We start from the raw sequence: 72,089 nt of genomic DNA, 5'->3' as shown, positions 1-72,089 counted from the left end.
TTATTTTTATTATTGAGTCATCTAAAGTCTGAAGTTTTTGCATCACACGATGAGACTATGGCAAGGGAACAGAGTGTCACATGTGAACTATGTATCTCTGTGGTCCGTTAAAAAGTGTCAATGGCAAAAAGAAATGCCCTTCATTTGATCACAATCACACAGATCCATGCACATTGTATGTATATCTATGGATTAGACTTTGTCTTGACAGATGAACCGTTGCATGGGAAAGGGATATCTGGAGGAAGTGGACAAGCTAGCTAACAATAAAACTCAATAGCTTTGACAAATAACTCTGTTGGAGTACAGCCATACATGGCCAACACAAAGCCCCCGGATAGGACTTTAAATCTTAACGTTCAAAAAGGGAAAGATATTGTAGGCTCATGGAAAGCTTTTAAGTGGAGCTGACACAATAAGGCTGAAAATATGTGTAGGCTGTATAACATCCCAACAAGGAAGTCTCCCTTATTTTCACCTTTTGAGGGAAAGCACCTGTGTATAGGAGCAGTAAGAGAAAGTAAACGGAAAGCAAATGATGCTGACAATTCCATAGTTCAGTTGAAATGTTGTAAGCACAAGAATATGTAATATGTACTTACAATATCTAATGGTGAATGAAAGATCAAAGGTCCAACTTTTGCCAACTACAAACAGAATGTATTAGAAACGCTTAAAATAAGAACATGACTCATTCATGAAAGAGAGCAGAATGCAGAAATGCACCACTTTTTCAAAACAGCCACAGAATCAGCCAATTGTTTTAAGCCTAAAGTGACTCCCATCAAAAAATAAACTCTACATCAAATAACTAACCTTTAGCATTGGAAAAAATGCCATCACAATCCTGTTATTTTCACCATAACCAACAAAGAAGCTTCCACTTTCTAACTGAAATCTGTGACCGAGTACAGGTACATTTATTGGAACATGTTTTCTTCTCAAAAATATATAACTTCATAATCATAGGGAATGTTATCAATAATATAGTTTTTTGTAAATATCCGTCTTTAATTCCAGAAAATACCACATTTTTCATAGTAAATTACCAACTTTAATCTTGGAAATTTTGAGTCTTTTCCTGGAATATTATCCCACTCCCCGGGTAATGTATTTTAATACATATGTAAAATAATAGTGGTCCTTACAATGGTCTTTACACGCTATCATAAAAATCACATCTCCTCAAGTTTAAAATCCCCAATTCAGTATTTGTGTGAAAAAATACGTCCCACTGAGTAAACTAAATTATTCTTTTGTCATGGAGTCTCTACTGTCTGTGGAGGATAATGAATAAAAACATCCCTCAGATCAAGACTACAATAGAATGTAAAGTGCTGCAATTTGGTTAAATCACAAGTACTCAGCCCAACAACGATTCCATTTTTTGAGTTTTATCTACTGGGATTGACATAATTGACAACATCTCTCTCACACACATTTCACAGGACCAATAATGTACAGTACATACTTTATGTTCTTCAGATACGTCCTTATAGAGGTTACACTGGCTGTGTAATGCTCATATATATGAGATCATCCACTCTAGTTTCTAGTTTATACGTTCATTTTTTCAAAGCATTTGGAGATAAGCGGTTAACAATACTCAATTTTGACTGAAAGTTTTAAATTAGAGGATATTTGCAGACCCGCATCAGGGATGATAACATTCCCGTCCTTCACTTGAGAATATATCAATTGGGGTGAGAAGGTTAAAATAAAAATGTACCCAATAACACAAATACAGTCTCTGCAGCTTCTCTCCATTAGAATTTCCATTTTACCTTCACACATGCACTTTCAGTGCTTAAAGCAGGTATGACAAATCTCTTTATCCCTTCTGCTGTCTTTACAAACATAATCTCTAATTCAAGGAGGAAGTTATTCATAAGACTGACAAGGTTATTACAATGAGCGCATCAGTGAAGAATGTTCCTTTTGTTTCAGGGCACTGAAAGCATAGTGCCATACTTTGGGGGATATTTCAGTTTATGCACTAGTATTAAGTTTAAGTCTGATCACATCCTTTGTCACTGCAGGCCCACAACACATTGTATTATCTCTTACATAGTACAACTTCTTCAGACTTTTGCGAAGTTGTTGTTAATTTAGGCACACATCTCACAAATCTAGGGTTACCACCTAGACAGAACCAGATTAGTTCTGGCAGAATCATTGTTTCTGCTTTTATTATTTCATAACTCCCTCATAGAGCAGACCTTAACCACCAAATCTAACATAAAAACCATTTAATATAAATGTATTAATTGGGGTTTATTAAATAAGAGTAACTGGTTTCATGCACACCTTGCAAAAGTTGGAAGCCCTGTGGGTTTTATATCCTGCAGCTGCACCCCTGTAAAATAATCAACGCCAAGTGCTTTAGATTATTTTTCCAGCGTCTTTGATGACAGAGTCATCCTTCTCTATCATTTAATATCACTGTAACCTGATTTTGCCATCCAGATAAATCATTCATTATTCACTTCTGTGCTTTAAATAAACACTGTCATACTGTACGCATCCTCTTGACCTCCGCCAAGTCATCAGGGTCTTATTGAATTAGTATGAATAGATAAAGGAATCATGATCATCGGATACACACTCCAGTGTTTCAAGCCAACTCTGACACTCATCTGTGGCCCGTTAAGAAAGACAGCTCTCAGCTCAAACAGTGTGTCTGTTCACCAAGAGCACATGTCTATACTTGACACTGACCCTTAGAGTGTGACTTTTGACTTCTGTAATCTAAGGCAAGCACCCTCCCCCTTCTAACTCCCCGAGGCGATGTGGAGACACTGGTTGTGCAGTCCAAGCTTTACTGTGCGTCAGCGTATAGCAGGTCCTGAGATGCTCAGTCAGAGAGACAAGGATCTAGACGTAATGAGCAGACAGTGGCCCCACATTAACACTGAAGCTAATGGATTTTTACAGTTCAGGAGCACGGTGGCTTCCCAGTGGTCTTAATTCAAACAGGGATAAGCAACAGGAGAGGGAGTGGTGTATGACGAAAAGGAGCAGATGAGGCTAATCAGGGAGGTGGAAAAGACGGTGGTGGATGGTGTAGTGGAGCGGTTGGATGGTGTGGTGGAGCGGTTGGATGGTAGTAGGAAATTGGTCTGACTGGAAATCATCATATATCATGGGGTCCAGTCACCAGATTTTAAATCAGTTGAAGGCTTATGGGATATTTTCTATTTCTATTTCTAGTTTTCCTTATTAAGACTCATCCTCATCAAGAAGTGTTCCCAAAGCACTTGCCACACAACCTGCTGCGTTTGCTGCTTCATGTGCAACGTGTACTGTACCCAATTAAATTGGGTTTCCTTACCCCCTACAACCATGTAATGGGCAGGCTCTACTTTCCCAGAAACAAATTTCCTGCAAATACATATGTGCTTTTAGTCAAATTGTAGTTTTAAACAAAGGTGTTAATCATGTTTTCTGCATTAAATACAGCACTACATATTGAACAGGTATCATGGTCTTAAGTCTTCCAAGAGGACTGCCATAGCTGTCTCTTACCCCGACAGTCGCTGTATGCTTAGTCTTTATGTGAGCCCATTAATAACTAATTTACATCTCTCTCTTTTTTTTTTAAGACTGAAGGCGAGCAAATCCTGAGAGTAATTCAGACAATAATATTGTCGCTGCCGGGTCGATCACAGGCGAAAAAGACAGTTAAATCACACGTCTTATTACTGTGTTCTCAAGTCTGAGCAGCTATCAGCGGGAGAGTTGAGAGGGAACTCCTCACTGATAAGTCTCTCTGACACTCATCCATGTGGAACAATTTGCTTCCTGTATGCTATATTTACTCTCACAATCACGCGCTATGCTAAAACACGTTATCTGAAACACAGAACTAAATGAGGTAGCTGGAACAGGGAGTGGGATGGGAAAGCTGCTGCTATTACGCCCATTCAGTCCCTGATAAAAATTATTCAGCACGAATTGTTGATGTCTTGGATAATTGCACGTTTCCATGGTTACGGTCTCAATGAATATGGCCTGCTCTCAGCGTGGAGATGGGAGAGACGGGAGACAGCAGTGGTTAGATCAATACAGCCGAGAACATGGGAGAACTTGCACAGCTGCCTCAGTGACGGATGCGATCGCAGGGCCGCTGCTCCAAAATAGAAGCATTAGCAACTATACAGAAGTGCTACTGTGAGTTTGAATCTTGTTTCCCTCTTTCCACACTGCGATATGCTCCACATGCTGGCATGATGGCTACCCCCGCAAAACATGCTATGCTGTAAAAAATTAGACATCCACATTAGAAACAGAACATCCTGATTCATAATCATTGCATTATAGGCCAATGGTGTCAACAAACACTCAAACTCAAAAACTCAGCAAATAATAATACACTATACTGAGATTGCTGAATTTTCACATATACTTTGCTTTGCAATTTTCTTCTTCTAATGACAATGAACAGCCAGTGTTGCCAACTTGGCAACGTTTTCGCTAGATTTAGGGACTTTTAGGACCCTCTTAGCGACATTATTTCTAAAAAGTGACTAGCGACAAATTTAGAGTCTTCAGACCATGAGGGGGAAAGCGAAATATTATCATATTGGAATTGATTTCAATGCATGCTACTCAGAGTAATCACAGTCCACTGCTCTTCTACAAACAACATGGGATCTCTCTCTTTCTCTCTCTCTCTCCTTTTCTTGCGACGTGCAGCCGGCACAGATACTCAGCTTGCAAATGAGCGTGTGACATAATTGAGCGACTTTTGCAGCTTGTTCTAGCCACTTTCATTGGAATTGGCAACACTATGTACAGCAGACTACGGCTTAAGGATACAGGCCAAGTAAAAAAGCAATCATTTTTGGCTGCACGATGTACATTATAATCATGAACTTTCACCTTGGCTGCAATGCAAAGTAGACGTGGGCAGAATGGAGGTACACTTACATTTTTGTATGTGCAAAACAATGCCTCCTACATGCCATGTGGGTTAGTTAAGGTTTGTTTGCTTCTGCTGAACCATGAGCAGTTGCAGTCATTAATTTCCAATGGACAACTAGCATTTTGCCGTATTATGTAATTTAACTTGATAAATACAGCCAACAAGCGGGCAAAATGCTGATCTATCATCTCCTTGTTTATTCTGTACTTTTTGTATTCATATATTGTTTATATGTAATCAATATAACCCACATTGATTTCCCCAGATTTGTTTTACAATCACACAATTTCACTGTGGAAACCAATTCACATCCTTTATTTTTTGTTGTTGTTGTTGGCTGACTGTTTATCACAGTTAAATGCAAAACTTTAGTTTTTTTGTATTCTGCCAAATGAGTAATGGGAAGCCTTTTGTAACAGATGCCAATGACATTACAGTGCTGGAGTTATCCCTTTTCAACCCATGTTTAGTCACAAAAGGGTGTCCAAGACATAAATCAGTGCCAGCACATCAGACTCAAATCATTTGAAATGTTGTTAAAAGAACAGAAAGGAACACGGTTTATTAAATAGAAAAGACTGGTACAGAATGGAAAGAGCAGCAAGATCACTCTGAAACAGCTAGTTAGTTCCAAATGCATCAATAGATCCGCCTCTTGACTGAGGTGGTAAATCAAGGGGCAGGGCCCATTTTCCTCAGTGGGAGCCTTAACAGGAATTCTCTCATGCATGGAACTGAGCAGCCTGATGGGTTTTCAGCCTCATCCTGTCAAAGCATTGGAAAGGGGATGTGAGGCTGAGGAGGTTGTCCCTTTGTTTAATGCAATGCAAATTAAACAGACAGGAGATGAACATATGCTCCGGAAAACTGACCCTCTGTCAGAATAAAAGGTAGGTGTTAGTGTGCTTGTGCATTCATGAGTGTCATTGGACGTTTACAGGTGAGTTAAGGTGAAATGACTCACAAGGTAAGGCAAAGAGGTTCACTGCAGAGGTACGTAAAGCAGATAATCACCAATTCAATTAATTACTTTGGAGTAGGAGAGGGAGGAACAACACATCTGAAGCCAGTTTGTCCAATCTATAGAGTAACAATTACCATAGGCTAATGCAATTCAGTCAGGACCCCATATAATAAACATTCTGTTTTGCATTGGCCAATATCCATCATAACAGTCCACAAAAGTTACTCCCAGCGGTTTTACGTCATTTTATAATGATCCACAAATCTAATAATGAAGGGAAGAAAAATATCGTAAAATGTGATTGTGTTTCTCATATGAGTTCCATTGGCAGTGAATTCATCCAACAGCTGGGACCCGTTGAATATAACCTGCAAGGACTCATTTGTGTTGAATATCAATTCAATGCTCAAATGCATTTCTGAAAGTAGGGGCAATTAACAGGCTAATTATCAGGACCGTGGAGAACATTCTAATCAGGAGAAAAAGCTTAACTGAAATAGTGGTGCCAACATTGGCTGAGTGAGGGAGGGAAATGTCTTTGACTGTTGCAAACAGGACTTGACTTTTGTTGGAAACTTGTGAAAGTGATTAAGTTAGTTCAAAAATTCTAAGGTTTGGTATAATAAACGGTATGGTTAGATATGTTGGTCAGATTTACCTTCTAAAACTACATACATTTTCCATAAGAATGCATCACTGATTTTTTCAGTCTAAAACGACTCAACAAGACTGATCCATTCTCAATTATTTTACGAGGGAAATGTAATCTCCAGCGACGTAGTGAAATGGTAGCTGTTCGAAGACCACGTTGATGTTGTGAATTTACACAAAGCTACTTGAGGCCCAGTTCTAGACTGCTTTGAAGGTTAGGGCAGTCAAAAAGGTTTTTTAATTTTAAACCAACTTTGTTCCTGGGACCACATTTTCAGAAAGCTATGGGCCCGGGGGCTGAACTTTTCCCTGAGTGGGATTCTCATTACACTAATACTGTATGTACACTAATACAATGTGACATCACATAACTGGCGTTAGTGTGGCAGGTGGAACATTTGGGGTGGCATTGCCTAGTTGTTTGACCCATACCTCCTCACATCCAGTTGAACATGTTGCTAGCATAGACGCCAATGCTGTGGGTGATCCAGGGAACGAGCACCCAAGTATGCCAGAATGCCAGTAGGCAACATTCATTTAAAATTAAAACATTGCATGTGTTGCTGAATGGATCATCTGTCATAGTGTAATTGGTAATGTTGCTCTCAGTCACCTGATCCAATGATTCTTAATTTCTCACGAAGCTGATTGCGGTTATGTGTCAGTTAAACTCATCATATCCAATCCTGTCTGTATTTGTGATAAGACGCGCTGTTCTGAGTTGATAGATCCTACTTTCACGGCTTTAGTATCGAGTTACAAGGCGTGTGTGTTGGCCGCTGTTCATTTCCTAAGGTTCTGAAATGCAAACACTTTTTAACCATTATTTTTAAAGGGCGTGCAACTGTGAGCACCTACGGAAGAAAACATAAATTGGCACCTATGGGTGCTAGTGGCGCTAGATGAAAAGTATGGGGGAAATCATTAGGATGCATACTCTGGGGATCATAAATGTCCGTGTCCAATCAAATCTATTATGGAAATATTTGTTTTTAGAACAATTAGTAGCATCCCTAGAGTCCCACACCTTAAAATGTTGTATACTGGTAAAGGTTGCAAGAATAGGAGCTTTACTTTCTCCTGAAAAGCTGACGATACAAGAATTTTCACCTGCACTGGCAATATGTCGGCCCACATTGATGAAGCCGGATCCTTGGCACATTTGCTATCTTTTGCACACTATTTATTTTCTGTTGGAATGGATGGGGAGAAAGTTTAGTGAAAAGCAGAAGATTGTGGGTTATGGGTGGTGGGTTGTACTGTGCATGTGTGTGAGTTTGTCAGCTGCTCCTTGCCTTATTCCCATCAAAAGTGTTAATCATGTTCAGTCGTCAAGTCTGAAGTACTCCACTTTACAACAGAAATAAAGAAATATATAGTTGGTGTACAGTAAGAGGCTTTTTTTAACAGTAACAGTTTTCTGTTACTTTTCCAATATTCAGTGACGTGGATGTAGTTTCCTGGAGCAAATGTAACAGCACCCACCATCTCTCATTACTTGCGTGGATTTCTTCTGAGCTCCTGCCAAAATGACAATAGGCCAAGGTGAAAAGTTTAGTTTGGGGTGTAGAATGCATCTGTTAAGGCTTTAATGAAAACACTGGCACAGCACCAGTAAAAGATTCAATTCAAATATACTGGACCTAAAGGAACAATGGAAATGTTTTCTTCCCAGCGGGTTTAGTTCTAGTCTGAGTGTATTGAATATATAGAAGCTTTATGTATATGTGTCTCATGAGGACAAACAAGGAATTACAAATCTAAACCCCACACATGTATGTGTTTACACTTCTCGTCTGCAAAATAGCTGTATTGGTGTTATTGTATTAACTGCACTGTCTTACTTGAGGAGGAATTTATCAGGCTGCTGGCAGTAACCCATTGCATTCAGCTCTAAATTTGGTTAAGCCTGATGGACTTGTCTGTGCTTTGTCCGTAATTTTCCTTCTCTCATTAAAATAGCAGACACAAGCCCTGGAGAAATATTTAAACATATGCATGGGTTATTGCAGTGTACTCTCGGTTCATTTTGCTTAGCAAACATGAGTTGCCAGCTATCAGATGTCAACATCCATCTCTTCATTATGTCATTATGAACACTGAGAGTCGCTCCCCGCAGTTGCCTTGGATTACATTCTCTGTCCAAACAAACCACACTGCATTTACTGGGTCCTTGATGAACAGAGATACATAATTCAGGTATTTTGGCTTCTCCTTTCTTTAAGCTGACCATGAAAAATCCTGCACACTTTTATTACACGGTTATCTAACAGATATGAAAGGAGTCTGCCTGTCTGTCCTTTCTGAATGAACGCTCTTATCTGCCCAAATAACCTATTCTGAAACAGCTATAGATATAAGCACACAAGGGACACAACCATGTCACGGCAGGTGTATTGCTCAGGACCCAAGGAAGCGCAGTATCGAGTGTGACATTGTTCAGATCAGTGGTTCTCGTGGCCGGGTTAGCTCAGTTGGTAGAGCTGGTGCACATATGTAGAGGTGTACTCCTCGAGACGTTGGCCACGGACTCAGATCCGGCCTGTGGCCCTTTGCTGCATGTCGTTCCCCCCTTTCATCTCTCCATCGGTCCTGAAAATAAAGGCCTAAAATGCCCAAACAATGCTCTAAAGAAAAGATTAGTAGTAGTTCTTGAGAAATCTGCAAGCAGCTAAACCGGAGGCCAAACAATTGGCACATTTTGATATTTTGGTCAGGCACTTTACTAACCCTACTTACTTACTTTTGGGGACCCAAAAATTACAAAAATATGACAGTCATTGCACGTCTTGGTTCAGGAATGACCTTTGGTGCAGGACCCAAATGGCTGTTAAAATAAATCCTTGAATGGAATTGGAAGCTAAGAAGTGTTGTTGCTGTGTTTTTGTCAAACTACTATTTTTACTGCTTAATAGCTGCTTTAAGCGTCACCAACAAAATCCCATTCACTTCCGTTGCATGCGGGTCAAAGCAGAAATCTCTGAGATCTTAAAACCTTAATAATTAAAACCAGAGTCTCTATGGTTAGACACAACTGAGTATTTTTATTTTATTTCTTTAGTATTCATTAATTTACCCCTGTATAGTAATTGTATATAAGCAGGCAACATATTCTCAAAAGACACATGTCATGTGTGTTCACAGTGACTAGGATCTGGCATACCCTGCATTTGGCTTGAAAATATGGGCAGGTTTGGAGATGATTATTTAGCATACTTGCGTATTTGTTATTTGCTGTGAGTGTGAATGTCAGCTATTATGCCAAAATGAAATAAAAAGTTTATGCTCCCGGCCAACATCCACTTCCTTCTTTTTGAGATTCTCTTTTTAAAAATCTGGTCAAATGAACGAAGTTTGATTTTTTGAGGCAATACCTCCAAATACTTCTATATCTAGCAACGTGCCTTTCATTATACATCAATATCCATGCACTAACCAGCTGTAGCTGTAATTTTTTGGTTTCTCATCTGGCGGATCCAGGCTTCATCTCCCTCAAATTTATGCAGATAATTAAGCACTGGGGACACAATTAAGCAGACAGGTATGAGTGCCTTTGAGTTAATTGACTGATTTAAAGAGGGTAAGTGCACAAAATGATGTTATCTGCTTGGTTAGTCATTCTCGGGAGCTGGATGTCCACATGAGGAACATTACTTATCTTTTGATGGCAGATCCATTGACCTGTAGAAGTAAATACAAGTTATAAATTTCCAGCATTCAGACAGCAAACAGCATACTGTCATGTAAGATTTATGCCTATTTGCTGAAGCATGGACATTAACGATGCATATTTCCAGTATAGTACTTCAGAGCTAAAATGTATCTATTTACAATGCAAACTAACGCTATGAATTATAAAAAAAAGAAGTGTGTTACATATGTGCACAATTAATCAAATCCACATCTAATCCACACATGTTTGAGGCTTCAGATGACATTACATTATCTCAAACGAAACAATTTAACAAAGTTATGGTTTGCAATGCACACTCCCATTTATGTTACTTACTAATGTGCTCCTTATTCTGCAACTCAGGACTTATTCTGTAAAAGTTTTTTTTTTTCTTTTTCAAAATTTGTAAAGATGTTATTTTATATAGCAAAGAGCACTGCTCCTCAGGTGGACATTGAATCATTATTTACTGCATGTCACTCATTACTCGGTTAACTGTAATGTTCACACGGACAGAGTCCTAATTGTTTATTTCTTTTGAATATTAAATCACATGTGATAAAGGACCTTTCCACAGTGGGATCGATGAAGTAATACTGCTACTACTAGTACATTTTAGATGCTTGTCTGCCCTCGTGTTACCGCTGCACGCCACCAATGGTTGGAAATGGAGCGTAGTACGAGTCGAGACGTGTATAACAAAATGTCTTCCCCAAAAATCTCCGACAGTGTAGAGACGAGAAAAAACAAGAAGTAGTGATGTTTTTAATCAATAATGCCCATGATGCAAAGCCACTACACACCAGCTGATTAACAGTTATGATATTATATTAATCCTCATGGAGTTAGTGAATGTTCGTAAATATTGATTGGGAATTTTTAATAAGCCCACATAAGATCAGTGTAAACAAACAGTTTTCCACTATGAAAATACAATTACGGGGCCATCCTGGGGCCTTATTCGCGGTGATTGTTTCTAATCCCCAAGTCATTTAAACTCTACGAGAGAAGTGAAAGATGTACTTTGTTTGACTAAAGTCACTACCAAGTCTGCATATGAATACGTATCTGTGTATCCAGATCAGCATGCCACTTGGACGCCCCCATTGCTGTCTCATCAGCATTCACATAAAGTGAGTTGGACACTTTCTGGTATGGATAACTCATCCAGATCTGAAACGTAGGAATTTGTAGGTTTCTAAAAATCCCTTTCTCCATATCTGTTTCTTTAAATATGGAAGCATCCGCCAGGTCGCCTACATTTTTGAAAATGTCATAGTAATGATAATGATAGTGTTGAAACATTTCTTTTTAAAGTCTCTCTGTTGTTAGATAGATCTTCCAGGTCCGGCCCATGCTATAAATTACCGTTTATGCACACCTCCCAGCTTGAGCATTGATTTAAGTAGCATAAACCAGGCTGACGCACCATAATGCTGGCTGCCCACTGTGAAACCCTCCCTGTTTTCCATTTGTGCGGGAAGAAGCAGACACATGCTTGTCTAGTAATTGATTGTATGGATACTTATTAACACACTTGTGCAATAACACATCTGGCTTCCCAGAAGTGTGACTACTAATCAATCAAAGTGTTTATCCTGGAGCTTCCAATCCTGGACAGACTTAGTTTTACAAACACAGACTTCTTCGGAGTTTAATTAATTTGGAGAAATTCTTTTGAGCTTTGAAGAGTTTGATTTTAGTTAGCTGGTTTCACATTTAATATATTCTTGAAGATGAAGAGAGCCTTGGCTCGTCGCTGCATTATTTAACTTACATATTCTCATGTATTTTTTTTTCTTCTTCAGCAACATCCCAAGGATAATATGGCCGTTACCCATTTGAATAATTGTCGCATATACTCAGCAATACCTCACGGGGTCTTTTTTAGAGCTTTGGTGACAGTGTTTTCCATAAAGAGCTTGAGTTATTTTAAAAGGAAATACCAGTCAACATAATAATCCTCAGATGTTATTACTCTGAGCAAGGACAGCCTAACAATTATTTGTGAATGCAAAAACCTGTATCCTTAACCTAGAAACAATTTATTTTAGGGCGGTAGCCTACAGAAATGGCATGACAAAAACTCTCAATGACTGAGAGGCAGATTAAAAAATTGGGATTAAGAACAAATAAAAGACCTATGCAAACATAATAGACTAACTAGAAATCCCTCTCATTGACCTAGACAATTGTCCTGAATACTGTAATTTTCCCATTTAGACTCATAACTTTAATATAAAGGGTTGGCCCTATTTTCATCATTGTGGAATGGCTGTGGTTTTCAATGATCTAGCGCTGGCAGTCCCTAAATGATTAGGTGTCGTTATAGTGGATGGTGAAAGACTTCATTTTAACCACGGAATTATTAGTAAAATATTCTCAGAAGACATTAATTCATGATGAAACCCAAAAGTTTCCTAATTATTAGGGTTCATTTCTCTGTTTCAAGAGAAATGTGTCTCCGATGGCCATTGGGATGGAGGTTGTTGATGACACTAAACACTTTGTTTCCTTGCCATCGTTACAGCCTCTCTTCTTAAATGTGTTTCGTGACATTAAAAAAGAACAGGAGCACAACATGTGCTGTGAAATTGAAATTTTTCTACTTGACCCTGACATTGAATGTTTCAAAATAGAGATTGTAAAAAATTTGCACCTTCTTTTGAGGACACATATCACTAAAGAATGTGCTCATCTGTAATTGTGTTACACCACGATCATTTTCAAATTCATCTCAAAAAGTTAGATCTCATGTTAATACATCAACCCTCTGTCCTTACTCTTTACTTTTTAAAAATCTGTTTCCAGCTGCCGATCAGATAACATTTAAAATCTGTTCTTCAAAAAATAAAATAAAAACATCTCCTCCCAGCACTAAAGCCAAATTCTTTAAATAGAAAAGCATCCTCAATCCTTTGGCAAATAGTTATTATCCATCTATTTTTAACTCAACATTTCCTTGGGAACATAATTGAAAGTGGTCTTCAAGCTGCTAAGTTATCTGGAAATGCACCGCATCTTTGGAGAGCTCCAGTCTGGGCCGTGGGCCCACGAAAAAATAAAAACGACACTTGTGAACGTGGCAACGATTTGAGAATCCAAACCAATTCCAAGACGCTTTCTGTTGTCATGTAACTAGACCTGACTGCTGCAATTAAAACAGCTGAAGAATACATTCTGCTTGATGGACTACATCAGTAAACTGGCCTGTCTGTTGACTTTTCAATTAGTTTAGATTATGTCTACTCCTAAGGGAGTGATTTGGTTGGTTTAGGAAACTAAAGCCCTGATTTATTGTCTCCCAGGGCTCTATTCTCAGGCCATCTTCATCTCTTTTGGTATAGTGTGCGTAGATAAACATGATATTAATTTATATTATAAGAGTCAGCTTCTGGGATCTGTTTCAGGAAGGAGGTTTAACACTGAGTTTTTGGTTCCAAAACAGCTGATTCGAGTTGTTTCAATCAACTCAGAGTAAGTTGACTCGGAGTTATGCACCACCACAATAAAAGGCAGCATGAAGGGAGCCATGATACTTCCAACTGGTTGGCGGAAGTACTCATGTCCACATATGGCAAGTTTGAACATGTATTTAGTCAAAAAAGCAACACAGTGGCTGCTGGAAAATAGTCAGAAAAGGTGAGGGAGAAATTTTTAATTTAATCACAGGTAGCCTATAATATTACTGGTGAAAACTGGAATGATATTACAACTTTCATTTAGTTTAGTTGCACTCCTGCAGGCGAAAAAGTAAACTACTAACCCTACTAAGTACTACTCCCATTCTGAGGTTGCAGCCCGATAATTACCATAATTATGATTTACAATCTTTTATACCTTTTTAATGTCTCTTACTGGTTTATGTCCAGGAAACTCTACAAAAACGTTTCAGTGAGTCACACTCTTCTGACGGCTCTACTTACAGTGGCTTTACTAATTTGCTCCGCATCAACAAGGTTGCAAAGAAAACTTCTGTTTACAAAAGAAAACATAATGCAACACAAAGAATGTGCTGGAATGATATCTTCTCCTGACGTACGTTTAACTCCCTGCAAAGTAATACAGCTTCTTCATCAACGGGATCGTCGACAAAAGGGAATGCCACATTCTAAACAAAAACGTTTTATAATCAGCCTAAGATAGTTGATAAACCAACACATTTTTTTATTCAAGCAGATAACAATCTGCACTATAATGTGCCTGATGCAGATTGAATAAGTGAAGGAATGAATGAAGAAATGAAAGTGGGCTGTGTCAGAGGGAGGAGACAGAAGAAAACCTGCTCCAGACCAGGTTGGCAGTAGTAACTGACCCCTAGGTTAAGTTTTTGAGGCTGAGATTCCCCTCATCTCAGGGTTAAATATCTTTTGTTACTTGTTTAATGTCTCACCTAAATATTTTCTCTACTCAATTCAGATTCCTCTCACACACAGGAGCAAATTCAACTATGTGCATCACATGATTAGTATATCTTTTCATCCTTAAGAATAGAAACAATCACCATTGTCATTGTATATAGAATTAATTTTGCCTTGCGGCTTTTGACAATAGGTATTCTTATAGCTGTGCATTCTAATAGCTGTGTGCTGAACAAATCAATCAATCCCACATTCTCTTTACAAACAAGTACGCACACCTCATTTCAGCTAAACACCTCCATTACTGCATTGCTTGGAAATGATTTGTAATTCATAGCAGCATCTAACATTTATTAACAAGACTGTAAGTGACGATCACAATTGCAGTGTTGAGGCTTACCATTTGTTTCGAGTGGGATGTTCATAATTAAGCAAGCATGCTGGGAAGTTGCAGTGAGTCCTTGCTCCCTCAAGTTGTGGAAGCTCCAAGAAGTATTGATCATAAGGGCACATTTATGATTTTACAGTCTTAGAGGAGCAGGTTCTGTAAAAGCCTAAAGGTGCTGCGCAGCAGTTAGTAGTGAGAAAGAAGTTGGACCCCATTTGAAGAACTGTTTGTCTTTTGAAGTTGTAACCCATTAGAGCTCTGGAGGGAGTTGTTTCAATTGCATATTGATTGAACTGTATACAAGCTTGAGAATACCATATGGCAGTATATTATTATATTTGGATGGACATTACATTAAGTACTTACGAGGAGATTTAGCGATGACTATTATTTGATGTTGAGCAAAGCCTGTTCACCAGGGTCTAGAGAAAAGACTGTAAGAAAGTGGAATCAACCTTCCCAAATATGCTTCTGGTATTTTGTTCTGAATGTTTATAAGGCCTAACGTGATTATTTAGAGACCTAATGTGATTAACTTGTGAGAATGTAAACCTCTATGGACCTTGAAGAGGAAGAGCGGGATCAGCTGTAATCGGATGTTTTTAGTCAAAGTTGTTATGCAAGAATCCTCTCCTGGTCCTAGAACGAGAGCAAGGGACCGAGATCATGTGTGTGGATTACTTTATCAGCTGTACCAAAAGGAGAAATAAGAAAGCAGTGTTTGTTTTCTGCAAATCTTACCTAAATTCCAAGCAAACCCATGTTTGTTATTAGTATTAACTTTTTTTTTTTTGTATTAGCTGTACTGCAGGGCTTGACAGGTTTTTAACCAGGATGCAAGTGTCATCAAAGTGATAAAACCCAAGCTACAAGTTTGATGGTGGTTGAACCAATCTCAAACTAACCGCGACCTGATACCTTTTTTGGCATGAAAAATACACTAGGTACTCTTAACATGGTATTTAGCTTAATAGCAGGTTCAAGTATTAGAACATGAATACATCAATGCTTTATATACATTTAGATTGATTGGGCTGGTGAATACTCTAGTCAACCTTGGATGTGTTTGTCTGCAAAAATGGAGGAGTTTATGTAGTCTTGACATTAAATGGCTCTCATAGGGAGATGGATGATGGAAGCTAACAGCAAAAGTCAGACAGGTCAGTTTGGGTGAAACAAGGATCAGTTTGAAATAATCAACATTAGGTCTGTAAGTATCACAGTGGATAGTACAGGCCCTCTTCTCTGCACTGCCATACTGAACCCGCTTCATGCCAGCTTGCTACAGTCATCACCCGGGAAAGGGCAGCTCAGCTTCAGCACCCTCTTCCACTTCTCTATTTTCCCCTTACATCGCACCGTGTTTTGCTGGCACTGCAAATATGGATGAGCATAGGTGAAAGGCAGATACTGATTTCCCAAAGTGTTTCTCTATATTCTCTAAGGGTACATACTGAAATAGAATTCATGTGCACCATTGTGCAATGCTCTTTGAGAGTCAATATATTTGTCCCATAGCTAGAATCTGGATAACAGAGTGTGTTATTGGACTAGAAAATGTGCCCACATCGCTGGAAAACCAACTGGAATCCCACTAGCCACAGAGCGAGACAGTTCTCTGTGGCTGTATTAAAGAAGAACATATTGCTATATTGTTTATAGCTTTCTGATGGTAGTAGGAATTTCATTTCTTTATATTCTCAATACTGTAAGAACAGTATTCGTGTTGCAGGATCACATTTGTTGCCAATATTTTGTCATTCAAAAGCCCAGGAGTATTAACTCAATCCAAGGTTAGTCACAAATGCAGCCGTTTATTTTGGTCTATGATATATTTTCATATGAAAAAATAGAAACACATGAAGCCTTTTTTTCCCTCTCCTCAACCCACTGTGATAAAGTAATTTCTAAAAGAGCAGGCTCTTCTTCTCCTTCTGCCATCACTGTATCCTTCCATTTCATTATGACATGTTACGGGTCACTGCAGTATTGCTACACTGAGCTGCCAACAAGCATATCATTTTCCATCAAGATCCCGCTCAATGGTTGCAGTGGCATTATTGGTAGAAGGAGCAGACGGAGAGTAATGGACCTAAAGTGATGGCTCCGTCAAATAGAAACTGCTGGAAAGTACCCTATAGAGCCGTAATAGACCCAAGCCTCTCTGAAGAGCAGGCTCTCTTTTTTATAATCTTTTTTTTTTTTAAGAAATCAAATGCTTTGAATATTTAAATAAGTTCAAATTTGCTTCCTCTGTACCAGTCCACCATTTTTATTTAGCAATAATTCGCATATCAATTTTGATTTCAAAGATCACCACTACCTTTGAGAAAGATTTACACGGTGTGGCACTTGCTGTAATGGGCTTGTCCACAATGTGCAGCAGTGATTGATTTCACCCATCATGCCTCATGTGTGAAAGTACTTTGATTTACACTTTGTTAATCTTTCACTACTGTGCAGAGGCTGTGCAAGAGCTCCCTGGGCCTGATGCTGAACCTAACAATAGGACCCCTGCATGTGACTTATGGGGAAAGGTAGCTTTGTAAATGGTCATGACTGTTGGCTGTATGAAATCAAATGAAAAGAAATACATCCTGCTTTCTTTTATCCAACAAATTAGGAAATGTGAAGCCCCTTTACAGAAGCTGATAGCGTTAAACACCTTGTGATGGGCTAGAGTGGAGTAGTAATAAAACACTTGTAGTCCTTTTTTGACTTAGACAACCACATGTAATGTCCTTGCATTTTATCTACTGTAAAAGCAAAAACGTATTATTCTGTTGTTAAAACATAATAAAATAACTGTTATATTTAACAGGAGGCCCCTCACAAACAAGCCACTACAGATGTCCCTCTTCTGCCCCATGGAGGATTTATGCTAAGAGAAGTACTTGCATTCAGAAACATATTTTTGCGCAAAACACACTGCATTTAAAGAAGAATTCCAGTCTATTTCAATACATAGCTCTGTTGTTTGTAAATGTAAATGAGTGCTGTCAGTAGCAAGAAAAATGAAAACATTTAGTGCTGCCTGCACTGTTATCCTCCTGTTAGAGTTAGCAACCAACAAGCTTGGACAGGGCATGTTTTAAATGTGTTATTAGCCTCTAAACATGTTTATATTGTCATTGAAATGCCTAGCTATGTGCAGTAATTCCTTCAGAGTGAATACAATTCACAATTTGACTGCAGTAGCTGTGGTAGAAAGTTGTGTTTCGACTAGTGTGGACTTCACGGGAAAACAGGAAATAAACAGAGGTTTGTGCACTGGCTGAATTAACACAACTTCTATGCCTTTCTGTCCCATCTACTGCAGTAAAATTCACGGTGTTCACTTGGACAGAATAACTGCACATGGGTAGACACTTGTAATTACATTTTAAGCATGTTCAGAGGCTTAAAACAAGTTTAAAACTTGCCAAGTTTAAGCCTGTTGGGTGCCAACTCTGGCAGGAGGATAACTTGGTGTAGGCAGCACTGAATGTTTTCATTTTTCTCGCTACTGACAGCACTTCAAATTTACAAACAACAGAGCTATGTATTGAAATTGACTAGAATTTTCCTTTAACCCTTTATAGCCTATGGTTTTGGAATCATCTTAGCCATCCATGCTATATGTTGTTTTTCTCAGGATCAGTACGACCACTCGGAGATACAAATTAATTATTAAGGGAAAAAAAATGTATTTTTTGACTTGGTGTGCACACCACTGTCAATATATTTGCCCTGTAGGTGATGTGTCTGCGTGATGTGTTCAGGGTTTAAAGGATTTCTGTTGTTGTTGGAGAACTGCAAAGAATGAGAGTAATGTGAATCTAAACTGGGTTATATACATAACAGATAACCCTAAGCAGTGATTAATGGCTCAGGTTTGATATCCAACTGCTGACCAAATTTTAAATTTGAAAGTCTTAGCCATAAATCATTTATACGTCTTTGCACAAACATTGTTTACTTCATCATTTACTGGAAGAATAGAGCCAATTAAGCATTTTTTACACTGCTTACTGATTTAACAGTTATCTTTGATGCTGCAACATGCGTCTCTTTGTTGTTGTGTTTTTTGGGATGTTTTGAAAATCTTGCGTAATGCAGCTTTAAAAAAATAAAATAAAAAAGAGGTGTTTTGTGTATCTTTCTGTGTGTGTATAAATGTGTGCGACATTTAAATTTCTTACATGGCAAGCATGCAAATATTCCTCTGTCCTGTAAACTTTGACCTAATCATGTGTCACGTGTCATATGCTGCTGAATAGCTTCAGGTTGACGTTTGATCCCTCTCTAACATTATCCCTCTTTCTTTTTCTCCCCGTCTTTTTATGCACCACGTGTGCACACACACTAAAGGGGAGTATAATTAACGATGAGCGTTAGAAGACAAGTCATACCCTCATTACAGGGCAGCTCCCTTACTCACATGGATACACACATGCACACACAGTTCGCAAGGGCACAATCACTCTTTAACAAAGATAGAAGTAGGAGTCCTGACAACGGATGGACAGCATTTGTTTCTCCGTGTCAGTCGGCAGCCTGGTACTAATTGCAAATGCCACAAGACACAAAACCATGGCAAAGGTCTAGCATACTTTTCCTTAGCTCTGTTTTCCCCCCCTCCTTTCCTTTCTTCTTTTCTTTATGCTCCGGGGGTAAACAAGCGAGACGGCCCAGTGGCTAGAAAAATCAGATTATATATGAAGCGCTTCATGCTAGCACTGTGTGTGTATGTGTGTGTAATGAATCCCAACCACAGGCTTTCTATTCCCCAATCAATCGCTAATATGTTTCTGACACAGGCTGTCACGTTAGGGAGCACATATTGAAAGGCATAAATTCCTAAAAGGAGGATTTATCAGCTCGTATGCAGAGCCCTTGGTAACCCTAGGGAGGCTAACTAATGTTTCTTAAGATAATAAGGGGGATATAGATTCTACTTAAAAGTATACATCTATACATGATATCAGTCAAGACATGTATCTTATCTTTATTTCCAAATGTGGATTAGAGTGTATTACCTATTATAGCTTTAAAATACAATATTTTCTTACTTAGATTACACATGTATTATGTAATTCCCTCTTCTTTCTAACCTTCATCTTTTTCAAATGCATGTGTGTTGGAGGGTTTCACATTTAGAAGAACTGCCATTACTCTGAAATCTGTAGTCTGTTAGCACCTGCGGTGAGCCATATAGCCCTATAACACCACACTCCCAAATTTACAAAGCTCAAGTCATGCGTTCATTCTGACTAAATATTGTGTTATTTATGTGTTCATTACCCTGAATGCCCCTGCAGCATTAAGCGATCATCCATGATGCCCTCTGTGTTCAATTGGTCTTTAATTTCATGCAAGCCATTTATCAACCAGATGTTTCCAATCAGTCCTAAGATTAAGCACCGGTGCTAATAAATGAGACTTTATCATTCGTGAAAAGATTTGTGTGATGAGGAAAAAAAATGCTGCTTACTGTGACGGTAGATTAATTATAGGTCAAACAAAAAGTCAAGATTATGCGGACGTTTTATTAAGGTGAATCAGGGTTGGCCAAATTGCTGAAAGACATGCAGACTATTAAAGTATTTATATCTATAGCTCTTTGATAGTGTACTGCTGCATGCAAAACAGAAGCGCCTGGTGCAGGTGCATTTAGGGTGTGAACGAATTCACTTTTGGTAGTTTAATGGGAGAAAAAAAAGGGTTCCAAAATGTTCCACTTAGCAGTGTGTTTTGGGCATAATATGCAATAAACCAAAGTTTAATCTCCCATTCCCTGTAAAAGCCAGGCACGTTTGTACCTTGGCGCATTGCTATTGAAATGGTGGACTTGCTAAGCAGGAAGGAGAAATTTTATGGGAAATCTTTATTTACACAGATATATAAAAATTTAAATTATCTGAGAAAAAAACTGATCTGCTTGTGCATGAAGTGAAAGCTCAAATCACAATCCTATTTCACCTTACACAATTTTTTACTTTGAATCTTTTGCATGAGTGTTTGCTTTTAAAATCACAATGAAATGCTGCTCTATTGACATTAGACCAAGTTTTTGTTGGTCAATGGCAGGATCACTTTCCGCTGTCTCAAGATAGCAATACGCCAATAATGCACCTAACCACAACTCCCCTGTAAGATCAGCACGCCCATGGGTGCAAAGATGGGCTCAGGTGCATTTGCTATTTAAACGATGTGGGCGCTGGATGGAAAATTGACAAATGTGTTGGTCTCAAACTGGCAAAGACACTGGTGTCGGGCTTTGTGCTGTGCCAGGTCTAGTATAGAGTACTTTATAAAAAACACAACATAGACATTTTCTTTCAGGGCTTCAATTATATTCATCAGATTGACAGCCCTACAGCCTGGCTTCTCAGCATGTCAGAAGACATTTGCATAAATAGTACCACTTACAGTAGCTAATATCTATGCACGTTCTTGTAGGATTGAAGAAAAGTGTGTTCTCAACATGTGTGCACCAGCCAAACTAGAGATCCACTTTTTCTTTAACAGTTTTATCTCCTTACTGTTTTAAGTACTAAAAGGATGGGACCGATCTTCATTGCTGCAAAAAAAAAAAAAGAAGCTCATTTATAGGTTCTGTGACCTTTACAACCCAAACCTTCTTTCATGTCTCACTGAAGTGAAATATCAGCAGTGTGTGTCATGTTTCTCTCTAAGCTCTCTTTCAGAGAAAAGGAACACTAATGGTGGGATTAGCTGCATGATATGCCCAGTCCACACCTCAACAATGACATGTTCAGAGGAAGTGTGTTCAAGTGGTGACTTCTATTTTCAACACTGTGGTCCTGGCCCTCTCACTCTTTGCAAGTGGCTGTTTGTAAGGTCGGGAATTTCGGACTTCTTGGTTGAAGAAGGTGACCACCGGAGTGCATTGTGGCAAGTTGACCTGAGAACTCAAAATCAAATCAAATCAAATCAATGGAAATTTGGTGATAACCCATTATCAATCATATTCAAGCCATAGACCAATTTTGATATTAGATGAAATTTAAATGAAATAGTAACGTTTGACATAAATAAATTTTCGGATTTTGTGTCATCTATTTTTTCCATACCTGATTTTGGTCACTGCATACCACCACACTGCAGAAAATCCAAGGCCATTTTATGATAATGCATCCAATAATTACTGGACATAAAAGGGCTTTAGCCCCATGCAGAGATGTTTAAAGGTGAGCTTCTCACAGCTTGACATCTGGAAGATATTACAGCTACGGGCTGGAGCACAGCAGCGAATAGTGGAAGATGTAATGACCCTGGTGATGTGAGAGGAATACTGACAAAACAGGAAATGTCAATAAAAAGATCATGTCTAAGTCTATATAGTAGTTCTTTGATCTTTGGATTAAAAGTCTTATCTCCATGGGGGTCAAAAGACGTTTGGTTTGTTTTAATGCAAAACCCAGAGTTTTCAAATCCTCACATCCTTTTTGGGAAAGGATGTGAGCTATGATAGAATAAACGAGGATTAACGTCTGCACAAGACTTAAAATAGTCTCTGGTCTTAACCCTGGATATAAACCTTGAACCAGTGAACCAAGAGGAACACCTTTTCCACTGCATACGCACACCGTGGACCACAGGACAGATACATGGGCAACAACAAAATAGCAGGTAAAATATTTAAATTTAAGGTCAGCTAAAGTAACAATTCATAATTCATATATGAGCTCAGTTACATTTCCGAAAATAGTTAAACATTGTGGTAAGTGGGAGAGCAGTGTGCTCATGAATGATTGACAACCCTGGGCTTCGTCCTGCTGCTTCGTAGTTTGAGTCACTTATTTGGCCGTATACAAGCATAGCATGACGTTGCAGAAGCACTAAGTACAGAACTTTGCCCCTTGTTGATCCTGTGGCAATGGTTTAGATTTAGCTCTAAAGGAAGATGCATGATTTAGCTGTTACAAACTGTCCTGCAGCGATTGGCAAGAGAGATGATGAAACATGTATTTGTTCATTGCCATGACAGACAGAAAATAGACTTTGTTTATTGGAGCATATTAATCCAGTATTACCATGGGAATCTATCAGCAGGAAGGGGATGTGTGCTTTAGCTTATACATGACAGCTAACACACCCTTCCCGAGGATTACCACCCTATCAATATGTACGCCATGTGTAACTTTGATTCCTCTTTTTGGTTAGTCTGACATGACCGGGGGAATGCTGTTTGGACTTTGGAATGTTAATTAAATAGTTGCATTTTCCATCAGCTCACAAAACAAAACATGTTAGCAATTAAATGCCAATGCTTAATCTTAAACTAGTTTGCTTAGTCTTTACTAGAATTCATTTGACATTTTTACATCCCGGAAATATACGGCTATTCACGCCACAAACAAAAGGTAAATTGGATGATTAGTTTAGTCATACATTACTATTTTATAAAGTACATCACTGAGGTAGAGTTATTTGAACCTGCAGCTTTAAGGATCATCTTATTTTTGTTTCTCATTTTCCCCAAATTTTAAATATGTGCAAAACTAATAAGTTGCATGCTAAACGGCTTAACTAAGATTGTGCATCTGGTGGATATTACCTGCTGATCATCAGCAGGTCAGCACTGTCACTGTGAGCATGTCTGCATGCTGATGTCAGCACTTAGCTCAAAGCACCGCTGTGCCTAAAGTAATTACAGCCTCAAAGGGCCACTCGCATGTTTGTAGACTCTCAGGCTGTATTCAAAAACGCCTCCTGTACTTGTTGGGAGTACGGATTTGGCCAAAATGGTGCATGTATAATGCAGAATGCAAACAAAAGCAAAATCTGCAATATGCTAAAATAACCCAGTTGTTGTGCTGATTCAGAAAGAATGTCCAGTATGCATCAAACCAGTCTACTTTGCCTTGTGTCCCACAGCCTGGCCTAGACGCTGCAAAGATCTATTGCATTTTAGTATTATTCAGTCTTGTGGCAGATGTAACTACCAGCCGAAACTATCAATCGGGCATGTTAAAGGCAATGTTTGGCAGTTCTTTTGTTTTTCTTGTTTTTCACTTTCAGGCCTACTTTCTTTTGAGCGGAGGCAATCAAGTTAAATACAGTAAGGTGTTACAGCAAAGTTCCCTTCCAGTGACTTATAACCAACCATCTCCTGGCAATCTGGCAAAAAGACTGAACTGCTGCAGTATCACACCAGTTTAAGTAGATGGGGCCGGTGATTTGGACTGTGTCATTCTGACACAGCCAGAAGGGTGTTTAGCGGTGCCACTTCATCTACACTACACCTTTTAAAGAAGAGTGTCTAATCGCCCCTGCACTTTACAATGGACCGACCAGCAAATAATATCTTATTATGAGCCCTACGTTTGCACCTTTGTATCTGCTCCTTCAGTTTTATGCTTACACTGGTTCTTCCCGAACCTTTTAAATCATGGTGTATTCAAACTGAAATGTCTCACTTCTTTTTCTTAAATTGCAGTAAAATCTAACTAACTAGTTGTAAAATATCTGCCAGAATGTGCCACAATGATAACAATACAAAGATAGGGAGTATTCATGAGGGCAAGACCTCACATACACCACAAGTGCATGGTACAGTACATGCACACACTCCAAATATCCCTCCACAGTAGAATCTCTCAAAACACTGTAGCTCTGTGTGTTGAGCAGCAATCTTTAAACTGTACAACGAAAGTGCAAAGAAAAAATGAGCCTGTCCAAAAAAAAAAAGATCTAGACTTGTGGTTAACATAAATGGATGTTTTGGCATGTGAGACGACGAGCTGCTGTGTTTCGGTGGGTGGGCCAGCATTGTTCATTTATGATAAATGTGCATTATGTGCATGAGCGGCTGTAAACCGACAGGAGTTGAAAACAGGCATCGGTTCCAAGCGTTGATGAGTGCCAGTGAAAAGCAAGCTGAAGTCCTAACATGTTAGCCCAAGCATGTCTTGAGTTGTTTTGATGTTAAAAGCCATTTTAGCTTGGTTTCTATTTGTTGCCAGTTGCTTTGCTATTCCCCTGAATACCATCTTGTTGCATTAAAAGCAGCCTCTTAAAGTTCCCCACAAGCTGACAGCTACCTTCTCCAGCTGAGGAGAATCTGCTGGCATAGTGAGAAGGGCTACTTGGGATTCCCTAAAAGTCATTATCAATCTGTTCCTTTTTCTCAACATGGTTATAGGGCACATTACGGGGTTAAAGAGAGGTCTCAGCTCTCTCAACCTCCCTACGATTTCCTTTCTTTTCACATACTGTATCACATGCAGCCACACACACACAGACACACACACACACTGACATTTGTGATTACAGTGATTACCAAGCAGTGAAAAAGTCAGATTTTGTTTCCCAATAACAGAGTGTCAAAGCAGCAAATGAATCTGCTCCCACCAGCGATGTGAAATAGACATATTATTTTCAAATTTCAATTTATTTTCTTGTGAAGTCTGCTGTCTTGTGGGGCTGCCACTCACACAATTGTTGTGCTCAATAGTGTTAGCAATCAGGCAGTGAGACGTTGCCACAGTTTGTCAGATGGGGCTTATTTTCCATCCGTCGCTGCCATTGTCGGAGAATGTGGTTAAGTTACATTCAGATGAGCGTTTGCTGTGTGTTTACAGAATGTGCTGGAATGGTGTGAAATTGGCGGGACGCCATGTGGAGCTTTGAGATCCCATGAGGCTTTGGTTCAGGCCCTAAATTACATCTTTCTAATTCTTTTTCTTGCTGCTTCTTCATGAGTAGCATCTAGAAATCCAAGATGCTGTACACTATGAGACAGTTAGCTTTTGTTGTTTGTCAATAATTGTACATTTTAATATTGACTTATGGGAAAATACCACACTTGCTGACATGTTCTATTTAAAGTTTTTACAATATAGAAAAAGAAAAGAAAAAATAACAGAGCAAACTGCTGTAAAGAGTGTTCTATCATCACTGTCAAACTAATGATTAAAAATGGATCTACACTCACAGTTTCAGGCATTTCTCTGTCAGCAAAGATGTTGTTGCAGAGAGATAATAAAAGAACGGTGAAACCGGTGACAGTAACCAAGGCAAAACTACTTCTCTCTGCCTGAGATGCAACAGAGAACAAATAATTGATTTCATACCGAGACTAATACTTTATTCATTGCAGGGATATGGAACTGCCAAATACAGGCTAACTTCTATGATTCCCAAAAACCCTCCAAAAAAGAGATGAGAAAATCCCGACCCATGGCCCAGTCTGCTAATATCTTTTCCAATGTTATTTTGACCTAAAGTAGGTCATTTTCCCTTACAATCTGTAAAACATGTATGGATTGTTTCCTTTGGAACAGTGTTTTTATTTTTCAGCTCAGTGTCAAACAGTCATAACAAAAAATGTATCATTTCATCTGGGATTTATCCTGTAGCTTTTCACTTTCAATGTGGTTTACCCATAGTGTGCTCACTTGCAATGTATCCAGTAGTACATTTATTTAACTATTTATTTTAAGCAACAGGCTAGTCTAAGATGGATATGAAAAAGAAATAATAATAATATTGCAGTTAAGTCCTTTTCCAAGAAACATATATGCAAACATAACCTCAACAATAGCAACAATAAGCAGTCATGGCAGAGTCTACGCTTCATGGGAGCTGTGCAAGGGTCTTTAAAAAGATGTGCTACTAATGCAAATTTATCTTGAGCTAAATGTGTGCTGGCTATTGCATCCTCAGTTAAAATGACAACAAAAGTAGACAAGTACCTGAAACAAATCTAAAGAAAACAATGATGCAATTTTGGACTGAATGTTGGAGATGTAACAATGCCACCATTTGCTTTGGATACCAGGCAGCCACTGACGTTTGGATATAGTGGTTGTTAGGTTGATACCCAAGCCTTTTAATGTACTATGTAAAGAAGTCAAGACAACCATAATATGAAAAGTGAAAGTTATATTTCACTGGTAACTAAACAAAAAAACTGACACAGTGATCAGAAGTTGCTGGATTTCAAGATATGTTATAAATAATATAAGGAATTGTTTCAACTTAAGAATAGAAATGTAAGAAAAACAAGGGTATGTCTCTTACTTTGCACCCACTGAATCTTAAAAAGAGCACAAGTCAAGCATGGCTTTCTTTAGTGATGAAATCTTTGCAGTTTTGCAGAGAGATCAGTTTGCTTGCAGTGAGAACATCAGGCAGACCCGATGTTCTTTTCCATGTATCCACACACTTCTTTTTCTCTGAATCATGCACTTTATTGTGCTACAGTACAGAGTAGATACACAGACATGCAATGACTCATATTTACTGTCTCCTCCCTACAACTGTACTCTCTACAGTACATCATGGGAATTATTAAGATCTTGTCTATTATAAAACTCAAGACAGAATCAAAACGCAGGGAGACTGTACATAGTTTCTTATAGTTTTGCTGGGCCTTGCTGAGTTCATCTGTCTATCCCCTCCCTAACCCTGCTGCTTTGCTTCAATGCTATTTGTTGTGATCTTTTGGGCAATTGCATAATGGAGATTTTTTAGCAAAATGCGTTTGTCACCATTGACCCCCTGTTTGCTGCAGTTGCCAGCAAAACTACTTAGAGTACATACTCTACCGTGATCAATGTAAGCACACAGATCAGAGTACGTACAGGTAACACAGTCAGTCTCCTGTCTTCTTAGGAACCAGAGAATTGCCACAGAAGAGACAGTTGAATCCAAAAATAGCATTGCTATGTACTACAGTAGCTCCTTAATTTCCCCAGGGGATGGCATCCACTTCTTTTGGAAAGGCCAGAAGTGACTCGCCCAATCCAATAAAGTGGCTTGGTACACAGTCTAACAGGAGTGTACAGCCCAGATCCTGGCTGTGACAAACCAAACCCTAACTCTAAAAAACAAAAAAAATCACCAACCTTAATTGTGCACCTTTAGAGTATTAAAAGCATTTTTTTGGGGGGGTAAGATAATTTTTTCCATACATAATATGTTCTTAAAATGTCCTTTGCGACTTGCAAATTATTTCTTGCATGCGTTCAGTAATTTGTAGGAAGCTGGGGAAAACCTCTACGCTACCTGTCCCTGGTCCTAAAAACAATCAAGTTTATCCATTCTGTAGGAACAATGTAGTGCTGCCACCCCTGGTAACACTCTGTCAGGGTGTAAGGAGCTTGAAAGCCCTTGTCCTGCCTACGGTCCTCACTCAGCATGTGAGGCAATACACACATGCACACACACACACACACACAATACAGGCAGTGGGTTGTTACCTGTTGAGTGGCCACAGGTAGCTGCCACTCCACTTTTCATTTTAACTACTGATGCTAAGGTGAAGGGTGCAACAAGAGAGAACAACTCCCTGCCACTCCTGTGGATGTGTCAAGGGAGACAAAAGAGGGCAGCTAGAAAAGGATAGCCGAGGCTGGCAACAGGTAACTCATTATTTTGTAATGTGTTTAAATGTTTCATTAGTCTTCAGAACATTTTGGCACTCTTTGTGCACGGTGTACCTGATAATGGTTTCCCCTCTAACATAAGTATCCTGTGTTTTGCAGTTGTGTTAAATTTGCCCGGCATCTTTAAGTTGGATGCATTTTAATGTTGTCTTATACACGACAAAACATGGCCTTAGATGTTAATAGATAATGTAACACATTTACTGTAAGATCCACACTAATCCGTGACATTGCAGCTAACAAGCTACACACTGGAGGGTATCTGAATGTTGGCCTTTGTATTCTGAGTAACGGAGCTCTCTGTCCCTCATGTAGTGTAGCTTATACTGTACGTGCCTCCTCCACTAACAGTCTTTTTCTGTATTCTGCTCCCGTCAGTTCATCTCGCACATAATGTGTTTGTCAGGCATGGAGGCCCCCAAGCTCGGTCAGGCTGAACTCCAGCCATACGTCTTTCTTTCATTACTTTGTCATAGGGATCCAGTGGCCTCCAACTCTTGCCATTAATCCTATGCCAAGTCCCCACCTCAGAGTCCCATTTTGTTTTGCAAGTTGAGCCTGGTCTTGCCATGGTAGTTTGCTGAAAATGAGGACTGTCATAGCCTTGAGCACCAATAATTGTTCCTCTGCACCTTTTTCTAGTATTTGCTCTGCAACCTTGTAAAGGATTTCTTAAACAGAAGCAGCTTCTCTTTCAGGCTGCTTTACTGATCAGGTTATTGTCTGAACTAATGTAAGCCCCCAGACTAAAAGATAAACTCATTTAAAGAATACAAACAGGGAGTACTGCTCTCTATGCTAAGCTTGGCTAAACATGTCACAAAGCGATGCAAGTGATGTTATGTAAGTCTTATCTAAGACATTAAAGTTGGCATATGTATTCAAATGTAAAAGTAGCTAGACCCAATAACATGGGATATGTCATGGCTCATGCATGGTTTTGCCCTCTCGATGAAAATGCAGAAGTCAATCAATGCAAAGGAGGATTCACCTCAGATTTTTGGAAGAATTTTAGGGATATTTATTCAGCTAACAGCTGAATAAAATTTTCTTGTTGACCACAAAAGAGATGGAATTGATATCCTTAATATAAAATATAGCTGTTTGATCTTTGTTACTGAAATGTATTGCATAAGTCTGGTTGACTGGTCATATACTTATCTATAAATTGAAACTTCAAGATATGAAAGGAGGTAAGGAGTGGCTTGAAATTCCAAATTGCACAATAGAGATTTCTAATTTGACGTTAGAAATGACAGACTCTGAAATATCTTCAGGTCAGTGCTGCTGATGAATAAACTCAGCAGCCCCAGCAGCAAAGCCTACTTGCATCTTTAATATTACTAAATTGAAATGCCATCAAACCAATGTATGGCATGAAGTTGAAGTTGAAATGTCTTTAATGTCCCCAAGGGGCAATTTGGTTCACAACATGTAGCCAATATATTCATGGGATGACTTATTCCATGGATGCGTGATTCAGACATTCATATTTATTACTTTAGTTATGTAATTAGGTTTTGCTATAATAGTAACATCTACAGAATGATGAATGGCAATTTGCAAATTGAGGATAAACATGTGGATAACACTGAAAGCCGTGTGTATATCGGCTTAATCTGCCATAGAAAATCATTGAGAACATGAATAATTACATTATGTTGTCAACCATACTTACTACGTCCTGTTTAATGTGATGGGTGAAGCATTAACACTGTCTTAGCAGAATGAATAATTCATGATTTAGCTGCACATGTACATTAAATGCTTGTTACCATTACTTGACACTTATAAAAGGTGCATCATGATTGGGCTTGATAGCTAGAATCACAAAACAAAGGGAGATGGTGAGAGAAAGAAGAAAACCTCTGAGTGATATAAGTGCTGATAGTGATGTAAAGTGTTTTTTTTAATAACATTCCCAGTGTAATTGCTTTGAAGAAATTATGATTATTATTAAGGTAAAATTAAACCATAGTCTGTTTTAGCCAGTTGCCAAGTGCAGGTCAGAATAAAAGTGATTCATCCGATTATTTCCTGAAATGTTTTGCAACTAACAACTTGAATAATTAATACTCATGATTACATGGCATAACATAATGAAACATTGACTCAGAGCTTGCTGATTTACTCACTCACTGGGAGTGATTGCCTCTAGAGATCATTTGTACATAAGTGGCAACAAATATGTTCAATCCTCTGAAAAGGAGGTGAGCTGCATTATTGAGCATTGGGATTATCTTTGTTTACCGCATTGCTACCCTTAATCTCCCCTTATCCGGAATCCCTACGCTGAGTATGACAAATTTATTTATAATTTGGTTAATGTGTGTTAAGACGCGTGTGTACAAAGTGGCTTGATATGCTTGAATGCCCTTCACTTTCCTCTTAGCCTCAAAAACAACCAGGAAAACGCCTCAGTCATCCGCGGTTTTCCCATGCATACCAATAGACCCCAATCGATGGGATCTTTTAATTGAAAATAGATAGAGCCGTTTATATGCAGACTGATCTGCTGCACCTTTAGCCCTGTTCTTCTCACGCGCTCTGATTGCAGATACATGCTTTTCTTAAAAAAAAAGTGTGTTTGTGTGAGGTACAAATCTGCCAGACGTATTTCTGAGGGTAAGGAGCATTGATGCTATGAGTAGCTCAGGTATTAATGTCATTTGTCAAAGACGGAATGTTTAATCATCCCTCTGCATGGTTATTGATTTGCCATTAGTGGACAACTATTTAAAGAAAACCTTGAATAGAATCTAGAGCTTTAGCCGACGGTGTTTCTTAATCACCAATGGACAACCTTGGACTTGTTTAGGTGTATCACAACACCACATCAGGTATTACAGATACCTCGCCTCTGCACTTCACCAGGACTATACATCATTGTTAAATGCCCAAAAGGCTCTGTTGATTGTGCTCCCGAGAGCTCATAAGGGATTCATGAAGGAACATAAAAAGGTAAAAAGTTGTAAAAATGCTGCACAAAAGCATAATGAAAACAGCTCCTAGTTTCACTTTTGTCTGTCAACTGTTGTTGTTTCATCACTGGAGGTAAACCTCAGTGTCTTTTAGAACACAAAGTGGGGAAATAATTATGAGGTCACAAACATGTTTAGGTTTCAATATTGGAACTCAGAGATACGAAGATGTCACTATAAGCACTCACAAAGATACAAAAGGTTTCAATCTAAAGACTAATGGGAGATAGTTAATCCACAGACTAGTAGAGATGCAAATGTTCCAATCCAAAGATTCAAAGCAATAGAAAGGCTTCAATCCAAGGACTCAGAGATGCAAAGGTTGCGGAGATTGCCATCACAACATGTAAGGAGAGATAGCCAAGCATGACTACTCATTGTGCCCATAAAAGACTACATGTATTTACTTTTAGCGAGATTCACCTGTCAGCTCATGTACAATTTAACCTCATTTAAAAAAATGATATTCCTAAAATTGTTTTGAAGAGCTACTGTATACCTGCAACTAGCTATTCCAAGTTTCAAACAATATACAATAAATACTTATGTATTGTGATGACCCTTCCCAGTCTGCCTGCCAGTCATGTTCTGCTTCTTTTCTGCAGGTACTGAGTTTGGTCGGGGAGGTGGAGTTGGGAGGGTTGTCTGTGCCTGGCCATCTGGGCGTGGCTGGCATACAGAAGGCATTAAAGATTGGCCTCACTCTCTCTCAGCTGGTCTTACTGCATCATCCACCATTTTGTCCTTTGTTTGGTGTGATGTGTGTTGTAATCCAATCCAATCCACTTTATTTATATAGCACGATTTTAACAAACACAAGGTTTGCAAAGTGCTGCACAAAATGATAATACAGAATAACTAGATAACACAATAAATACTATATATATATATATATATATATATATATATATATATATATATATATATATATATATATATGTATACATACACACACACCTTGTCATTCACTCATCCACACACGGCAAACGCGACGTGTGTCTTCTTCACTTACACAACCCGATGTTACATGTATGTTGAGTTATTATTCCATCTAATTAAATAAAATACTTTTTGGTTAATCTGTGTGTGACCTCCCTTTTGTTGCCGGCCTTGAGCCAGGCAGTAACAGCATACATGTGTCATATTCCTTTTTTTCAAACCCTGGAAGGCACTTGCTATTGTGGGCTAAAATCTGATCTCTAAGGCTATTAGCATTGCAATTACATTTGATTTGCTTTAAGTGTAAACACAAATGTGCAGCTTCCATGTCAAAGTACCTTTACCCTGCACACACAAATATGTCAATTGATGTAAAGCTCTCTGTTATGGCATGGCAGACAGCTTAAAATCCCTTTGCCTGGCTGATGTTTTGTTTGTCTCACACCATGATACAGTATATGTCAACGGCAATTCTAACCTACATTTTTCTCCAGATAAGCACTTTAACTTTGATTGGTGCAGGCAGCGTAAACTGAGGTGCGTACCCTGTTGGGGTGACGCATTTGGCTCTGGGTTATCTTATCGAGTGGCATCCTTGTGATCGATGCACATCATGGCATCATCATCTACTAATGTGTGGGGAGGTTTGAGGGTAAATTCATTTGCTCATGCGGAAAATACAAAACAATTCCATGTGAAGTTAGTCACGATCAACCACCAAGAAATCAACCATCAATTCAACTTTGCCTCGTAATCTTTCTTTTGTTCAAGATAAGGACCCCCACACATGTTTTCTCTTTATCAACACAGGATAGTGGGCCGAAGGCATTGGGATTGCCCATTCAAGAAGCGGGTAATGCCAGGAATCAATGTCTGGCCCATGCTGGTCTCAGAGTCAGCTGTCTTGCAGACTGCTGCACAGCAACTCTTCCTGTCACCACCGTGCAGAGCGATAATTATTGTGTTTGACATTTTGTAATATTCTATGACTTCTTAGTTCTCCCATCAGTGGTTAAACACACTGTGTAACAGCAGCACATCGTTCAGCACTGTTGCCTAACAGCAAGGTTTGAATCAAACTAGGTCAGTTTTAAAAGGAGTATGCATGCTCTCCCCGTGTTTGTGAAGTTCCACAAAAAGACATGAAGGTCAGAACGAGTTGAAACTGGCCATAGGTGTCGGGCCACTTGCTGTATGGCTGGCGACCTCTCCAGGGTGTTTCCTTCCCTCCTGCCCAATGCATGTTGGGATAGCCTGCAGTGCCGTTGTGACCATTTACAGCAGTAGAGGGTCTAGAGTCAAAAATAGACTGCCCCCCGCCCCCTCCGGCAAAATTGAGACAATTGCACCACCCATTGCACTCCTATCTGCTCTGTGTCAAAAAGTATATTTATAGTGCAACATGACAAAAGTAAATTAATGGAAAAGTATTGTCAATCCAAATTTGCTGCAACGATTGAAGTGCTACATTTAGAGACATTGGCCCTCATCTGAAAACGGGCGTACAACCTAAAACAGGCGTAGGATGGGTGTACGGTGATTCCTACTCAAAGCAATGCATACATCAATTTGAACGTGAGCATAGATTGCGATAAAATATCACATCTGGTCTAAACTTGTGTAAGCAAGTTTTTGAGTCAGTGAGGCAACAGGAGAAGGAGAAGTCATCAGTTAATCGGCAATAGCAGATCTGGTTCTTTTGACCTCTATGCGCCGGTACAATAGTGCACACATAAACACACGGGCCACGATGGAGCGCTCTATCGGATTAATTAAGGGCAGATGGCTCTGTCTTGCATTAGCGGTGGGGACCCTACTATACACGCCAGAAAAAATATGCAACATTGTTTTAGCCTGTGGGATTCTGCACAACATCTTGCAGGAAAACAGGGTGCCATAAATGTAGGCCTAGGGACGGAGCCAGCTGACCTGACGCCCAGAGAGCAGTGTCCAACACAGCCCCACCTGTGGACTATATGAATCTGACAGGATGTTATTCCTCACTTTTGTTATGTTTGGCAATGCTACTCAATACAGGAAACATTTAACTTGTTCTTCAGCTTTTCATTTGTCTTTAGAAGTGATGGTAATGGCCACAAGTGAACGATACAAACGTTTCATGAATTCCACGTGACGCCTGTCGTGAGAGGATTTCTGCGCTTATATGTGCGTTGGTTTCTACATTGGGTTGATAAATGAGGGCCAATGCGAGTTAGTGAAAGAGTTTTCTTTTCTTTTTATGGGTCATGATGCAGTCCAAACAGATGAGTTTTCAGTCTGTAACATAACATTTTAACTACGGTTATAAATTGAGCCCTGTTTCATGTTATGTTTTATTTTACAATTACTATTGTCAGATTACTATCATACTGAAGGAAAACTTGAAAACAGGATGATTCTCAGGAAGATTCTGAAATTAAATGCACCTTCTTTGCCTATTCCAAAAGCACAGCAGCGTTAATGAAATTACATGAAACCGTAGGACACACTGCATCTATAAATGTTTGTGTCATGTACTTCTATTGCTTCCCATCTGCTGGATATATTAATAAGTGAGACAAATCAATGGCTAGCTTACAATTGTTTTTAGATCACTAGCTGTACTTGTCCCTTAAACCTCACACAAAATCCTTTTCTCTCTCTTTTAGAGCCCCTCTTACAAACTCTCTCGCACCAAGTCTTTTTTTTTTCAAACAAAAATACTGCTCATCCACACAGACGGATAATTATCTATCTCCTATTTTCAACTTCACTGGATGTTCTCCGTTTGCACAAACAGACATGATACTGTACTGTGGAATGACAGACCCGTTGCCTGTTAATGTCTTTGTTTGCATTTGCTTCCTAAAATATGTTTTATAATAATAATGGTTATTATAATAATTGTAATAATAATAATACTAATAATAATGTACTTTGATAAACTATCCCAGCTGCAGCTTGTAAAGCCCAGCTAAGGCAGCTGGTGGAAAGCGAAATAATGGATTTGCCATCCCATCATCCATTTCTCTCTCTCTCTCTCTCTGTTTTTTTCATATCAGGAAACAATCACACAGCTGGTCCACTGTCACCATTTGACTGATTTTCCAAGCCATATCATTCCTAATCATTGTTATAAATTATCATCTTGTTCCCAGATGACCGTCTACATTTGGTGTACACTCAGTTTTAAAATGGCTTGTTATCAGTTAGAGCGCTTCATTCAGTTTTGCTGTTGATCTTTCCAGAACGTAAATATACCGTAGCTTTTATGTATCAAAGTTTGAATTGTTTAGAGATTGTCAAAGTTTTTGAGAACAACTTTCCCAACTGTCACAGCAGCATACATTCTTTGCTCTAGATAAGGCAGAGAAAGTTTATCACTTGATTGAAAACTATATATACGTAGTAAAGTGTGCAGGGAGGGAGATTCATCTGCAACATACATCTAAAAATATCAATTTTTAAGTTCCCATATTTTTGGACAGTGCCACATGTCCAAAACATATGCATACAAATAACTGTTTGAGAAGAGGAATATATGTTATGCAAATGAAAAATTATATTGCTGTTTTGGAGAAAATGATGTACCATAATAGAATTTGAAAGAAATCAACTGGTGTGCAATATCATATATCTTTATTTAATGTGAAATTCCTAATAGCGAATAAGTTGCAAAACCGAGAAAATGGAAATGCAAAATCCCTGTTCCTCATCCAGCTGCATTGTCCAACTCCAGTTCTGGCATCTAACAAGGGAGCAGCATCTAAAATGAGCTTTTCTTGTTGATTTATATTAGTGCTAATGACAATAACATGGGATTGCTAGAGATGTTGCCAACATGAGGCTGGACAGTTCCATGTTGCAGGGAAGCTGTCATGAGCATTTCAAGGGTTTTCATGCTCACTTACAGTGATTGACGTCCGTGGAGATGCTAATGCTGCAGGACATGGGATCATTTTCTGCCTCTTTGTGTGTGTGGGAGGGGGAGTAAAAGTAAAGGCGAGAGAAAACGTGTGTGTGTGTGTGTTTGTATATCGGGCTTGGTGTGTGTGTAGGTGGCCCGGCCAGACGAACGTCACTTGCCAGGGTGAGGCTTCTCTTGCAAAAATGTCAACATCACTGAATGATTAAATTAACTTGAGGTAAGTGCGTTCATGGACTCGTTTGGGAACTGCCTCTGTGTCGAAAGCAACTTATTACAATGAGATCAAGAGAGAGAGAGGGCTAATTAATTATTTGCATATATTAGATGGTGCAGCTCCTAAAGCTTGATCAGAGTCTCTTGACATTAAGTTAGCCCACAGAGGTTTAACCAGTATCACCATTCATACTATATAGATCCTCACCCATCACTGATGTCCTGTTTCCAATCCCACAAGTTTGCTCGATACATCAGTAAAACCTGTAATTATTCTTTGGAGCATAATTCTTCTAATTTATTGTGAGGGCATTTTGACACATTTTGAGTCACCTTGGACTCATCCGCAGAGGTAATTTTACATTCTGTAAGAAAACTTTCAGCCATTTCATTCACTCCAATTATGTCTCTTGAAGGGATTTTTTGGTGAAGCTGAGATACATTGATAGCGCCTGGCGAATGTGAGTTTCCCCCACCTTTTGTTCTGTCTTGTTTAATGTGAGACTCCCCAGAGAACAACATGATGTGTCCTCTTTGAAAGAAGGTGAGACGGTGTCAATTAAACTTTTTTCTCTCTTCTTCAAAGGGTGGGAGACACAAGGGGCAAAACAATTACGTTTTTTCTGCCATAAAGAACGTTGCCGAGCAAATGACTGCGGACATGTTTCCTGCAGAATCCTATTTTGATTTCAAAAGTGCTCATGTGAAAATAATTCAAGCGAGACTTTAAGAATTGTAATCAAATTTCATGCTGCTGTACCACTTGGGAGAAATACTTTAATTCAGCTAGGGGGGGGGGGGGGTCTTTTAAAACAAGCGACATCCTGAACCCCCCGGAGTGGTTTCCTTCACATTGTGCTGTGGTGATGACCACCATATCCATGCTTTCTCCCCCCCACTGAAATAAATACACAGTAGGACTTTGATGTGATTTATTCCAATTGACAGTGCTTGTGATACACATTTCATACTGGAGATATTCATTTATGTATTTCTCTCACCTTCCTCTCAACGGTTATACATTCGGTGGGCAGATGCATTGTGATGACATTTACGTGAATGAGGGCTGAGAGGCTGAGACAGCCAATGATGCTTCAATGATAAGCCTTTGATAGCTGTCATGTGTGGCGTGCAGTCGCAACGGGGCCTCAGTCAAGGATTCCAAATAAAGAAATTACATCATCATTTCAATACAGGACGGAAGAGGCGTCTGACAAAACGTTTTCTTTGACTCAACTCTTGTCCATATGTCCTTCCAAAAATTACCAAAAATACATACCAATTTGGACCCTAGAAGGGCCATTGTGGAATATTCTCTTAGGTTATTGAAATACATGTCTCTGTCCGGGCAGTAGATTTGTTAAGATCTGCAGCAGTTGGCACTGTAACAATGGCATAAGTGGCCTCGAGTGTCGTTTTATTTATTTCAGTGCCCTTGAGTCTAAATTGAATTAGCCATGAACATTGCATTGTCTCCAGAGAAAAGCAGCTGACAAACCAAAAGACACAGCATAGGAAATGCCAGACCTGAGTTGAGCTGGATATTGGGGCTGCACATTTCTCCACATTATACAGGAAAAAACCTGAAGATAATTCCAATGGAGACATTTTTTGGGCCACCACATCAAACTGGTTATTGATTTAAAAAGCGCTTTAGGAAATATCTGAGGAAATATAAACCCATCTTATCAGCTAAAATAGCCATGTGATAGGGGAAGGTGCCCGAAGATACTGTAGCTCTGACTTATTCGTATAATTGAAACTTTGGTATTGGGAATTGCTTTTGGGCATTTCCTTCCACACTCATCACAACAAATAGCTGCAATTTTGCCATCAATGTCCAGACTTTAGTTCTCTGATTCACATTTGTTTGTGGAGTGTCGTATATGAACTACTTTCCTGTTAGTAAATATGGTTTCATTGTATTCCCAATAACTTTTATATATTTTAAATATTGTCACAGGACGGGGCATCATGAACCAATGTACCAATTGGGGGAAGGTTACTTTGGAAATGTAATAGGTTACCAATTACAAGTTACCCTATTCAAAATGTAATTGTAGTGTAACTATTTCAAGTACTTTGTCAAAGAATTGCAACTTATTGCATTTAATCACTTTTTTAGTACTTTTCAAAACTTCTAATTCCTTCAAAGCTATTATCAGCCATGTCTTTGAATGGCAAGGAATAATCCTTGTCCGGTCTCGTTGTTAGAGGCATTGTTTATTCAAGTTGGCTACTTCCATCAATGTTCATTAACATTGAAGCCACTTGACAGTTCCCGTTAGTCATTTAGTTTTTTATACTGTGTTGTGGGTGCTGCACAAGTAAGAAAATTGATTAAAGAAATTCTGACTTTTAACCCTCATCCTCATCTGTGGAATCACAGTATAATGCTAAAAATGTATACAGGGAATGTGTGCAAAAACACACTGGAAAGGTCAGAGTAAATTGCTGGGAAATAGCATGTCTAACTTGTTAATGCATTGCAATTTGTAGCTAATGGATGTTTGTCATTTCATAAATTCTATTTTTCAGATCACTATGTAAACACACAACATACTTGAATTTGCTGCTTCCATCGTCATTTATACTTTTTAAAAGATCAGTGTCAGCGTGTTACTTCTGTAGTAAAAGCTCGTACTGACTGCTGCTGAGTCCAGCCGTTGCCAAGCAGAGAGCTTAATTAGGCCAGTCACAAATGTAATTTGTCCTAGTGTTATTTCACTCGTAAGTTGGTCAACATTTGACCAAAGCTGTTGTAGGTTATGTTTCCGGGTTTACATCTTCACAAATAAAAATCTACAGCACATGGGTGATTTTAGACAATTTTTACGGGGGCATAAATTTCTTCTCAGCCCCCCAAAAAATTATATTAAAAAAAGAGGCATTTTAGTGCTTTAAGTGACGTGAGTTTGTGAACATGTCTGTTATTGACAGAGGACAATTACCTTTAACCTAAACGTAGTGTGTGTGCCAGGCTCCCACCTTTGGCTCAGTCTCTTATCTGCCAGTGGAAGATCAGGAAATGGTTGGGAAGTTTATGTTGCTAGTTAGCAGAGAATAAATTGGTAATTTCAAGGAGCAGATTAGAACCCAAATTGAAATGTAAGCAACTAAATTTGCTGAATGTTATAACATTGTGTGAAATTGGTTGTTATAACTGTGACTTATAAAGTTTCAGGTTTTGTTCCTTTAGAGTGTTAACAGTGTCATAAAATTGACGTTCATTAGCTGACTCAAAGATTATCAGCTAATAAAATTATTTATTTGGGGGGGGGGGGGGAGGTTAACACTTTTTCACGCTGTATTGGTGTCACATTCTCATAAGGGCCCCCTAAGGATTTGATCCTTGAATCTCCCTGCTCTAGCAAAAAATGCAACTTGCACAGCTTTAAAAAAAAACAAAAAAAAAATGGATTTTACAGAACTTGGTTGACGAATGGTTGGAGAAGTTTCCATAAATGTCACTTTGTAATGTTAAATGAGCATTCGGCTGTGTCTCAGATTTTAAGAACTTCCACAAATTCAAAAAGCTCACTGAATATTCTCATTGACCACAGTCATCATTACCTTACTGCTGGCCCTGTGTGTAATGAAACCCATTACCTTCTAAACTTGAATTATTTTCTTTTTTTTCAAGGGTTGCATAAATTCATAAAAAAACGGTTCTCTACATACAATGAGCAAAGTACACCACACCTCCACAGAGTCTTTACCTCGGTTCAGCAAAAAGCCACCTTTTGTATTTTGGATGTGATCCAAGATCCACACACTAAAATGTTAATTCAGCACTACCACTTTTATGCAAAATCTGGAATGGGAGAAGTAGGGAGAAGTAGCGGTTGTGCAGAAGAGGGCCTCAACTGTTTTCCCAGCTTCCATTGCTACCATCTTTCAGCTCTAAATTGAGATTACAGTTTAGGGATTCTTTGTGGAAGAAAAAAATATATAATAATTATGAGTTGTCGTGTTTGGATTGGGGAAAAAGTGAAAAAAGTTTTTTCCCTTCAGCCTCTTCACGATAAAGTAAACAAAGTTCACCTAAAATTGCCCTTGCACCCATGCACTGTGATTGTTGCTATTAGTCTGGTGCAAATTGTTTATCAGTCCTAACTTTATCAGGGTTGCAAATACTGCACTGTATGAGCAAGCCTTGAGAGAAATTCGGATCTATAGGAGTGAGGTTTGGCTACGACCCTAAAGAGATTCAGGAGTGAGAGCAGGGAAGCAACAGTAAGTGAATAAATTGTACTTCATGAGCAAACTGAGTATAGAGCAGCCACATAATAAATAATATAATCTGCTTTTAAGTGTTTGTAGTTCATTTGGAGCACCAGCTTCAAAATAGCTAGGCAACACAGCATTTTGTGAACAACTGACCATCCTTTAAACTCTGTAAAAACACTGCAGAGCTTCTTTTTTTGTAGGCATCTGTACAACAGCATTGAGGGTGATTGCTTGGATTGTACCATCTTACTCGGGACACTAGTTTTTGAGGGTGTTGGTACAGTATTTAAACACTGATAGATAGTAGCTCTTTAAAAACAGTAGTTCACATTTAGTTTTTGTTGGTGATCACATGGGGTTACATTTGGTTTAAGAAGAGAATTAACTGATTGGTCAGGAGTTACTGACTGGAATTCCAGTTAGTTTAGGAAAGATGATCATGATGATCATGTTCATCTAAGCGAGAGAAAAACACATTTTGTGTAATCTAAAATTAATGTAAATTCACATAATAATGTAATGTATAATTATTTTTCTTTTTATAAATGTGTCCGTTGTATTCCTCAGTGTCTATGATTGTTGTCTTCCAAAGTCTGGTGTTGTCTTTTTAAAAACATTAACTGCATCCATCCTATAACCAACTACCTACCAGTCAGCATTGATCTCCAACTTTGTCACCACTGATGGACAGCAGTATCTAATTGAAACCCCTTGAAAAAACAAAATATACAGCCACCGCAGCTTTTTTAGGGGATGGCTTATTGCAATCAACCGTGTGGTTCTGCTGCAGACAAAACACTTTACCAAGAGATAATCCTTCTCCTGTGTGATTTTTTAGCTGTCAGTGTAGTGATGGCAATTACAGGCCCTAGGGTACCAGGCAGGTGGTCAGGCTGTCTACAGGGGCCATTTAACCTGGCTTACCTGACTTTTAGATGGAAGCACTTGACGAAAAAAAAAAAAATTCACAGCATGTGCGTATGAGTGTATAATGTGGACCCACTCTGGCAAACAACCACCCTTCAATAGACCTTTTTCTACTGTACTGTAACATCCCCATCTTTCTTGCTCTCATTCTCCAAAGTAGCTGCACTTCAGAGAATGATTGCTTACATATACACACGCACACGCATATTCCATTTATGTGCATACACAGGCCAGTGTGTGGGGGTTTGCAGAGAGAAAAAATACTTTGTTCTGCAACAATTCTATGTACAACTAATCATTGTTCCGCTATGTGGATTCAACTTCAGGTAAAATGAGGCAAAATGCAGTTCAGCTACCTTCATATTTTGTGTGTCATCATCATCTTTCCTCACACTGAACTGTACATTTAAGCTGTTACACACTGAAGAGTTGGATGGCCTCAAAGTAAATATCCACCTCAGCAGTTTCATCTATATTCAGTATGTACAGTAATCAGAATGTGAGCCTCATGACCTTCAGCAAACTTAACTTACCTTGTTTTGAAGTCTGTTCAAGTAGAACTGCATAATCAAAGAAAATGAACAAAGATCACTGTATTTTTCTTTAATCATTCAAATGGTGAACGTTTATTCCTGCCTCTATTTTTGTAGAAACATTTCAAGATAATTGGGCAATTGGAAACCCAAAGGTCAGGTAAACTCACAGGAAAAATGTAACTACCAGAGTCATTTCAACTTTTCCCTTAACTTGTACAGTCTGATGTTTAAACTCAATTACATTTTTTTAATTATTTATTGCCCTGCATCTTGCATGAATTATTTGCTAACTATTTTACACACTCTCACAAATTAAAGTATCGAAAATACTACACCTCATGACTGTATTTGCAGACTAGATTCATTGTAACCACTGCAGGGTTTATTCATTTGCGACCTGCATTGAATAGGTTTGCTCACTGTTGAATATTTGTTGTTCACTTTAATAGAGCTGAATAGTACAAACTGTGTTTGGCAATGTATTCTCACAACAAGAACCTCACAGCTTCAATAGAGAGGCAAAGTCCCAACCCCTTCAGTGGACCTCATGGGACCTTGATTCATAAAAGAAAATCTCTCTCTCACACACACACACACACACACACACACACACACACACACACACACACACACACACACACACACACACACACACACACAACTATTGGCCAGGTGTCCATGCTTACACAAGGTAACCTAACCCGATTTGTTTAGGTCCTATCCCGGGATCAATCGGCTATCCTAACCTTAACCACTCAAGGTCAATGCCTAACACTAGCCAATTGAGCTGCTTCTTAGCGGAAAGTTACGTGGGATCCATGATAACAACATGCCATTTATGGCTCACTTCAAATGGTATCATGAAAGTATTCCCATAGTTTTCATCCACAAGGGGAGGGACTTTGCCTCTCTATTCCCTTCTCCAGGTTTTCTGTGTAGACTTGCAAATACTACCCTTTAAATTCCCAGTGTGGATGTGCCTATGAATGTGCATATGTTTTGACCTTGTGTGCTTTTTAAGTTAAAGTGTCTCGCTTTAAGAGCCAATGTCTCCAGCTGGCTCACCCGGAAATGTTTTCATATCATCTTAATAAAGCTGAGACATTGACTGGTAATGGTCTGGATATTTTTATACCTCAGCAATAATGTTCTTCTTTTCTACTGTGGCAGTGAGGGATTTGCCATCAACAACTCGCACAGCCAAGATTTTACATTGGGATAAACATCTATGCCATAACTAAGACTTTTTAGTGTGCATGCCAAACTAGAAACTGAGCACAAAAGCCAAGGGTTCAAAGGGTTAATTTCCACGTGGTCATGTTTTGTCTACACTAATTGGACAGGTTTTAAGCTGAAGATGCTGGAACATGAGCAATTACTATATCTATGTATGTTTTCATTTATATTTGCAATATAGATTATCTACAGCTAGTTGGAGTCGTGTATATCCTCTAATTATTACTTATTGTATATTAATGAATGTTGCTTTATTTTGGTTGTTTTCTTTCCTTATTTATACCACAAACCTTATCTGCATATCCTCTGGAGTTCTACTGATCCTCTGGTTTATATATCTCACCTCAAACAGTACATTAGAATGTTCTGTTCTTTTCCCCCCCGGCAGTAACACACAGCTGTTCTTGATGTTCTCTGTACATCACAGGTTTCTTTGGGACTAACAAGAGTGCTACATGGATGTAGCATCACACTTTTATTACATTATGTTTATATATCGTAAAACCTTTTTTTTTATAGAGATCAAAAGACATGTACCACTAAACCATTACATCCATAGCAGCTAATGTAGCCTTAAGTTAAGCGCACTAATTGAAACTCCACATTCTCAGATATTTTCTTCTGCCCACACCAAGGCTGACTCAAGTGACATCACTTTTCAGATGTATCAGCACATCACCTCCTGGAGACGCAAAAGGCTTAACAGAGACCTTGTCATTTTATGTGGTGAAGATTATACACTTTTCACCAGACTTCGACCTTCCCTTGAAGTCTTTCATCTTACTGTGCTTGTTGTGTTTTGTTCAGCTCAAGTAGCCAGCAGTACCAGTACGGTGTGCGGGTATGACGCATGTATTAATTGCCATTTCTCATCGTGGCAGTTGACTCCTGCTGCATGCTTATTTTCATGCTTACCCACCAGGGATCTGCACACTTTAACACAGTCCCCTACTGCCTGACCTGAGCGGCGGAGAATCACTTTGACAAGTTGTTAAGCCATCGCTGGGTAAAACATCACTTGTCTTGAACTTTCCGGCTGCAGGTCTTCTAAATACATGGCAATACAGTGACACGGCGCTCCATTCCATTAACCTCTGTCTACAAATATGGCTGTGGCAGGGGGGGCTGCTTTACATTTGCAGAACAGGTTGGGGCGTTTGAGGTAGATTGAGCATGATGAATGTTAATCAATGATACAGTATGTCCCGAACTGCATAATGAGCTTGTCTCCTAAGTCTTCTACACCTCTGCAAATAGAGTTTGGCTTCTGCCCTTCGTTCTGTATTCATGTGTGTATGTGTACGCGCCAGTAAATCTGCAGTTGAATAGCTGAAGGTATCTCAGCCCGCTTGTCTTGTTCTGTCAAATTCAGAAATTCTACCTTGAAAGACTGCCAGTTTTAGAATGTGATGTTCCATTGTTACCACTTTGATTTTCATACTATTCAACATCCTGTAGTATTTTAGGGTGTTTTTCAGCTGGCTGTCATTAAACAAGGAAGCAATTCTGCATTAATTTCATTTGTACGTTTTTGTTTGTGTTTTGAGCCTCAAACCACACCGTCAAACTGGAAGTTTGAAAGTTTGACAAGAAGCAATTTTAAAATCAGGCATCGTTTTTGCAGTTTTTTTTTTTTTCATTATTCCACTGATTTCTTTTGATTATTTCACTGAAAATCCATTCTTGAACACAGTCAAAAAAAAAACACTTGATGAACAGACAGTAGCATCTGATTGGGGCAAATGTAAAAGTGCATTCAAATGACAATTCTGGTTTTTGGAAAAGTAAATAGTAAAATAATTACCCAAACTGCCTGTTGTAAACATTCAACATACTTTGTAATGTTGTTACATTGTAGAATATTGTACATATTATACATATACATATTCAACTTTGACAATCAACACAGTACCAGTTTGACAAAGCAGTTTAGCACCTAACTAGCAAGTAGCAAACTATGTGCATATCGATATTAAGATAAACAAATGTGCATGAGAAACAATATACAAATTTAAGAGATGTGCTGTAATAAATTCCAAATAACTAAAATTAGATAGAACATGTTCAGTATGAATGGATGCAGCAATATGTCAGCAAAGAAGTATACCATTTGTCAGCATTAAGAGCAGAGTCTGCTCAAATCTTTTGAAACATGAATAGCACGCAATATGTATTAATTATGTTGATGTAAGACATTAAAGTAATCTATTGTGTCCCTTTCAACAGAGGAACAGTAGAGGGTGTCATCTTTTGACCAAAGGAGTTGATACAAATGGACACAATGATGAAACAGTTTGAAACATGACAGCAAACTACTGTCTCTAATTGCAAAGTTTCATGTTTCTCCTCAGTGTTCATACTTGGTGAAGCGACTTGCACATAAATGAGATTTGACATATTTGAATAAGACGTAACAGATAACCTGTGAAAAGTGGTCCTATCCTCAACACCCGGGTCAAATAATTGGGGGAATGTCTCATTTGGTCTCATTAGTTGTACCTGCAGCTGCCAAAGCTTTTAATGATGAGTCTTTTGAATGCACTTTGAATTCACTTATTGTTGAAAGGTGCTAGACAAATGAATATGTCTTGCCTTGTCTTTCCTTTACACACCACAACTGAAAGTAAAATATATTTAACACTTGTTACATCTCTTGAACAATGATGGATTTATGTGTGACATACTGTAATTATAAAAGGCAAATCTCATCCATTGAATCACTTCCTCCACCATTTACTATTTGAATGCATGTGGAAGAATACATGCATAAATGTATTTCTGGCAGATGAGATGAATAAAATATTGGGCGAAGGGTGAATAGATGGAATTTTGAATGAACTGGAGCTTGCATTGATGACTGAGTGACAGACTGACTTTCAGCCAACATTGGCTTTTTGTTGCATAACAATTCAGCCTTTAATTTGGTCAATGCTGAGCATTGCTTTGAATTCAGTGTGGTCACGGCTCGGCGTTTTTTTCCATGCTGTGAAAGCAGGTATTCCCCTCCAACGAATTCTGAAAATAAGGGAGAGTTTAGTGTTGGATTCAAAACGACCACTCTTGGCAGATGGGAGCATTTGGAACATCACATGGGGCATGCAGGTTTTCCCAACTGTCCCTGCGGGGAGGTGTTGTGTGCGGAGGCCATCTTGGACTGCACTCAAACAGCTAGCAGTGACTGATGGGCCCAAGGGATGTTTACCCCTGCCCAGCAGTATAAAATACAGCTCAGAGAAATCATGTGGGGAGTGAGCAGGTCCCAGAGCCTTAAATGGTACACATTGAACTGGCACTCAGCCTTGCAGTCAAAGTCAAATGCATCATTGGCATTTTATGTCATTTTTATTATTTCTTTTCTAAACTAAAAAGGGCCTTTTTGGAAAACGATGTGTTAAAATATTCAATCACAAATGCATTTTACCAGCTCAGTTTTGTTGACTAGTTCAATGAGGTAACATTCAAGCTACAACTCCTAGGACACATTTGTCAAAGTGAGGGAAGCAGCAACCAAGTATGCTTCCAATCTAAAAAACAATCAAGCGCCAATAAGTTCCTTCAAAACCTAACACTCGTGGTGCCCCTGTCGCTCACCTGAGCTTCCGCCCCATGTACCAGGCTGAGTCCTTGGCAGTAGCCCAGGTTTGAGTTAGACCTGTGTTGCTTTGCTTCATGTCATCTCCTCCATCTACCCCCTTTCCTATCCACAAAAAAAAAATCTCAAATGTTATTCAGGTTTTATTATTTGTATAATTCATCTTTGGTTGTAAAATATATTGTGTTTCAAGAAAAGACTCTTTTTTTGCTCATTAAAGGTTGAACTGTGCAATTTGAACCCAAAGTACAATTTCTCTACCTTATACAGACATTTAATTCCAGTCCAGTGTATAATTAAAAGCAATAATGAAATCCAACAATGCAGTGCCCCATTGAAAACTCAATTCCCAGATTCAAAAATCAATGTTTTATTTAAAAAAAAACAGTTGCAGAAGCTCTCATTTTAGCCTTCAGTGAGAATTTAGAACAGCATCTCAAAGTCGAAGAGACACACAAAACTGGTGAAATACAGTAGGGGCTTACCATTTTGACCTCACATTGTCAGCTGTCTGCCGGGATCAAAGATCAGCTTCTCATGTGATGAGCACCAGTGAAGACATAAAACCTTTTTGTGCAATTGCATGCCCCATTTGTAGAACGTTCAAAAGGTGTAACATAAAACAAAGGCATTTCTTTTTACACAGCAGTGTTTTAGATTGGGATATCAAAGGACATCTGTCCTGAGTTTGCTAGAAAGAGAGTGATGATGTGAACCATCATTACTCCATTAGACCATGATAATCTTTCGGGATTTGACAGACAGTGTTTTGCTGAATTCATGTAGTGTCGAAATTGAAAAAAATAAATAAAAAATTGTTCCAGACTCACGTGAATGTATCCAGGTTGATGTCACATTACACAGAACCATGACAGCCAAAAGTATGTTTGGTTGATGATAACAAACATTTATTAGCAATTGACGTATTGCATCTACATTTTGGCTCATATGTAATTTGTGATATTTCATTAGGTTGTGACTGTTGCAGATGCAGAGCATTCACCCATCTATAAATCTGCAGTTCTGAAGTGCTAAAACAAGATTTGAAAATTCTGTTTCTAAAGCTATTTATGGCACATAGTTACGGCTCTTGTGCATCCATAAACTTAATTCGGTTTACAGTACAGACCACTGGTCTTATCAGTCTAATTATGAGATGGTTAGTAAATGTCGTTGTCAGCTGTCACTTTGGCTGTAGTGTATCACATTTTATCATCGGAGCAATCCTAGTAACAAAGTATCTTTATTGTGTCTGGCGTGTGATGTATAGCTTTGGAGGCGCATTCAGAAAGGCTGCCTGTTGCTTTCATTTCACCACCTTTCTAGAGTTGCTATAGAATATCCGCTAGGAAGAGTGTTAGAAAAAAGAAAGCCTGTGAGGCCACCACATCCAAACACACATTTCAGATACAGGATATTGCCAAGAAGTGCGGTTTTCAAAGAGATCATTAAGGTAGGATTAACAATTTACAGCATGGCCGAACTCTTACTGGAAAAATGGCTTGAGAGTTTTTTACATCATGAAATAGTGTGTGTACACGTCTTAACATCAGCCCTGACTCAAATAGGAGCAAGATTGATTATGCTAAGCTGAATGCATGTGTAGAACAATGACTTAAGGGCAATACTCAGATGTAGATGGGTCAAACAGATACGGACTTAATCAAAATCTCTGTTAAGTAATAGCATGATATCTTAATGCGTATTTAGAGAGGCTAGTACAATGAAGTAGTCCAAAGAAAAGCAAGAGCTTTTGGATGGTGGGTGGCTTACAGAGTTTAATCAATATCTCTGCTTCCTTCCTCACCCCAGTGCATGTCTGTGCCTCTGGATGCCGTGTCCTCTTCAACCCTGGAGGCAATTCATGCAAAATCCTCGCTACAGTAAACAATACCACTGTAATCATACAGAGAAGAGGCAGTGGATAAAGTATGATCTGACAATTCCACCCTCCCTCTTCTTCTCATGCAACAATTAGATTTTTGATTGGTTTTGATGTTGGATGTAGACCTGCGGCGTGGAGTGAAGGATATTTATGCCCCAGTGTAAATGTGGTATTATTTGAAGAAGCAAGACAGCATAACTTCCGTAGCGTGCTATGTAACTGTCACTCACTCTCCCTGTCCTGTCTCTCTGAGCGTAAGCCACATTTTAAATGCCATGGGTCACTTTTTAAAAGATCAACATGGATTTTAGCTGACGGATTCTTCTTGGCGCAAAATGAAAGCCTTGAGGTGGCAGTGTGTCACCATTGGACATGTGATTTATTTCTCCTTTAATTATCTCCACAGTGAGCCACTGAACTAAGATCAAAGATTAAAGGATTTTTTTTAAAGAATCATTTCAAAGCGCCAAGCCAACTCACCCATGACTAATTTAGTTAGCATTCTCCATACTACTGCTATAATACAGCCTCTGTTGTAGAAGGCAGTGTTCTTTCCTTTGCAGTCATGAGAGACCCTGACTTATATGTACACGCTTTCTACAAAACATCTTTTGACAGCAGACGATTTGTGTTATATGCACTACAGTCACTTTGAATTTCATTCATCATCTAGTTTCTATTTAATTCCAAAAGTTAGTCAAACTCTTATTCAAAGGCCAAAATGTGCATCATTATCATTGTCCAATAATAAAAAAAAAGTTAGGTGTAGTGTAAAATTAAGCCTAGGTGTAGTATTAAATCAAAACAGATTTTTAGCTTCAGGGCATAATTTTCACTCTTAATTTAACGGTTTCAACACATTTAGCTCTAGGATTTGCTGAACAAGATTCAAATCAACTAGACTTTGAATAACATGTACTGGTGGGTAAAAAACAATTCAGAGCTGCTTTAAGCTAAATGCTAAACTTAGCATGTGTGTGTTGAGCAGGTATACGGTTTGTCATAATCACCATCTTAGGTTGGCAATTAGCATGCAAGGAATTTCTAATTAATGTTTAAGTACTGCTGAGGCTAAGGGGAAGGCTTCGGCTTATGACTAAATACTTGCAAAACTATTAAATACATTTCAATTTTAACCTGATGAGGATTTTTACAACCAACTACCATCCTCAAGTTATGCTGTAAACACTGCTAGTGCATGATTCCTTTACAGCATAGTGAGCAAACCAGGGACATAAGGTAACAAGCTCATCTCTTTGCAGGAGAACAACCTAGAACGACCTACTGACGGAGCCATACGCCTCATTATCTATGATGGACATTGTCTCACGAAGTGGCTGCCAGTCAATTCCCCCCCACTGAATCTGGGTCATTGTATGTGAAACAAAAAAAATAAAATTAGGTTTTTATTCTGTTCAGCTCTTTCTCACCACTTGGATTACGTTTCCCGGATGAGATTTAAATCAAAGTTGATCCTGTTAAAGGCAAGATCTCACATCTGCTCATCAACATCAGATTCAAGCTGGTGGAGTTAATCCCCAACTGATTTCATTTGGGCTGCCTCCACGCTTTAACATAAAAAAACTTTGGTCCCTTATGTTTGTCGACCTATGATGTCATCCTGCTCAGGGATGACCCAGGCAATGCGGTTATTGTCACTGGTATTTGTTTGACCTTTTCATCTTGATGGACTTGCAGTAAGAGGAAGAACGGGGAATCGGAAGTGGGAGCAAGCATGATGCTGTATTGATGTTTTCTTCAAGTGGTTTAAGTGTCGCTGTAAGCTACGCTGTCACTTCACAAACAGAATAAGAGATTTGGTGAAGAGAAGCCCCCGTGCCTGCAAGGACGGCTGAAAGAGAATACATACATAGCAAAGCAGGGAAATGCGGTTGTGAGCTTGCTGCAAATGTTATTACATTACCTTAAGCTGTGTCTGGCTCCCCAATGCCTTGCGTCAAAAGTAAAATGTCAACCAAATGCTTTCTGTTTAGCTGCATCTGGTCCCCTCCCAGCACATTCTGACCATCTATTATGTCAGTTAATTGTTGGTAATTTTACTCCAGCCATTGGCATTGCCTTTCATGGGTCTGCAAGGCTTTTCATGAAAAAAAAAAAAAAAAAAAATCCTACAGTGACGGCTTCTATTTCCTTTCCCCTCAATCTTAAAGTTTGGGTCTTCTGTAATTCTTGCAGAAGCCCTTAGCTTTGAAAATACATTACGCCACCAGGGAACTGTGGCAACGGCCCAGGACACGCTCAAAGGAAAACACACATCCGCCCTCGCGTGCACTGTGCCCTCCTATTATAAGCATGAGAATCTGCTCTTAGAGATACACACTTCAGTCGAGGTTATGATTATGTGTCAGCGGCTGTGAGGGGGGTTGTTATCTTTATGGCTGAACAAGAATTAGATGGAGGAAAGGGAACATCTTTCAAAAACTCTTGCCAGGACTCGGGAAGATAAGGAGAGAACGCTCCATTGGCCCGGCATTGTGGAAGGAAAAATTGCATCAAAAGGCCCAATACCCCCCACAATTTACTTTCTGGATAAGGAATCATTGTAAATAAATGTTAACAGACGGAGTGACCACAGCTGTGTAGGCCAATGTTTACCAAACTCATCTTTACGGCCTTTATAATGTCTTCATGCTTTCCAAGCATTGCCTAGAAAAATTGTTTGCTTGAAATGAATAGGTATAAATTGAATGTAAAGCCTAATGGCCACATTTGGCTTTATATTCAACAGCAGAGTTTTCTTTGATGAGCAAATTGTGCAAATTGTATCAATTTATGTTCGTTTGATAGGTTGTATGGGGGCAACTGGCCAAACTCCACGTGATGTCTTTATTAAGCAAGTAATGCCTTTTGATTTAACTTGAAAGCAGAACCTAACATTGTCCTTATCAGAGAGGAGCATCTTTCAATGTAATGTTGCTTTTGAATTTCAATCTAAATCAATAAACTCATCAGCAGAAGGAAGAGAACCCAAAGGAAATCTTAGGTCACGGAGGAGCTTTTTACCTTAAAAACCTTGCTAGCCTGCTAACACAAATGTCTCACTTCCACCAATATTATTCTCCTCAAAATCCTCTCAAAGGGGCAGCTAAAACTGGAAGTGTACTGAACCCAATTGCAAGATTTAACAGATGTTTTTTCAAGTTTTTTTTTGTTGCTAAATTAATGTGATACAACAAGGTTTAAACCCCCCCCCAAAAAAAAATAATAAATAAAAAAGGCCTTGGTACAGTTCCCAACAGGCTGCCACTCGCTCTTTGCACAGTGTTGCAGAGACGGGAGAGCTGTGGTCCCTTTACTATGATTTCAGTGCAAACTTTTGGTGCTCAGGCTCAGCTGCTAGCAGTGGCACACCAGGGTTGACAGGAAATATGGGAGGAATAACTGCAGTGCTGTTGCTTCCGGCCTTAACATTCAAGGCCAGAGGCTAAAATATACTACCTTGCTCCATCATAAAATTAAAGACAGTGGATTGCAGTGCATCTTTCTATATTAGCCGTTTACGTTTTCTTGCGAGAATATAAAAGAAAATAATGTATTTTATGGCCTTTACAGACATTGTGGATCTGTTTGAAGACTCTGCAAGATACATTAGTAGGAGTTAAGGTGTGATGGAGGTAAAATGCAAAGTATTTAATTGTTGTATTGTTAGCTCATTGGTTAAAACACATTTAAACAATACATTTGAGTGCTTCTGCTAATAGAATATTATTGTTTTTAATTAACTTTAACTAATTTGACAAGTGGACTGAAACATAGCTAATGACTAATACTGTGACAGGATTTTCCCTAACAGAAGGTGGGTAACACATTTTTATTATTTACTTCGTTATTTACTAGTTACTTAATTGATGTCACGGTTCACTATTATGCGAAATCCTACAAAGTTTGGCCCAAAGTAAAAATAGCAAGGGTGTTTACTTCAATTGACCCTTCAGTGATATAAAGTGTATTTAAAGTGGAATACATTTCAAATTTAAAATGAATCTCAACACCTATATTCACAGTGTGAGTAAGCTTATTCCCGAGTTTGACTAGTCGGCTGTGTATCACTCCCTAGCGGTTTAAACATTTGAAAACTCTGCAGCTCCCACTTTTCGGCTTGACTGCCAACAGTGTGTCTGAACGCTTGAAGCAGATGACACCCAGAACAAACAAACAGCAAAGTCTGCCACTCCGACCGTACCATGCATGAGAAATACTGCTACAAGTGTTCTTATTATTCCAGATTGTGATGTCATCTCTTTCTGAGGGATTTGATTGGATCTCTCTTCCAAAATGGGGGGCAACTGCCATCACTAACATTTTTAGATTCATAACAGTACATTTTTTCGTTTCATCTAAAAATTACTTGACAATCTCAACTGGCAAAGCTTGGAGTGTTTTGAACTAAAATCCAAGCTGCATGATGAATAATTACTATAAATGATCTATTTCTGCCATTTCAGAGTGGGGCACTGAAACTTTAGGAGTACAAACTGTAAATTATAACAATGAAAGCATAAAAACAAGTTAATTTTAGAGATTAGGCTTACCTTGGACATTAATGTAAAATTAAAATGATGTATTTATTGCATTTAAAATTGTTTAAAGCAGTCCAACGGAGAATTGGTGTGAGCTTTAATTTGTTGGTTTTCTTGATAAAGTGATCTGGATGTAAAATGCACTTATGTTTTTTTTAATGTTTTCTTTGGGGGCCAAATTAGAGGGCCTTTAGTTGGGGCACTGTCTCCAGAGAGTTTCTAGAGGGAAAATAATAATCTAATAATGTGAGTGCAGTCAGATAGTAGAGCTTCACTTTTAATTTCCTTTTGGTTTGTCCAGGTTTCCAACTTCCAAAGGCATGCTAATGCACTTTTCTAAGTGGCACGCAACAGCAATAACTCATTGTGGGATAAAGAGGCTTAATTAGAAAAATCAAGGAAACAAAACGAGTTAAAAACTAAGACCTTTAGATACAAAACACAGAAAACTAAGACCTTATTGTATCTTGTCACAGAGATGGTTAAGCAGCACTTGCCTACACACATGTAGACATGGGTTTTGACTTAGAGGAGCCACTCATTTTGGAATGAACTGTTTCTTTGAGGCAAAGGTCTCAAACCACCAACCTAAAGTTCAATCTGACCCAAAATTTCCTAGAGCCTTAGATATGTTAAGAATGTGTTGATCCATTTGGCCCACTCGTTACTTTTAAAATAGTGTTACACTACAATTGTTTCTATTATATTTTTAGGAGAGTTGCATAATTGTTGTATAACAATTGGCGTTTTATTTTACGTTTAACAAAGCAAACAAACTGTGCCAAAAGTGCGCAACTTGTCAATATAAACCAACATCACTCTGTTGTCAGGAGCACCATGGTAAGTCTAAGTGTCTTTCCAAACCTCAAATAAAAGGGTGGCCTGAAGCAAAGAAAATTTCAAAAGAGGTCGATGATTCATTTCATTTTCATGGAGTTCAATGTGACTGCTACCCATTCTGTCTGCAAGGTGATAGTTGCTGTTTAAACAAGCATTGTTCCACTAAACATGCAGGGGAGTGCGCCAGTTGGCCCTGATCCAGAGCTGAATCGCGGTCTGACTTTTCAATCACACAAGAGTTTCGGCAATAAATAACAATAACGTTGAAAAAAAAAAATACAAATGGTGGGCAATCTTCTTAATGACTTCTAAATAGGAAATGTAATGGCAATCCATCCATTAGCTGCTGAGATATTTCAGTCTGAACTAAAGTTGCTAACTGACCAACATTACCATATAAGGACACATGGCCACAGCCATTATTTATTAGTTTTAGAGTTAATTTCAGAACTTTACTATTTGTCTATAAAGCACTTAGATTGGAACAGCACCATCTGACTTCTTATTTACCCTTTTCGACCAGTCGCTTCTGGTCACTTGCGGGCCCAAGCACGGCTCCATGCCTATCTTTTTATCCCGTGGCTTTTGAAAGCACTTAAGTTGCCTCTACCAGTTGGTCTCAATGATTTTTCTATTAGATCTTTATCTTGATCCTGCATATATGTCATTAAATATTGTGTTGAACGCTGTTGACATGTTATTCTGCTTATGATAAGGCACTGGGTCAGCTCACTTTTTTGGGGGGGCATTTTAGGCCTTTATTTTAGGACAGCAAAGACATGAAAGGGGAGAAAGAGGGGGAGCGACATGCAGCAAAGGCCACAGGTGGGAGTTGAACCCGCAGCCAGCGCATCAAGGAGTAAACATCTATATATTGACACCTGCTCTACCAGCTGAACTATCTAGGCGCCCAGCTCACTTTGTTTTAAACGTGCTATAAACATAAATTTGACTTGACTCATTCTGCCAGAGAGAGAGAGAGAGAGCGGTACAAGCCATATATTGTACAAAAAGATTACACATGGCATCTTTCTGGCCTCCTACTGCATAGCAGAAGTATGTTCATAATATATAATATACATATATATGATAATAACTATATCAAAATATTTGTATCAGCCAAATCCTAAGTTACCCTTGCCGACTGTAATCGTACGCTGAAGTGTGTCAGGTAGCAGTAATGTGAGTACTTAAGTATTCCACAACAGGTTTCTCCAGTGTAATTCAGGCCCTGAGGCTGTGCATTTGTTAGCATACAAAGAGAAGAGGCTCCAGGGCAAGAGAGGCAGACACTTTTTTTTACCTTCATCTTGATCCTTGAAACTTTCATTAGTTCTCTTTTTGGGATGTAGTCAGAGAGTGATGTTTCTCTGTCATGTGAAAATTTCCTGAGCTACTTTGGATGCAACATTTGTTCATTCTTATTAAATGCCATCCATCCTCAAAAAAAAAAAAATCATTTGCTGGATCATTCAGCTGAGCTCAATAAAGTCTGTGAATAAGAAAAAGGCAATAAGCTTGAGGTGAGAGCGCTGCAAAACGTGCAAGGTAAACTTAACTGAAGCCTGGGCTGAAGCTCGGCACCGATTCTTATTACATCCACTGCCACTGCAAACAAGGTAGCAAAAGGCTTTTCAGAAGAACACATTTAATCCTTGTCAACATCCCTCTGATGAGGCTGTATACCTGCCACTCTGTATGTGGCAGTTCTTTGTCCAGACAAAAGTATCGGATGTTCTCAATACATTAGATTATAACCCTTTAGATAATTAAAGCCTTAATAATGAATGGCTGCAAAGAAACTGATTCATAAAGCTCACCTGATTTTACATGTTCAAGGCGATGTGAAAAGGAAAAATACAGACCAACGTGTCCTACTGATTGGTGGATTCAACTTGGAGTTGAACACATTTAAGTGAAGGGCTCTAATCATGCGCTATTGAGTTGCTGTTGTGCAGCTGATTACAAATTACGTTCCAGGCTACCGTGTTGCCTTTGGGCTCAACCGCAATTGAATTAGACTGTCACCATTCAGACATCTCCAACCAGAGTGTGTTCCGTCTCTGACAGGTGTTCTTTCTCCAAGACAGGTGAGTGTGTGTTTGAGTTGTCTCTGTTGCTTTTAATTATGCTTGGTTTTAATTTGATGGAAATGTGCGAACGTGTACTGTTCAGAGGAATTATCCCATGTCTGAAAGAAAGAGAGAGAGAGAGAGAGAGAGAGAGAGAATATTTATATATCTGTCAGTGCTTCTCTGTGAGATATGCAACGTATGTCCATTCTGTTTTAATCTTTAGAGCACATGGATATGAGTTGAGAAAAATAATCAAAGACAGTCAAGGAAGTATGCAGACAATTTAGACAAAAACTCTCGTTCCATTTATCCTCCTGCCTCTCAAAGTCTTATTACAGTAGCTTTAAACAAGGACGTATCACACTTTTTTGACATGTTCACTACCAGAATGCTGGCATTCTGGTAGTGAACATGTCAAAAAAGTGTGATAAAACGTTGCACTTTCAGGTTTGCAATTGCATCCATGCAATGACAGAAGGATGGAAAAATAAATACATAAATGTGGAGAAACATAAATGCAGGTGCTTTCTTACAGGGTTTACAAGTAAGATATTAATGTGAATCATTTTCTATGGCCTTCACAGTCAGTTTGTATTTACCCAGCTTTTAGATTTGAGTTTTTCCTTCATATTAATTGTGATGATCACATTATATCTGGGCCATTATGATAAAGATGAAATTCAAAAGGGTAAAATCAAACTTAGTTGGTATCTGAAGACTGTTCCAAGCTTGGTTATAACTCCCTCAGCTCTTCCTCCCAAATAAAGAGATGCCAAATATTAAAACTTGCAGTGTAACTCAATTAGATCTGTTGACTAGCTGTGGCTACATTTGTCTCGTGGTCATGTCTATCCAGTCAAGCTGTTCTCATTTACTGTTAGTATTCATACCTACAAAATGTAATGCACTAATTAATCTGAATATAACTCACATAATCATAAACCAGGACATGTAGGGCTGCCTCTAAGGAGAACTCATTTCAACTCAAACCATAATCTTTTCCTAAACATAACCAAAAGTATTCTTGTTTCCTTAAAGTGCTCATATGATGCTCATTTTCAGGTTCACAATTGTATTTAGAGGAAGGTTATGTCAGAATAGGTTAGCATGGTTTCATTTTCAAAAATAAATTATTTTATAGTCCTCTACATTGCGGAAGCTCCTCTTTTCACCCTGTGTGTTGAGCCCTCTGTTTTTGCTACAGAGTGAGGCAACTCACTATTATTCTATCTTTGTCGGGGGTTGCACATGCGCAGTAACTAGGTAATGACTTCTTACCAGTCAGAAGCAGAGAATGAGTGTGTGCCACGCTAGCAGTTAAGCAAGCATTATAACGTGTGTTAGAAAGTGCTGCACGTTTGTCACAGAACCAAAGGCTCTGTGACAAACCATAGAATCCATTAGAGCTGTTTGGAGCAGTTTGTGAACAGTGATTCATGTTGGAGATGGTAAGTCCCTTTGGGTGGGGGGGACTTTGGGCTTTCTTACTTTGTAAACCTATAATGTGCAGAACAGATATATAACACAATAAAGGAAAGTGAAAAAGCCAAAAAGCATAAGGTATAAGCACTTTAACAGGTTCTACTCTGCAGGGGCTTATTTGGGTATTTGTAGGTCAAGGCACACACATTTGTGCACACAAACCATTCCATGAAGATACAGTGTGTTGAAGCGGAGTAGCAGCTAAAAAACATTTGACATTCATGGTAATTTTTGCAAATTTGGTAGACTCAGGGATACGTAGGAGGATATTGGGTTAGATCAATGATTGTTTTGTATTGTGGAATAACTTGAAGGTTGTGTTTGATCTTGCAACTACTCACATCAACATCTTTACACCTTTTTACAATAACTTTACGAGGTATTGCTAAGTACCGGTAGATTGTCATACAGAAATACTTTCATGGTTGCCAAGTTGTGATCAATATCTTAACAAGGAGCCTTTCAAAGGCCTGTAGTGAAAAATCAAACAGTTGATAAACTCTGCAGTGTTAAAATCAATACCCTGCCCCTTTCTTCAAACACCACGTTAAATGATGCGCAATCAGAACACTGAGGGTTTTTCATCACAGACATGACAACTAAATAAAAAAAATATATAATAATAATTGTATGCATTTCTGGACTTTTGTAATTGATCACTGAATTGCTGTCGTTTCCATGGGGAATTATTCAACTGAGACACATTTAGTGTGTGCTACAGTGTGTGTTTTCACAATTATTTCCTTCCCTGTGTAATCTGTCGTCATGCCGGTTGTCAGGGGAAATTACAACATCCCATATTGTCACACACTAAAAGTTGAATTGTGCATGTTCTAATCACTGATTCTGCTAAATAATACATTAATTGCATAAACACTGGCTGCAGCAGAACTAAGCTTCTTACGCGAGCTGCTTGCATTGTGTCTATTTTGCTGCCCCATTATATGAAGAGTGGAGATCAATGCAGCAGCCTAATGGTTATGCTGGTCTAGTGGAACCCGTGGGAGCCAGTGGTGTGTGTATGAGGGCTCTGGAAAGGCGGGATCCTCTACTGCAAGGTCCCTGCCGGGGCCTTTGTGGCTAACATGATAACATTTTAGTGCACGTCAATGTAAGATGCTTATTCTTTGTGTCATTTAAAATCAATAACAACATGATTCATGTTGCCAGTCTATTAATTCCACATGTGTAATAACATTCAGCACAGAAGTCCCGCAACATGGCATATGGGACACATTCAAATGCACTGACAGAGCTAGTCTAGTCACGTTTGAATGGGTCTCATAAAAAAATAAAAATACCAGCAATTGTTGCAAGTGTTTTATAGAACAAATATGATTTTGAGTTATAGAACATAAATGCAACTCTTCTCCAAAATTATAGTAATTCTAATCACAGAATTAATGAGTAAAAATAGAACATGATGACAAAATAAAAATGTCTATAGAAAACAACTGTATTCGCTGGGCCTGTATCCTATTCTGATTCCTCTGCACATTAAAAAGGCTTTGAACATATTCCAAGCGTTCTCTCTCTCTCTCTGTGTGTACTGATGTTATGTGCAGCTCTTTGCATTTTTGCAATTCAAACTTTACAACAAAGATGGTGAGTGCGGGGCAGTACTTTAGTCAACTTTTTTTTTTTCTGATGTTTCCCCTGCTAATGAGAAGGTATTGACTATTTGGAGGGAGCATTCGATGAGCCTATAGAAGCTGGGGTTTCAAGTGCAGCCACATTATTCTGTTTTCCTTGCAAGACGCCTACATACATCAGGATGATCCATCTCCAGGGTCATTAACAAAATCACTTTAGCGCGGTTCTGACAAGCCTCAGTGATTGCCGCTAATGAACTTAGCACATCAAAGATAAATCAAAGCTGAGAAAAAGACTTGTTTATGCACAGCTCAGAAAATGGGCAAATAATCTAGGGTATCTATTCTTTGGTTGGATTGAGAAGATCATCTACATGTTACACACATACACAGGACATTGCCCTTCAAAAATGCACTCATTCATCATATAAACAAATTGGTGTCAAAATGAATGCTTTGTCGCAACTTGCACTCTAAACGCAGTGGTATTATGCTAATGTTAACATATTACTGTTAACTGTTTTCTTCCACAATGGCATTTTTTGTCACGGAGGATGTAATCTTTGTTTTAAGAGAATATTAAGGGAGTGCTCCAGCATTTTTTGCTTTTAAACTGACAGCTGAGAAAAATGTTCCAGAACAGAGGGATGGCTGTGAGCACTGCGTGTAAGTTTAATAAACTCACACCGCAAACGCCCTCAGCAAAGACGTGTAAGCATTTTGCATATGTCGAGCGGATCGTACAACATGTTCCGGTGTGATTTTTTTTTTCCCGGAATCCTGCCCATCATTAGTATTCCTCATTGTCAGCGTCTTACAATTGTTAGAGCATTCTACAGCAACTGCTTGCAGACAAAGACCTGCTTACAGTACATTTGTGGTTTGCATTAATGAAACCAGTGCTCATGCGCACTTAGTAAATGTGCATTTTCTGAGTGAGGGTGTGGTTGATCTGTGAATTTTCTCGGTTTAGCTTCAACAACTTGACTTCCTTATTGCTACATGGATCTCCACGGAGCAACAAACAGGGCGGATGAAATAAGTCTTTGCAGTTACTGTAGATACAGCGCTACGGTCTTCAGAGGGCTAAGGTGCAAATCTGAAGCAGGCATGCAGTTGAACAGAGCACATTAAATAAAAGTAAAATTAGTGAAAGCATTACCCAAAGATTTGTAAAAAACGCTGCAGAAACAGATAAAAACAAATATGTTGCGATCAAAGTTTTAGTCATTAAAATCAAGGCCTGTAAACAGTTCATGTTGGAAAGGTTCACCCTCAAGCTGTTTTTGGCAGCATCCATATGTTGATCATTTACGTTGGGATTTCTGTCCATATTCCAGAATATAATGTCATCTTGTACCATTGAGTGAGCAGTTCCCTTTGGCTTTAAATGCCTTCCAACCAGACATCTGTTTTTCTTTCAGCTGTTGAATTTAGAAGGATGGTGATAATGATGATGCTTCACCTCTATCTCAGACAATCATTTGTTTTACTCAGGCAGGCCCTGCACAAAATCGTTAACTGACTCACAAAAAGGGTGTGTGATGCAATTTAAAAAGTTCCCATGACATGGTGCCCTTTGGATGCTTTTATATAGGCCTTAGAGGTCCCCTAATAGCATATCTGAAGTCTCTTTCCCAAAATTCAGGCTCGGCACAGAATTAAAGGCACTAGAGCCAGTCCGACAACGAGCTTTCCTTTGTATATGCCATTTCTTTATTTGCTATTGAGGAGGAGAGAGCTGGGGCAAGGTTGAGGGTGGGGGTGTGGCCTTGACCAACTGCCACTTTGCTCGTTTGAAAGCCATGATTTCTCTTTCTCATGGGCTGGCCAATTTCTCTGGGCGGGCAAAACAGAGAAAAGAGGAGTTTACCTTGCCTTTTATGACCTCATTTGGAGAAAGATTCCAGATTGGCCCATCTGAGCTTTAATTTTCTCAAAGGCAGAGCAGGATACCCAGGGCTCGGTTAACACCTATCGTCATTGCTAGCCACTGGGGGACCATAGGCAAGCTGGGGGAACTTATATTAATATGTGAATGTTAAAGAAACTCCAAGTAAAATGTTCATGCCATGCGACCTTTAAAGAAACGTATGAATGGACGTGTTTGCTCTTTTCACAAAACACAACCAAAGCTTCTCACAATGATCAGACAGATTGTACATCATTATGTTAAGTGAGGAATTTGTTCATACCTAGGATAACTCCATAGAAGTACTCCCAGACAAGCTGTGGTAACACACCATGATTGCAAAGAATCAGAGGAGAAATACTTTTTTGGTACAGAGTCCTCCTTTTGAGCTCAATTATAACCCTGATTGTTGAATGTGAATAATTGAACAGCCAGCCTTATCGCAATTAGACAAGACAAGAGCTGAAAGAGCTGCGAGATGTTGTAAAGGGTCGCAGTGTTACAGAAGTGTTCACAACCTAATTGGAGCCCCAATTCTTTTCTGTTTTAACACAAGGCATCCCTTCTAAACCACTTAACATGTGTTGGTTTACTGGATAGAAACAAAAAATGACGGTTAACATACAAGCAATGATTTGCCTGTAAGACTAAGCAGGGCACATTTGGTGACCCAGGATTTCTGGTTTGATCACATGACCACAGACCTCTCAGTGCTATTAAAGGCCGGTTACGGTGGAATTGATGCTGTCAAAGGCCAGAACTCAAACTACTGTTCTTCTGTTCCGTAGGCTCTGTTGGCATCTAACTAGTCCTTCATGCTACTTAAACATCATTCAAATATTAAAAAGGTATACATGTGACAAGCATATTCCAGTGATTTATTTTGTATGGATTGTAGAAGAAAAAAAAATAAATCAAGATTGTTTAACCTTAAGTGAAATGATTCAACTCAGCTCAAACCTGCTCTACTTTAAAAGACAGCTGCTCTCACGTACGTTGAACTGCAGACTCTGGACTTTTAAAACGCTCTGGACAGTTTGAACTTCTTTTGAGTTCAACTGTTTGGACTTTTAGTATTTAAGAGTATCTTTTACAGGTCTGTAGTACCTATAAAAACAAAAAAACAACTTTTTATTTCCAGAGTTTTAACTCTTCAAGCAGGTATAATACCTTAAAATGTAGCCACACGTCTCCTCTCTCATGTAAACATCCATCCCACAGGCCTTAAGTCAACTTTTTTTAAACGTAGTGTACTTGCTGCGCAACTGGTCTTTGCCGTTAACTCGTTCTTCTTCACCGGCATTAAAAACTGCTGACCTAGCCTTTCTTTAAATGTTCTTTCAACTTGAATATTCCCCTTTAATTTGAACACTGTAACCAAACAATATATGCTCAACCTCACGCTCAACTACTCCTGCTGACACTGCTAGAAGCTTTAGTTTATGGGCAATTACACAGACTTCTCCTAAAAAGTGAACTTATGATGACTTGTTCTGGTAGTGGTGTTTTGAACTAAAGTCTCATTATAATAAGGCTCTAAGTCAGTCCAAGTAGATAGAGGCAGATAGAGATATTCCTCTGAGCTCTGCACCTTATAGAGGTTGGTTGGCTGAATGCCAACTATAGCTTACACATCCCTTTAAGATGTAAGACTTCTTTGTTGTCATACCACAGTACACTGTAGTACGAAATTACATACAAAGTTCAAAGCTTGAAAAAAATAAAGCACAGAAACAATTAAAAACACCATGGAAAAGTCATGATATTAGTCATATGAATGGAAATAAATAAATGCTTATGGGTGTGCAGAGCATGTAGAGTGATACAAAATATCTAGATACATAGAGTTGGGAAAAAGTATAAATATCCATATTTTAAAATAAAATGGCGCGGTAGAAGATAAGGGCAAGTCGGAACAGATACTAAGGTGCATTTCCAACAGTTTATTTTGTACATGAATAGTAGTCAGATTGATGGGACTGTTTTAGTGGGTTTCATCCTTCAGTCTGAAGACAGTAGGGAGGAAGCTGTTCTTGAACCTTCCAGTCCTTGCTCTCAGACTGCGGTACCTCCTGGGGGTGGGGGCACACACAGGTACAGGGATGTGGGCCTTTATTAATCATTGATTGCCATCTGCTCATATGAGAGTCACTGTTTACACCAATGTATGCATCTCCCATTCAATTCATTTTATTGAACTACACATGCAGTGTGTACTCAAATATTAACTAGCTTTTAATGATGTTTTATTCAACAGCAAAAATAAATATGACAATTCGTATACCGTCTCTCAGTCATATCTCATTCTAGCAATTAAATACAATGCACATTTGGTTTCAGACACAAATAGGCATTTGTGTTCCACCTTAATTGCATTATGAATATTTTCTTTTCTTAATAAAAAAGGAAGATTAAATCAGTCATTTATTGGTTGAGACAAGTGACCCACCAACAAAGCCTGAGCCCACGGGTTTGCCAACAGCAGAGATCTCTCTCCTCCCTCTTGCATTTCAAACAGAATTTGTCCAGTGCACAAAAGGCGCCGTCCCAAAAATCGCAGCCTAATGAGACACAAAGGACTTTAACACAGCTAGTTGGAATACATCAGACTTGTAAAGCAGATGCTTTGAAGATCTTTCACTTCTTTTCCGCCTCCGCTCAAAGCCTTGCTGTCCCCTCATCCACCTTCCCCACAGCAAGGCCGCACATTCTGCAATATGTTGATTAGGAATAAAGGAACTGCAGGGATTCATACAACTGACATACTAAGTGTGATTGATATCCACTGATAACACTCACACGATTAAACCGACTTTCTGTGCATTTGTGTGTAAACGCTCGCTTTTTATAGTTGGTTTAGTGGCTGTATCTCTAATCAAATTAATTTCAATGTTCCATTATTCAAGAATTCCAATTTGAGAGCTCCCTCTGGACTGGAAACATTAAATACCCCTAAAGATATTTTTTGCCGTCTACCTTACCTTGAAACTACTTTAACAAATTCAAGTTGAGTGGATCTTGGGATTTAAAATGGTTCAAATCTACACCCGGAGGAACCACTTTCATTCTAAAAGAATCAAATTACTCGTCCCTGTGATGAACCTGTTGAATGTAGAGTATTTTTAAGCTGCACCGCTTCCCACCACATAATCAGTAACAATAAGTCAAGCTTATTCTCACTCATTTCCTCTTCCCTTACTATTGTCTGAGAGACTGATGACTTTGAGAAGTATATTGTAACAATTTGGGCTACCCGCATTTGGCCGTGTTTATTGCTTCGTTTATTTGATCATCTTTCGAAAAGACAAGCTTTAGCCTGCAGAGGTCTACCAATGTAAAAACACTTTCTTAGCTACACCGCTTTGGATTTGTGGATAATTGCAAAACCATAAGCGACATGTGTCTTTTCTCTGAGAACCGAGAGTGATTCTGACCTTGCGTCCCACCTGCTGGCAGAGGATCACAGGGAATTTCATGAGACACGCGTGCAGATTTAAGTAGACGAACACTGCACTTTCTGAGATTATTGCAGACAGATGGGGCTTCATTATCAAGGACTGTTTGCACATTAACTCACAAAGCACACACCACCAGCTCCGTGACTCTTCTGCATTATAAGAAAAAGACACGACTCTCAGTTCTGGTATTTCAAGAGAAGTTGACCCTTTTTTTTATCAACCCCCCCTTCCTGCTGCTACCTTGTAGGGTAATCAAAAGTTCCTTTGTACGTATGTGTGCAGCCACAGGCCTTATCACGGGTATGATATGCCTAGGTCAAAAATGTAAGCGGCATAATGGAACGTGCAGACTCCATGTCATACAAGGAGATGAATCTTTCAGCATAAGGAGCAGTGCTGCCATAACTTGGAGAAGACAACCGAGGGGGAGGAAGTGAGCGAGGAGGGGGAGGCAGCAGCACCACAAGTCGTCCCAAAGACAAAAGGCTTCCCTTGGTTAAAAACACAGCTGCAGCCTTTGTTTTTGGCACTCATTTCACAAGTCTGATGGAAATTTGCAGCTGAGGCATTCATCGCCGACTGCACAAGGAGAGAGAAAGTGATTGAATGGGGGAGAGGAGGAGAAGAAGAGAGCGAGCAGGGGAGTGAGGAGGAATGCATAAAGTGCAAAAGGAGTGCACCATTATTCATGCAACGCAACATGTTGACCCCATTTGTTGCAAAGATTTTTTGAGAAACCCTGATTATGGTTTTGCGTTAGTAATTGATTCTTTTCCTTTTTGAAGCAGGACCAGGCTACAAGTTTGACTTGATTTAGAGGATTATCTAGCTTAAAAAGGAGAGAGGCCTCAAACCCTATTGAGTGAATTGAAAAAAAATCCCCAATCCTCAATTTGAAGCCTTTGTAATTAAACAATTTTGTATTAGTTGGTTCCATCGACCCTGGCAAATTTGTTCACAAAAGAATCCCCTGAATTCACCCAGGGAAAGATCTCAAACTAATAAACCCACTGTAAATTTTTAATTTCTGTGTTATTACCTAACAAAGTGCAGCAGTGTGGTCCTGCTGCCTTCCCTCTTCTGGAGCCAGCTAAACTCACTATCCGTAATTAGTTCCCTGGCCCTTATGCACCTCAAAAGGCTTACCATCATTACTGCCATGCAGAGGAACGAGATGGCAGAGGGAGCAAGATTCCCGACAATTATTTGTCCCTAGTGAGCAGGGCCTGCAAGAAGAACTAAGGGGAAGGCATGAAGAGCAGAGGCATATCAAAGAGACCCGTGTTTTTCTTTTTTCGTCACGCAAATGTGCCGTCATTTTGCAGCCGAGGAGGGAGAGCCTCACAGAGGCAGAGATTGCCGGGTATGGAGAAGGGGGGGGGGGGGGGGGGGGGGGGGGGGGGGGGGGGGGGGGGGGGGGGGGGGTGTAGTTGCATCACTGTGTTGTCTTGGAACAAAAGTGGCCTTTTATGCGGCGACAACATAGTGTTTGTGTATTTTTATGAAATTTCTGTTTTGGGAGACAAACTGAGGAATAGTGCTGGTGCCTGTCTCAGTCACTGCCTCTCCCATGGTCAAATGTTATGTGAAACCCTCAAGGGTTAATGTTTTTTGGCTAAGCTTGCACAAGCAGGAGAGAGCTTAAAAATGTCCACACTGCCACACCAGATCGTTCAAACACAATTGGGGCCTGACCATGCTTCGTATGTGTTCTGTGGTTCATTTCACCGAGAAGATCATTAGCCATTAACGTGCCCATTTTATGAAGAAAAAAAAATTTGGGGGTGTTTTTGTGTCTTGTGGTTTCACACACAAACTTGGGAAAAAACTGTCCATGCTGTTTTGAGTGAGATATAGGTTTCTGAACATCCTCTGCCTTCAGTCTCAGGCTGAGCTGTTCAAAACCTGCACGGCTTTCTACATCACTAGCCAAGATGAAGTGGCTAACTGTAGCATGCTTGCACATTCTCAATGGAAAAAAAAAAAAACACTGCTACAACACACACTAGTTCACCATAATCTGCAAAAGAACTACTTCCATGTCACTGTTCTGCAGGTAGTCTACAAGTGGCCCTCATTTAGAAAAAGTCTCCCAGCTAATCCTGCCTTGTACTGACCAAAGTTGGAGAAAGTTAACTAGCTGATGGGATCTTACCTAGCTACTGCACATGTGAGACTCCCAACAAAGATAGTATAGAACTAAGATGTCTCACTCTGTAGCCAAAATGGAGAGCTCAACACACGGGAAAACTGGATCTGCAGCAATGTGCAGTACAACAAAAAAATATGGTCTTTTGAAAAAGAAACCACTTAGACCTATTCAGGTACAACCTCAAAACACAATCATGAAGCTGAAAATGAGCATAATGTGGGCGCTTTAATACTGTGTACCTGCGATGCATGTGGTCATTGAGATCTGACATTGATTTACATAAACCGTTGTGTAAAATGAGATTACAACTCGTTAAAATGACAATTTGAGTTGTGTATTAGTGCGATTCTCCGCTTTACTGAGGAATTTGATGTATAAATGTATCGGTCGCTTGAACTCTTCTTGTAACGCTGTCATTTCACATCTGATTGACCCGAGGCTTAGTGCTGTGCGATACCATTCCCCCTTATGGGATTATGGGATATATAGCCGTCTTATTTAATTGGTGTCTGTGTTGGATATCTGTATCTTTTTTGTTGTTGTATTTTATGGACCGTGAGTCTAATAATAAAGGCTATCTATCTATCTATCAGAAGAAGTTAGAAACTTCTGACTGGACATGAATAGTTGTTGACATCACGGTACAATTGCAGTGTTGGCATAACTTTGTGTGACTGGGAAAAGAAGGCAATTGCCAAACCAGGGAGTCAACCTGTAAATTGGGTTGAGATTAACAAAAGAAACTTGGGGTTTTTAAATAATTTCCCTTAGTTTTCTATTTTAGATAAACTTACAACCTGTCTAATCATCTAATTGCTATTGTTTCATGCACTAGCAGATATCATTATTTTGTCACCGTGTTCCCAGATAACAGCAGTTAACTTTGTGCATTCAATGTTTGTTATCACAAACAGAAATAGCCAAAAGTACAAATATACGACCAAGAATCAACATTTAGCAGCACTGTAATTTAAGTCTGTCTGCATCACAGAGTCTAACAAACACATACAATACTAAACAAAAATGAAGACCCTTTTACCCAATAGAGTTCTCAGTCTGTGGTTAAAATGCAGAAAGCATTTCTGTCTTTTATCATAACCAATCTAGAGTTGGTGAGAGATCTGAAATTGTTCTGGAATTGTGCATCTCATCATTAAAAAGAAAAAGACAGGGCTTAGCAAGCCACAGACTACTGGGACAATTGCACACACACACTTCACTCTCACAATTAGAGGTTATTTAGAGATTTGGTGGTGAAAATCACTTCCACTGTGGACTATCCACTCTGCAGGATGTCACAGTGCGTCTTTCACAGCGGCTGTCACGCTGTGATAGGAAGCCATTACAGTTGTTCTGGATCTCTTTGGCCATGGCAAAGTGTTCAGTGTACACTTTAGCAAAAATGTTTTGAGGAGTTTCTATTAAAGCGGTTTTGAGCGCTAAGAGGCTTTCTCCCCCCACACAGACACACACACACACACACACACACACACACACACACACACACACACACACACACACACACACACACACACACACACACACACACAAACGTGTGGATGAGGGAGAGGACAGAGGGGGTCTAAACACCATTACGGGAGAGTCAGCACCTCTGATGCTTTAGAGGCTTGATACTTTGTAGTGGATTCTCAGCTTTGACAGGTTCAACTGACACAGGGTCCCCACTTCACATTTAATATGTGCAAATATCCAACTGCATTTCTCTCTCTTCTGGAAGTTTATGTCTCGTTTCCACCATTCCACACCTTGATCAGACTTCCACCCGACCATCCGTGAATCCTGGCAGGCTTAAAAAAAAGAAAAGTAGGACACACTTTAAACTGACAACAACACCACTGCTTAATACAGTGGAAACCATGCACGGTTGCCTGCTTAACCCACAATTAATTAGCAGAAAAATACCTGTCATACGTACTATAATTATTGGCCACTCACTCCGGAATGCACCGTTGCCATCCTCTTTACCCAGCATCCCAACAGACTTTTTTCCCTCAGGATCCCCCCCCGCCAAACAATTAGACCCAGACTTGATAAAACTCTCAGTAAAACAGTACGTCTAAGTAAACACAAGCCCTCCGAACTCAGAACTCTATTCTCATATTGCTATGTTAAACTTGTGTAAAGTGAACTCTTCTTCCAAATCAGCGAAAGATTTTTGTTTTTTTTGGATTTACATCATGGGTGCACTTCAAAGGTATACAGCAATTACTTATGAATCAACTCTGAATAAAACAAATATTACTCTAAAAACTACATTGTGGACATTCAAGCAGCAATTTAAATACATTGTGTCCTCATGAAATTTCTGCTTAGCACTTTAATTATAGGCCCTGGTAAATCTGATCTAAGATGTTATCCATCTTATCACCTTTAATCAACAGATATGATGTGTTTATCAGTTTAGCCGTGTAACTTGCATGCATCCATTACTCGTGTGACACACAAACACACACACACACACACACACACACACATCTTTTTAATCTCCAATGTTCTCCCGAAACACATTCTTCTGGTGTGCAGGGGCTGGTTAAATAGTGTGACACTGATCTGGAATGATTAAAACAGAAGAGACCCCTTTCCTCCCTCCCTCCCTCTACCCCTCGCTTCCTCCCGCCTATCCTTCTCATCTCATCCATGCTCCAGCAGTCACATATTCTTTGAAGGAGAGATTTAATTGGATCTCCTCAGAAGGTGCTGTCGGATTAACCAAGCAGAAAAACAGAGTTTTGGCTGGTCATGCTTCTATCTAGGGCCTCAGATTGCTTCCGACAGAAAGTGATCCCAATAATCCCGCTGCAACATGATAAAGGGGAAGAGATATTGGATCAAAAGCATATATACATTTTGACTGGGCTTTGAAGGCATGCGTGGCGACGCGATGACGAGATAAGTTTGCAGTAATTAGATGTGGCCTTGAGATGAAACTTAGAGAGACTTTTACTTTGTGCTGCTACAGTATGTTTGTGTTGCATGTTGAATAAAAATGTTCTGCTGAAAGGCATTTTCTTGAGTGAACTATCTACCTGGTTTAACAGAAAACAGCAGGGATGAACAACACAAATGTATACTGTGCGTTTGAAAAATGCACATGAGTGAAGATGAATGCTCCCAAAATGAATCAACATAGTGTTCTGTTACTTGGGTAAATACATCCCTCTTGACGATTTATTGTTTTGCACTTTCCTATAGTCCTATCATGCACTCCAAGAGTTCATCTTCTTCACAGTTACCATTTTATTTCTGATTCCTCTTTATGTACAGTGTGTCCTTTGAAAATGTCCTGTTGCCATGGGGACACTGTAGAGGTGTTGTATGCACAAAAGACAATTCTGGGCAAAAGTGGAGCCACCATCAATATGAGTTTCAGTTTGGCATTCCCTATGGATACAATACCGCTCCACTAACAGCTTGTTTGCAAACAGACTTTTTGGGATTGAAGACAGCACCTGTTATAAGCATCAACCAATACAGATTGACTGTGGCAGCCAAGTTAAATTATTTAAATTTTGCAAACAAACTGTCTTTAAGGTGTACTTGTATAAGTACAGTTGGTCCAGACAAAGGTGTAAAAGTTCATAATTTTGCTTAATTTCAATTAGAGTAAAATAAAATTACAATTTAATTACACTTAACTGTGAAATCACTTGGCTTCTCTGTTTCATGGACAGAACTGGGATCCAAAAAGCAGACTCCAGGAATATAGTGGGTATAATTAAAGTAGGCTTTCCATAAAGGTTAGACATACTTCCTGTTGGCAACAGACTATCACAATGCAGCGTCATAATACAAGGTAGTAAAGAACAGGTACAAGCAATCAGGGAGGAAACTATTTCTTGTATGCTAAATGCAAATTAAATGATCTGACAAGGGGCAGGCGTAACCTGACCTCCATCTAAAATGGGCTGTTCTTCTCTTATAAAGACCATTGAGTTGACTAATTCAATTTGGGGGATAGTCATGAATTGAATGAATATTTTTTTGGAACCAAAGCTCCAATCATTTTCATGGAAAGGATGCAAGCAGTTAAGTATGATATTGCCATGGAGATAGCTGTGGAATAAAACATAGTTTTACCTGATGTGTTTATATTTGGCACACTGCCACCATTAAAAAATATGTTTGAGTGGAACTTCTATAGTTTATGTGCTTTTGTAGACAGATTTGTCGAAGTTAATGACTTTAACCCTTGTGTTGTCTTCCCGTAGACCTGCAACTTTGTTTTTTTCTTGGTTGAAATTTCACAGTTTGTTTTCCTTTTCTACACTTTTCCTTTTTGTCAATTTCATTCCTATTTTTGTCACTTTGACGTTTTTTAAAATTACGTTTTAGTCAATTTTCGAACAATGTCTTTGTCGCTTTTTCATATTCTTTTGGTCACTTTTTCAGCGTAATAAAAAAAAAAAAAAAACTGTTTTTGTTGATTTTTTACCTGCGTTTTAGTAGTTTTATTCAACATTTGTCACTTTTTTCAACTTTCTTTTCTGATATAAAGAGCTTTTGTAAACCGGTCAGATTTAACCAGACGACAACACAAGGGTTGATTTGGAAGCAAATTGGCAAAGGTCTCTCTAGTTCCTGATCAATATTTCACAACAGTGAGAAACCAATTGTGTGGCACTTTTGGAAAGCAAGTGAAGTGTGCGAGCAATGTAATCTATTAGAACAATGGCACTTAATGCTCTCATCCAAATAGCTCTTTGTCCTTTCTCACCTCAAAAAGATAAGAGGACCTGGACGGACAACTACCAACCACTGTGTTCCTCATCGGTATTCCCTATCAAAACACCTTTCAACAATGCCACACAGACACACACACTACAAACTAAAGCCAGCGTCCAAAGTTTCCATAAAGTTGAATGAAAAGCTTTCAAACAGAATCAATTGAACATCACAATTTTCCCAAAAGTAACATATACTGTATGTAGGCAGCATATCCTAAGTGTATGAACTGGAAACAGAGTACATCATGATACATTCTCTTGTTTAACTACATCAGGCAACATTATCATACACATCATAGTTTTATACTTTTGCAGTAAAAGATCATCCCGAACGTATTTTTGGTTTGTCAAGTCCTAACAGATTCAAATGTGACTCACAATTCATACTGCCATGATATGTAATTCACAGCTACCCCAAACATTCTGTAGCGCTTATAGACTTTACATTTTAAATTGATCTGGTCTGGAACACTATGAATATTTTTTCT

This window comes from Etheostoma cragini, chromosome 24 (assembly GCF_013103735.1).
Source record: "Etheostoma cragini isolate CJK2018 chromosome 24, CSU_Ecrag_1.0, whole genome shotgun sequence".
Taxonomy (NCBI): Eukaryota; Metazoa; Chordata; class Actinopteri; order Perciformes; family Percidae; genus Etheostoma; species Etheostoma cragini.
Note: the sequence above shows the minus strand (reverse complement) of the source record.